The following is a 71,162-nucleotide window of genomic DNA, read 5'->3' as shown; positions in this document are numbered from 1 at the left end:
AACAAGCAAAAGTTTCCAAGCAATTTATGACAAGCATTCATATTAACATCACAATCAAGTTCCATCTTTACTCAGTGTAGCATAGCGATCAAGTAGTCCCAAACTGTGAGAGGCAGACGAATCAATTCGAATTTCTTAACCATGCATGGCGAACCTAATCTCACGATATCCGCGCAACACAAAGTTCTCTTCCTTTGTCGGCCGTCCCCATCAATCCCCAGACCTGTGTCGGACCCACTTCCCTTGGTACAAGGCTCCACAGACCCGGCCTTTGCCGTTCTGTGACCGCACTTGCCACCACATGCGGCCGCAAGGGAACTTCATTCCAGAGACAGTGGATCGAACTGCTCGCGTCCTGGTTCAATCAGGTACTAGGCTTCCCCATCCCATACTAGGTATGAGATTAGTACTTTCAAGCACTTGATCACGAACACCATCACTTTTCGACCTTAACAATTTTCATGTAGACAGACGGGGTCATCCACTGACCACCAAAATAGTTCACAGAGCCCTGCCCTGTCCATCATCCTTATAGTTGTAGCAAACAGAAGCAAGGAACTCCTATAACTTGCGAGTGACAGGAAATCACTTGACTTTTACCGAGTCCTATTTAAGCAAAGCAGCTACTCGGCCTATCATACTAGTGTTCAGATCAAAGGAAACTAAGTCATGCATCTATGGTTTCAATCAACTCCTGGAACGTAAATGCACACACATAACACCAGAAGGCATGCACAAGTTTAGAAAAATTGGGTTATGCTTCGGGGCTTGCCTTCAAGCGGGACGGTAGCGAACTGGTCCTCGGTGAGCACGGGCTCGACTCCTGCAGGTGGCGGCTCAACTACGACTTCATCTTCGGGCACCGGGTGAAGCTCGTATGTGCCGTCACTGAGGTTCAGCTCTATACGAAATGCAATGCAAGGGTGAGACACTGAGACGGTGATTTCAACAGCAGTGCAAAGATTTAACCCCAAAACTGTAGCAAAACTACAGGAAAAGGTGTGAAACCCACTTTATTGGATTCTACTCAGAATGAGGATTCCAACCCAAGTGATTTCACATTTTTCTGATTTTTCGTCGATTTAAGGTGTAATTTCCAAGCTTCTGTCGATTTAGAACAAGTTAAAAGAGTCGGATCAGGAAAAACTTACGATCAGACCCTTAGACTTAAGGAAAGACTACACTGGGGTCCTCAGATTTAACACAGAGGAGTCCTCAGAATTTTACACAGATACCCTCGGTCAAAAAGAAAAAGACACAACTGAGCCCTCGGGCGAGGCGGACAACACTCGGGCGAGTTGGGCGAGACGGAAGGGGTCGGGTGAGACAGAAGGGGTCGGGTGAGATGGAAGGGGGGTCGGCATCTCACCTTTGATCCCACTGATGAGGTCTCGGGGTCGGGAAGAACCAAGCCGAGGCGGAACGAGGAACAACGGTGTTTCGGCGGCGGCGGGGTTTGGCGGTGCTGCGGTGGTAGTGGTGCTTCTTGTGGACAACAAGCAACCTCTAGAGCTGCGCGAGAGGAAGGCAAAATGACTGGTGGGGTCAGCAAGGTGCGGTGTTGGGTGGAAGGGGGAGCTCCATGACGAGCTCAGGCGGTGGCGCTTGGGCGTGAAGCATAGGAGTGTGCGGTGGCGAATGCAATGGAGAAGAACAAAGAAAGTATTGAGGCAAAGGCGGTGGTAGCGAAGCGAACTCCAGTAAGAGGCTTCGGTACCCCTTTTATAGCTGCGCGGAAATGTTCGGAGGAAGGAATCGAGCTTGAGCGGGCGTGAGGATAAGATCGAGGGAGAAGAAGTGCTCTGTCGCGGCAGCGATTGGTCGGCACCTCCATTGGCCGGAGAAGCGGAGCTCCGGGGACAGGATCCTCCGGGCATTGGACAAGGGAGATAGCGTCAGGCAAGCGCGGTTTTGCTGGGTGGAATGATTGGCAAGGTCGAGTGTGTGTCTGGTCGCGTCAAGCGCAAGATTGGGTGCGGCGGCTCGGCCGGTGTGCGGCAGTGGCGTGGCGTGCGAGGGAAAGGAAGACGCGGGCGCCGTTTGGGCGAGCGGGCGAAGGCGTGGGACGATGGCGACGGCATTGGCGGACAACAGGGAGGGAGGGGCACTGCAGGCGAGGGCGCTGCAGGCGAGGTGTCAGGGCGAGTGGTGTGACGCGAGCAGGCGCGGGGCTAGCGGCTCTGCCGGGGCACGCTACTGGCAAGGCAGGGGAAGGAGCTGTCACTGCGTACGCGGCGGTTGGCGAAGACGGTAGCGTCGCGGGGCGCGCGCGTGGGCAGCGCGCGACTGAGGTGTGACGGATGGGCCGAAAGGCGTTGGGACGCTCGGCCGGGGATCCGAATGAGACGGATGTGCGTGGGAGGCGAGGCGGTACTGGTGCGACAGTGGCTGGTCTTCGGTCGCAGAGTGGCCGGGGCGACGGTGGAGCTGCGAGCAGTGCGCCCGGTGCGGCTGGCGAGGTCTCGAGCGAGACGAGACGGGGCGGAGGGGTCTGCAGGGCCCTTCTGTGCGCGACTGGGAAAAAGGGCGCGCTGATCTATCTTGTCGCGGCCGGCGACTGGGCGAGGTGACGCTCGCCGGTGGGGTCACGCCGCGCGGCGGCGGCGCTCTGAGCACGGCGCACGCACGCTCTGGCGCTGTCTGGCCGAAGGATCCGCGAGATCCTCTGCCGGGCCCACCTTCAAGCCTCTGGATCTCCCGATTTTCAAACTGCGCCACGTCGGCTCCCCTTTACAAGAGTTGTAGTACACCGACTAAGGTCCAACTTTTGTAATTTGATCGAGTTTAAAAACACTGTGGATTGGGAGATTCAAAGCTCCAAATTTTGGAGGAACACCGGTTTCAGGACTTAAGGAAAAACAATGGTTTTGCTGATTTTCAGGGGTCGGGGCGGATTTGAGCTGCAGATTTGGGAAGCTTAGGAGGTGAATTGGACCAAGGTCCAATTAGCAAAGTTGTTGTAGGAACTTCATTCTCCAACTTCTACAAAAGGACTTCCTGATGTTCTATTCAACTTTCCAAAGATCAACCTGCCTTAAAGCGCTAGGTCAGGCTGATTTTCCAGACTTTAGCCGGAATGGCTAAAGAGGCTGAGTTGACCAAACTCGGAAACTTTGACTTGGATTTTGAAGGCTTTTGGGGCAGATTTCAAACTTGCTCCTTAAAGCAAAGTTGTTAAGGTCCCGAAGCTCTAAAACTTTGGTATAGGGCTCAACTCAAGATGACATTGGAAACCTCTAATTAGAGAGCCCCAAAGCTTGGACTTTGCCTAAAAGTTGCTAAAGCTTTTTTCTAAGCACAAGGACTTGCTCTTAAGATTAAGACACCATTTAAGCACTCAGGATGTTACAAGAGGGATGGTTGGGGTCAGCCATCTGTCTGGCGACAGCGCCGGTTGGGCTGGCGGCAAGTGCGGCCGGTGGCTGAACGATGGTGGGAGGTGAGCATCCGCGGCGCCGCGGTGCTGCATGCCAATTAGAAATAGATGTTTCCGCCATTTCAGGAGCGGGCCATGCCATGATCCGACCCTAGAAAATGGAGCGTGCCTACAAATCTTTGTTTAGTACTCCTTTGTCTCAAATTACTATTTGTTTTAGCTTTTTTAGATACCTTGGTTTTACTATGTATCCTGACGTACATAACCTATGTCTAGATACATATGTATCTAGAAAAGCTATAATAAATAGTAATTTGGAACGGAGGGAGTAGTGTATTCACTACCGGAAACAGTGGGTTTGCCGAGTGCCCAAATATTTGCCGAGTGTATTCTATCGGGCACTCAGCAAAAAAGTTATTTGCCGACTGCTAATAAAAAAACACTCGGTAAAAAATGCAACACACGGTAAACAGATCAAAAAACACTCAGCAAACATTTATACTTGGCAAAAACATGCATGGACACTCGGCAAATTTTGGCACTCGGCAAAAGAGGAAAAAAACACTCGGCAAAGGGAGCCACTCGGCAAAGAACGTGCCATGTGTATATCCGTTAGTATGTTTGTCGAGTGTCCGTTAGTGGAAACACTCATCAAAGACTTACACTTGGTAAAAAAGGAAAAAAAAACACTCGGCAAAGAACGTGGCACGAGTCAATCCGTTAATATGTTTGCTGAGTGTAAATCTGTGGCACTCGGCAATTAATTTTATTTTTTTTCTCTTCTGACCTTGAAACTTTTTTTACTCTCAATATACAACATGTGGTATTTCATGTTATAATTTGGTATATTTCTGGATCTATTTGCTATATTTAATTAATTTATTGCATTTCTAGGAATTTTTTGGTATAAGTCAAATTGGAACTTTAAGTATTTCTAATAATAGAATAAAATGAGTAGAAAAATAATATTCATGTTATTGAGTCCAGTGTTAGGCCTTACCCATGAAATGAAAAGAAATTTCGAACATCTTGTTCAGAAAACATGACTACGAATGTGTGGCCGATTGGTTTTTAAATTCTAAAAAATGCAAACGAAGTCTGTAAATCATGAGATTTGTCATGATGTGATAATATCATACATGGAAGATGTGGTAAAAAATTAAGAAGGTTTCACACAATTTGTCACACACGATGTTTACAAACTAAAGCATCTCAGAAGAAGAATCGTAGCGTCGAGAACATAGATTGAAACACTTATGGAAACCAAAGCATCTCGGTAAGATTTGGAGTCAAAGTGACGGTCGAATTAGGGTTTGACTTGAAAACTTTTTGTATAGGCAATAAAGAACATAGATTGTTTCATGTGAAATTTTGGTAATCTTTTGGATCCATTTGATAATTTTAATTTATTAAGTGCAATTATAGAATTTTAATTGATATAAATTAAATTTGAGCTGTAACTGCATAAAATAATGGAATAATATTCGTAGAAAAATCATATATATATATATATATTGTTGAGTCAATTTGAAGGTATTTTTAATGTACATCAAAAAAAAGAAAATACGTTATGGAAAAGAAGGAAATGAAATAATAATTAGTATATTTGCTGAGTGTCTAGAGTTTGGGGCACTCGGCAAAGATGGGTTTGCCGAGTGCCGTGATCTGACACTCAGCAAAGCTGTGGTTTGCCGAGTGCAGCGATCTGACACTCAACAAACCATGTTATTAGGTATATAGTCCTTAGCGTTTTCTTCAACCGCCGCCACTCACCCACACCCGTACCCGACGCCCTACGCTCCTCACCCGCACCTGCCATCACCTCGCTCCCGCGCCGTGCCCATCGCCGCCACTGTGCCACGCTCACGCCCCGCCGCCACCTCCCTCCCACGCTGCACCTGCCACCGCCCCGCACCCGCCGTCGCCGGCCGTCCTCCACCCCACGCCCGCGCCATCGGCCATCCTCCGCCCTGCCGCCGTTCGCTGCGCCCTCCCACTGTCCCGCCGCCGTCCACCCCATCCTGCCACCGTTGTCAGCCACCATCCGCCGCTCCTTGCCCCGCCATCCCGCCACTATCCTCCTGCCCCGTCGGCCCGCCCCGCCCTCCCGCTGCCGTTCACTGCGTCCTCCCACCGCCGTCCGCTGGTCCGTGCCATGTATGTTGTGTATGTTGTGTATAAGCCATGTATGTTGTTGTCGGCCATCGTGCCTTTGATTTTTTGCATGTTGTGGTTACCTCACTGTGCAAGGGAAGTGCTGCCAAAATTTATAATTGACACTATTATTTTCCTTTGTTGCAAGAGAGGCTATTGCAAACATCATTCCCCACCATCCTAGACTCGTCACTTTGCCCTACAGCAAGGTGAGGCATCCTATACCCCTCTTTCCATATGATGTGAAATATAGGATGTTTGTATATCATGTAACCTAGCTAGGCGTCTCCTGTTCGAAAGAGATACGGTTGGAAATATGCAGATCTTTGCATATCTATAACCGTATATATTTCGAATTGTCCACGTTTTTTGGACAGCCCGAGGATGTGTAGATGGGGTTACTTTCCATGCTCTACTCTGATTCAAGACAAATTTTCAGCAGCATCTCCCTGTTGTTCTCTAGGTACACATTCTCCCTACTTGTATTTGTCAGGACGTGTATTTGGAGAGCAGCGGGGAGGTGCTACCAAAATTCTATCTCGGATAGGAGTAGAGCATGGAAACTAACCCCTATCTACAAATTCTCAGGTGGGATTAGGACCTATCTTCACCTAATAGACAGTATAGGAACTTTTAGATGCAATTGATTTTTATATTACTTGCTAATATGTTAGAGGTGCATGAACGTGAGTCGATGTACACGGGCCGCTCTCGTCAGGGTTCGTGGATCAATGAATGGATTCAGAAGATCGATACTTTCTTGGAACTAGCATTTGCAAGGGTTAAAGGACCACGTGTCACTTGATGTCCCTGCAGTATTTGTGCAAACTCGCGTCGACAAACAAATGAGGTCATGGGTCAACATCTTTGCAAGAATGGATTTATGGCAAACTATACCCAGTGGAATCTACCATGGTGAATCTGATCGTGCGAGAGACGAGGTCGTGAGACAACGCATCGAGGATTATGATGCCGAGGTAGGATACATGTTAAATGACTTTCATGAAGCACTATGAGGCGTGTGTCCAGGCCGTGATCCAATTCCACGTGGAACACCTTGGAGAAAGGGTCACTAAAAGGGACGCTAGAACCATGAAGCTAACCCAAGAACAATACCTACAGGTAAATATAGAACATTAATACTTATTATGTTTGAGATTAATTATGCTTCATTTCATCTTCTTATATGTCATATACTTGATGACGTAGGTGCCTCCGTGGTGGTGCGCCCACGATCTGCAGTGTTGGGCCCGGATCGTGGACAAGTGGTGCGACCCCGCATGGGAGGAGCATCACAATGCTTGCCGGGAGCGGCATTTGATGATGAGAGGTCCACCACACCATCAAGGCAACCTCAGCCTCTTAGGATACACGGCTAGATGGGTACGCAAATGCATTTCTTTATTCTAACACTCATATCTGCAAAATTTCTAATCATATTGCTTTTTGTTTGCAGTCAACAGCAAATGGTGGTGAGCTTTGCTCCCAGTTCAAGGCTTATGCTTTGGCCCACAAGGGCAAGGTGACGGCCGGCATCGCCTACAACCCGGATGACCCGCCCTCGGCGTATAGCAACGAGACCGTCCACAGTCACCTCGATGGATACACATCGATGGCAAGGGTGGTCCATGGTACAGATTATGATCCGAGTGCACATGACCTTGATGGAGAAGTGGTCATGAGGGCGGGAGAAGGCAAGAAGCATGGCCGGTTCTGGATTGGCGACGCACACCCGATATGGCCTATACTCCCTCTCTCTCTCTCAGCTTCGAGCATAGAGCACTAATTCCAGCCCGACAATACGCCCTCGGCCAGACTCTACATGGTTCTAGATGGACGAACTCCAGGTTATTTCTATTTTATTCATCGTTCATTGATTTTTACATACTTTTGCATTGCATTGTAACATTGGGATGAAATATTGTAGGCCCAGCTGGAACAAGAAAGGAGGCGACGGGAGGAGCTAGAGGCATCCATCGAGCAGAGGTTGTAGGCCGAGCGGCAGAGGATGGAGGCAGAGTGACTGCAGATGTTTGAAATAATGAGGGGTGTTTATGCTGCAATCGGTCAACCTCCGCCAGCAATGCGAGTCCCTCCTCCTCAACCTGCTACAAATACTCGACCCGGCACTGTGAGTCACTTCACAACCTTATAATCACCATTTCTAGTTTATGCAGAATCAATCTTTTCTTCTTTGTGATGTGTGTATGTTTCTAGTTTCTAATTTCTAGTTTATTTCTAGTTTGTAGTTTAACCTTGTAATCACTGTTTCGTTCTTAATCACTATAACTTAGCTACTCGTAGTTTCCATAGAATTAATCACTATTTCTAGTTGCTAGTTTATTTCTAATACTTTTATGTTTCGATCTCAATCACTCTAAATGATTTATCTCTTCTCCTTTGTACAGAATCAATCAGCGGCATCGAATGAGCCTGGAGAGCAACCGTGGTCACAGTGGCCACCGTGGTCACAGTGCCTCCATTTATTTGCATTTATGATGAGCCTGGAGAGTGACTGTGAACTATGTACTTGTGATTCTAAAGTTTATTTGCATATATTTGTGATTATGAAGTTCATTTGCATTTGTGATGTGGTCGATATATCTATATGAACTGCTTGTGATGCCTATTGTGAACTATCTGTAATGGATGTGATGTTTATTTGAATGTGGTACATGGCTGTGACGGAACCAAATAAACTTCTTATATGTGGCAGCTTTGCCGAGTGTTACACTCAGTAAAAGGCCTATTTGCCAAGTGCCATGCAAAATACACTCGGCAAAGAGGACATGTGACAAAAATCTGTACATTCTAGGACTAAAATGGCCATCTTTGCTGAGTGTCTGTGTCGTGACACTCGGCAAAGAGGCCAAAATCTATACATTTTGGGGCTAGTCTTTGCCGAGTGTCATAGCTGTGACACTCGGCCAAGTGGCCTTGTTTGCCGAGGTTTTTTTTTTTCCGTGGACACTTGGCAAACAAGGCATGTTTGCGGAGTGCCTGTGCTGCTGTTAGACACTCGGCAAACACGCTGTGACTGTCTTCGCACCGTCATGTTGCTTTTTTTTTTTTTGGCCGAGCGTCGGTTTTAGCACTCGGGAAAGTTTTTGCCGAGTGCCCGATAAAAAACACACTCGGCAAAGAAACTTTTGCCGGCACTGTGTATGCCGTGTGCTGTTTGTCGCCTTTGCCGAGTGTTTTTAGAGCTTCGCCGTGTGCCGTGGACACACGGCCAACCTACTATTTCCGGTAGTGATTATATGCAATCCTCGGTGATTAACTTGATAGGTACTGCAGTACGTCATCGTTTTAGCACTTGAAAAAGAAATTTGCAAAGCGGGTTATTCCACCAAACTTCCTGTATCACCCGAAACACGTTTGACTCCGTTCCCTCCTATTTTCAGGACAAGAACTATCGCATCGTCATGAGATTTCTGGGAGACAGATCATGTTAAGTCAGTACGAATGTGATACCAAAAATCCTCTTCCATTCTTACCGGCTAGGCTAATCCTGATGTGGTCACCTCCTGGGAAAGAACCTGTCTACGTCGCTACGCTCAAACACCGCTAGGAAGGGAGCCACCTCGGGGCGTGGTCCTTTCTTCTCTTGCTGATCTTTCATTGATAGTTGTGCGGAGCTGAGCATCTTCTATTCGCTGGGATCAAGCTTTTCCTCTGCAGGGGCCTTGTGCACTAAACCTCCTACGGGCGGTCCTTCACATATTCCTCCCAAAGCGATGGTGGTTTGACAAAAATGCCGAGTCGAAATAGTAACAGAGAAAAGTATGTTAGTATCTCGAAACACCAAAAAAGGGAGCTAAAATTAATCTGTTTAAAACGGGAGCCACAGTGCTGAGGATAGGAGGATTGGGATCAAAATCGTTTTCCTCTTTCCGATCGAGTACAAAACCATTATAAATAAACAATAAAAAATTATATTAGTGCCAGTTCGCAGCAAAGAATAGATGATTCGGCTGCTGCAAAACCGAGAATCTACAGTGGACGGAGTGTTCTTTTTCCCCCCACTCGAACAAAATGTTGCATCCTAGCTTCCTCACCCAAGGGAGACATTCGGAACAAATTTATACTATATCAGAAGAAGAGCACTACATACCATGCGGACTGCTTACTCTTTAGGTTCTAGGGATCTTCTAACTTGTTCTTTACCTCATGCTCAAGACAATCTCATTATACGGAGTGCGTCGGATTTCTCCAATTGTCAGAATAGGCAGAAGCAGGCTTACAAAAAGGCGAACCCCCACTACATAGTAGGCCTTCGCTCGTATCTCCCCTTCCCAACCGGAAAGTTAGGCCTTAGGACTTCGCACACGGAGCAGTGTTCAAGTCACTGGAGTAAGGAAAAATACCGGAGGTGGCCGGTAGGACCGGTATATTGCTTTTCAGCTGAAATTTCAGCCGGAATTTTTGAAATCGAGCCAGATTTTAATGATACTTGAAGCTGGGTCCAAATACCAGCCGAAAAATGATAGCTAGGTACTGGTATGCTAGTTTACTTGGTTTTGACTATGAAACTCAAACACCAGGCTCACCTCATCTACCACCATACCAACGAGCTCGATACCTACTGCCACATGGAGCTCAGGCGCCGCAGGTTGGGGAGAGATTCGGGTGCCACCGTCGCTGTTGACCTCTCCCACCACCCGGCGGCGAATGATGTAGTGGCCGCCTGCCACCTGGGACAGCTTGGAGGAGGGGGGGGGGGGGTGAGGGAGAAGAGATGAAGAAGATAGAGCAGACATGTAGGTCCCACTGCCACACGTCTTCCGCATCAGCAAAATTAAACCACCAACTAAAACATTCTAATTGTCAAATATGAACGGTTTTTGTTAGTTGGATGGTCTAAGATTCCTAGTTTTCAGTTTTATGGCCAAAACCAAACTCGAGCAATAGTTCGATGGTTAAAAATGGACTTTCCTTTTTTGTTTAACATGGTATATGAAATCTAACTAACCACAAACTTAGCCCTGGTTTGGTTAGTTTGCTTATTTTTAAGCACCCATCACATTGAATGTTTAGATACTAATTAGGAGTATTAAACGTAGACTATTTACAAAATCCATTACATAAGTGGAGGCTAAACGGCGAAACGAATCTATTAAACCTAATTAGTCCATGATTTGACAATGTGTTGCTACAGTAAACATTTGTTAATGATGGATTAATTAGGCTTAATAGGTTCGTCTCGCTGTTTAGCCTCCACTTATGTAATGGGTTTTGTAAATAGCCTACGTTTAATAATCCTAATTAGTATCTAAACATTGATGTGACACTTGCTTAAAAATAAGCAAAGGGAACCAAACGCCCCCTTAAACAAGAATAGATGAATATGGTGGAACCTTTTTTTTATTAATAATATAATCTGCATTATCTCCCTACGTACTCCAAAGATATTGACTAGTACTTTTTATTACAAAATATTTGTAAAACATAGTGAAATTATGCTTTTATGAATCTACATTTGAAACAAATCTACTTGCACCATCTTCATATATGAATTTAACATGTGCATAATGGTAGTTTATAGGCAAATAAGTTTGAAACTGTTGATGACTTAAACAAATTAAACAAAAATGTCACTTGTTTTGTGACTGGAGAGAAAATACAATGAGTTAAACTCATACAGGCTTTTCGAAAAACCTTCTAGCTGTCACTAAATTTCTTCTAATGAACCGATTCTTGCCTGACGCGAGGTACATATTTATTGAGGGAAAATAATTTATTACCGTTCTTTAGTTGTCAAATGTAAACGAAAGTAGAAGGAAATGTTGATAAGCCATATGCCTCGCAGTGCATAGCTGCTTCTTGGAGCCATTCGATGCCATTGCAATTGTCCCTCGATGTGTTGATGCCTGAGTGCTGGCTCAGACTGCTCAGGTGGCGCTTCACATTCCAGCTCATGTCCGTGTTGCCATGCAGGAACAGGAGCGTCATAACTACACACAGAATACAACGAAAGATGCGCCCACTCACTTAGTTTGGTCGTCGCGTCATTTCATTGAGCAGGAAACTGAGATTAATCCCACAGAGCACTCACCTGGCTCACATTTGTGAAAGAATCATCTGCATGAACATACAAGACTACCATTAGATAGTGCAAAAGCCCAAGATTTTCAGGGACAACAGTTAACATGAGATTTTTCCAATATCGCAGTTTTATGTATGTACATTTGTTTTCTTTAAGGTGAGTGGCAGGATCTCATCTGCCTTTGAGCTAAGAGAGAAAATAAGTTTGTTCACAAGCATAATGCCTCCTTGGGCCGAGAAAGCCGAGATCGTAGTGTTTAATGTATACATTTGCACAAGTAAAGAAAAGCACAATTATACTACAAATCCTTGTAGAGACTGTAAATAACTAACAAAAAAGAACTAGGGTAGTGAGTTTCAACATTTCCTTCTTAAACTCTTAAGAAGAAACAAAATTTCAGGAATGTGACCAAACAGATAAACAGTCATTCGGTGTTTGGTATACCATGTTATTTCTTATCATGTTTATGACAAAGTTCTATTTTTTCAGAACGTGAAGGCAGCCAAGGAAAGGATTATACTTAAATCAATTACGCACATCAAAATATCCATACTCTGTTGTCTAAGTGCATAAAATAAAGCCCGTGATGTTTCTTCATATAATTGCTGTTCACATGAAGTCAAAACTTATTAGAACCTGAACGCACAAGTTCCTGGGAGACAAGAGAAGAAGAAAATAGAGAGAGCAAGTAGTAGCAATTAACAACAATTCAATCGGCACGGATGAAGGCTGCACGGCGGATGGTGAAGTTCCTGAATGCTTCCTGTGGTGACAGAGACAGAGAGGGAGAGACTGACGCCGTGGGCCAGGGCACGCGCGCGGCCTCTCCGTGGGCTCAGCTGGACGCGCGGCTCAGGCAGCGGTGTGCGGCGACCGAGGTTGTCAGAGCCTCAGAGCAATCCCCAAAACCCTACCTACCCCACGGGCCCCACACCAACCCCTGACGCCGCAACTCAGATCCAATCCCCAGCCCCAACCCTCACTCAGTTCTCCTCTCCGTTCCACCGACCAAATCCTCTCTCTCGCTCCGCAGCCGTGCCATGGATGTGCATCCATCCGCCGCCGATTCCTCCTCGCCGCAGGCAGCCCAACCCCTCCGCGGCCAGCAAGACACGGCGGCGCCCATGGAAATGGAAGCGACGCCGCCCCCTGCGGCGCCAGTGCCGCCGCCGGCCATTTCGAGGCCGCGGTACAGCGGCACCGTGGAGAGGACCTTCCGGGATTTCACCATCCGCCGTGCTGCCCTCATCCGCGCCGTGACGCAAGGTACGTTAGTTTCGCGATTCAGGTTGAGGGCTGTGCGTACGTGCTAGCTTGTCAGTGTGTACTCGGTTGCTAGGGTTGCGCGTGCTAGCTTGTCAGTGTGCCTGTGTGCGTGCAATGGGTGAGGTGAGCATCCTGGAGTAGACCAATAGAGTTCATTCCTGTCGTTGATCCTGGTGGAGGTGCGAGGGCTAGCTCCAGGCCGCGTGAGCACCTGTGAGGTAGTACTACGCATGTATCCAACGCATCCAGAGAGCTTCTATCTTGTCCCACCAGTGATGTGAGGAGCATCTGCAGGGAGAATATATACCAGCAAAAGGTTCTAGCTTCGCATGAGCCATAGCTCCTCTTTCTCGTTGTTGCTGGTTGAAAGTATATACAGTGTCCTCTTGGCCGCCATGCATTACATGGTCTACCGTACCAATCCAGAATATATTGTGTTGAGGCTTGCCAGTTTTGTCCACCACTGCACGCATAGCAGCTCAATGACATATCCAATGATAATTTGGTTGGATTTCTTACAGTTTCACTGTGAAAATGTTCGAGCTTAGTTTAGTATTTCCCTTTACTCATTTCATATGTTGGATCTAAATCATTATTATTGTGTAACCTTATGTTTGTTAACCTCTGACACTATTAACACTGGCCTTGTGTATCTTGCAGATGAGAAGGTGTTATTTCGGAAGTGCAACCCACGTGAGTAGCTTGTTGAGACCAAAATCATACCGAACGCACAAGATTTTCTTAATTCTCGAGTTCTTGGTGTAACCAGTTGTTTTGGATGTATTTGTAAATTTTCTCTTCTGCACATAGGTATGGAGTCCCTTTGCCTGTACGGCAACACTGATGGGAACTGGGAGGTGCTGCCCCCGAAGTTGTTTGCGCCATCATCAGGGCAGCCTGAACCAAAGCTCGGCATCAACCTGGTGAGGGATAAGATGCGACGCCTAAAGTGGCTTCAGCACATCTCCGAGCACTCTGACGCATGGCTCATACGTATCTCCTTCTTCCTTGCAGGAAATTTGGAAGCTAGAGAACGGTATTTCGTGTTACTTTAATCATTATCTAGCTATATGCATCACATATTAGTATTGATATTTGTTATCTAATGCATCACATAGAGGATACATGAGAAGAGTTAGAAAGCTAGAAGAATGTAGTGGCATGTAAAGTTTCTGAAAAATCACGCGGATTATTTTACCTAATTAATGTAGCTAGGTAGTTTCTGTCAAGCACTTAAATCAGTTCATTGTATGTGCAGATATATTTGTAGTTTAGTCACCTTTTGCATTTATATAAATTTGTATCATGACAGTGTTATGTAGCTATTGGTTTATATGGTTGATTGTATGTGCATGTGGACGTTGTGAGCAGCTATTTGTTTCAATTCCATATGTCCATCATGAATAATATCCTTGTTTCTAAATACATAATTTGATCTTTTTGTTTAACAGACAGCGCTTATTCACTATGATTAGCTCGCTACCAACTGTTCAGGAAACATTCATTGCTAGTGAGACCTATCGCCGCTTATGTCATCTGGAAAACATGGTAAGTTGCTTCTGTTGAAAGCTAAGAATCTGTAAATTGTGTTGTCCATGCTCGAGTATTACACAAACTTGAGTTTCAATTTTCTTACTCAAAGTGATGTTGGTCATTTTCATTTGGTGAACAGATTGATGAAACTAAGGATGAGGACGAAGGTTGTGGTCCGTATCCAACTTTTTGCGCAAGCTGTGGTGATCGCTACCTTGCAAAAGGATTCTGGGTCCGTTGTACCCTGTGTAAGTGCTGGTCCCATGGGAAATGTGTGAAGGTAAAGGTTGGTCAAGAAGAGCTCATAAAGAACTTTGAGTGCCCTGAGTGCTGCGCTGAGAAGAGAGGACATGATTAGTTATGCAGATCCAATGCTTCCAGATCAATGAAGCAACAATAGATGTGCTCTTCAACCTGAGGTCACATGCCGCTAGTAGATGTGATCATGTGAACTATTCTAGACATTTATAATTCCATATGAATTGTTTGTTTGGGAGAAGGATCTTCTAATAAGCTCTGATGATGACAACGGTGACATCTTTGATCCGCATCCCTCGTGGGGCAGGGGATTGAAAAACTTTACCGGATTTTTGTATTGGCATTGGTAGTGTCTGCGGACATTGTATATCTTCCCTGGAGGCTTCGCTGTGTGAACCTCCTCCCCCTGTTTGTTGTTGCTGCCATAGACAAGGTGAGAGTTTACCTGTGTGCCATTATGAAAGTTAGGTCTAACCTCCATGCCCCTAAAAAGTTCGTCGACACCTGTATGCCCAAGTGCAATTTGATTTATCCCTCCATGCCATTCCGTCCCTATTCCGTTCGGTTTTGGCCGTTTGAGAGCTCTTACAAGCGGGCCCGGGCAGCAAAAATGTCCAGTGTACCCTTAGTCTCCTTAGTCTCTAAGGCATATGCGCGGAGGCCGTGTTGACCAATTTTGACCGGCATCTCTCACTCTCCTCCCACTCTATCCGTTGCCGAACCCTAGCGGCGGCGGCGAAATCGTAGCGGCGGCGGTGGAACCCTAGTCAGTGGCGGCGTTGACGGGTGGGGCGGGGAGAGAAGAAGGCGTTCTGGAGAAGAAGATGAAGCCCCCGTGCATGGATTAGTGGATTGACACGGCTTCTCATGGCGGAGAACAACGGCGTCGGGGATCGACCGGATTGGCTTCCAGACGGGTAAGTCAAATGGTTGCTTCCCCCCTTGGCTTGCGAAGTACTCTCGCTTGCGTGGTCTTAGGTCCCTTAGCCCTGCGCCTGTGCACCGTCACCATGCTTGTAGTGTTGATTCCCTGCTCCTTGTTCATATGTAGGATGGACCCCAACAGTAGCTACAACTTAGAAATCCGGATTGTTGCTCACAATTGTCGGACTCGGTGGTACGAGCTGAGCAAAGTTGTTGATGCTGACCGAACTAACTTCAGATCCCTGGTTGCTGAAGTTGTTGACAAGAATCCTCATGGCTATGGAGACGTAGTTAAAGTTTTTTATTACTGCATGGACACTAAGGTCAACATCCAAGTCTGTACTGACCAAGATTTGCTTGCAATGTTTGAAAAACATAAGGTTTCGAAATGCTGCTTCCTCACTTTTGCATATCATAAGCCAAGTGTTGATCCTCCTATCATTCCAGTTTGGGAGTTTGGTAGTAGTGAGAAATCTGTTGATCCCCCAGTGACCCCTTCTATTGCATCCCCAATCCTAGGTGAAGCAAGCAACAGTACACACACAATATGATGAACCTGAAATCTTAGCTAACCCAAACCCAATGTATGAGCATGTGGGCGTTGACGATGAAGGGCTATATCTTGACCTTGGTCCCAACTACCCTCCACCTCCCCCAAATCCTAAAGCTGGCAATAAAGGAAGGGAAGCTGAGAGTTCTGAGGATGAAATCTGCTCTGAGTCAGATGAGAGTTCTGATGATGAGTCTGATGATGAGATGGTAATAGATAGAGGCCCTGAACCTATGCCTGATGTCAATTATGACAAGAAGAACCCACCTATGGATGTAGGCACTTTGTATTCAAACATGAAAGCATTTAAGATTGCTTTAGCTTCTCATTCTGCTAAGCATGAGTACCATTACTTAGTTGAGAAGAGTGATCCAGGGAGGTATAGGGTGCACTGCAAATTCAAGGAGGAGCTTGATTGCCAATGGAGGATTCATGCTTCAACTCTGAAGGATGGTGTGACAGTTAAGGTACATGAGTTGCTTTACTTTTTGTAAATTCCAGTTGTTTTGCAATGAATCATCAGTTGTTAATAAGCATTGGTGTTGACTGTTTTGCAGGTGAAAAGGAACCCACATCCTCATGATTGTCAAAGTGCTAAGAGGGTTGGTGTGTGTGTAGGTATCACACAGGACTAGGTCTGCAGTAAAGTGGTAGACTGGTTGAAGGAAGATGGCAACATTCGGATAAAAGAATTGATTAGAAGATTGAAGAATGAGTACAAAGTTAATGTGCCATACAGGAGAGTGTACAAAGGTAAAAATCTTGCCATGGATCAGATTTATGGGCCTTGGGATAAAAGTTTTGACAATTTGTTTAGGTTTAAGGCCCAGATAGAGGAATCTAGTCCTGGGTCATTTGTTATCATTGATCATCACACAATCAACAATAAGATCAGGTTTAATAGGCTATTCTTTGCATTGAAAGCATGTGTAGATGGATTTCTTAGAGGCTTTAGACCATATCTTGCAGTAGATAACACTTTTTTAAATGGAAGGTTCAGAGGATAGTTGTGTGTAGCTTGTGCAGTAGATGGACATAACTGGATGTACCCAGTAGCTATTGGTGTAATTGATTCAGAGACTAATGAGAATTGGGTGTGGTTCATGGAGAGGTTAAAAGAAGTATTTGGATCCCCAGATGGACTGACCTTCTGTACAGACTGTGGCCAAGCAGTGATGAATGGGGTAACTGAAGTTTTCCCTGAAGCTGAACATAGGGAGTGTATGTACCACTTAGTACAAAATTTCAAGAAAAGATTCAGTGGCAAGGTTTTTGATGACCACTTATGGGCTGCCTCATATTCATGGAGCCCATATTTGTTCAACAAGCATTATACAGCTATGGCTCAAGCCAAACCTGAGGCAATGGTCTATCTACATGAAAACCACAAGAAGCTTTGGACAAGGAGCCAGTACAAGACAGGATCAAAGGTGGACTATGTCACCAACAATCTAGCTGAATCATTCAACAATTGGATAAAGCCTGAAAAGGGGAAGAATATTGATGATTTACTGGACACTATAAGACAGAAGCTCTTGATTAAATGGAATCATAGGAAGAGAGTTGCCATGAAATTCACAGGGAAGATTCTGCCTCACATTGAGAAGAAACTGAGGGAAGACAGTTACAATCTTGACATTGAAGTCATCACTGATTCCCCTGATGGTGTGGCAGAGATTTCTGCTAAGGGTGGCAGTGTATATAGATTTGTGGTCAATTTACCTGAGAGAACCTACACCTGTAGGGTTTGGCAAGGGTCAGGAATCCCTTGCAAACATGCTATTGCCTACATCACTTCAATCCCTGGTGCTAAACTAGAAGACTATGTGCATGATTACTATTCTGTCGACAAATTCAAAATTGCATATGAAGGTTCCATCCCTTGCATTCCTGACAAGAGTATGTGGCCCAACAACACCCATGGCTTCTTCATGCACACTCCATTACTTAGGGCAACAGCTGGAGGAAGAAGAAAGAATAGGATGAAATCAGCACTTGAAGGTGGTAGCAGCAGCCAGAAGGGAAGCTCAAGGAAACATGAGTGCCCAATATGCCATGAAAAAGGGCACCATTGGTATACTTGCAAGAATGGCAATCCTGAAGACATCGCTGCAATGGAGGCTCAAAGGTATAATACCTTAACTGAAATCAGTGTACATTCACATTGTTTTGAAACTTATATTGAGTTGTCCTATGCAGGGGTCTCCCAAAGAAAAGACTGAAAAAAGTAGCAAGCTGTAACACAGAGACAAGCATTGTGGTTGCTACTCCATCAGTGATGCAATTCCCAATAATTGAGGCTGTAGACATAGCAGCAGCCAAGAAAAGGAGTAGGAAGCCACCTTCTTCTTCTGGTGCCAAGAAAATAAGTAGGAAGCCACCTTCTTCTTCTTCAGCTACAACTACAAGTACATCAACCAGATGAGCTTATGAGCAATTCTCTTGTTATTTTCATGCACCATTTGTTATCATCTAACCTGTCATATTTGTCACAAGGTTTGGAACTGGTTCCAATGACCCAATACCATTGCAGACTGTTTTCCTGGCTCCTTATCATGAGACCTCAGTTGGCACAGTACAAACAGACCTAGTGGACACTCTCCTTATCAAGGCTGCTACACCAAGGAAGAAGACAACAGTTAAGAAGAAGCTGACACCAAAGAGGCTTCAAGTTGCAGCAGCCAGCCAAGCTACCCCATCCAGCCCTTCTTCTAATACAAGGAGCAAGAAGAAACTGCACCTGCAGTGAAAGGTACCCCATCCAGCCCTTCTTTGTTTATTTTTCTCTATGATGCCATGTCCAGCACTTTGGATGTGATGAAAACTGGATGTTTTGGTGGATGGAACTGATACTATTACTCAGTGATGGCATGTCATGTACTATTTGAACCTTGGTTGTAATGTGATTAAACCTGGATGTCATGTACTATCTTTTGTGTCATTAATGTTGTAGACATGATGAAATGTGATAAAACCTTAGCTGATTCATTCATGCATCCATCCATACATCTTGTCAATTCATACAAACACAAGCTGCTGCATAACCCTACTTCTTCATAATAGCATACAGAGCAAGGAAAATGCATATATATACCATCTTTTCTAGCCACCTAAGCTGTTGCATAACCCTATTGTCTCCCCTATTTTCCACTAATGCATTGCCTACCACTCCAGCACCATTGGAACCATGCTGGTACATGGACAGTGGATCAGGTGGTGCCACTGCCTGCAGGGGAACTGCCTGTAGGGGATCTAGCGCTGTAGGTGACTGCATGCCACTGTCCATCATTTCATCCTCCCACTGGTAGTATTGACAACCACCAAACTGCAAGCCAAAGAAACTGAAGCATTAGCACTTGGAAAACAAACAAAATAGGCCAACCAAGAATGAGTAGAGAACACAAACTGCAAAATAGGGGCACTTGTGAAATGCACGGTTTGGGTTCTTTGTTGTCGTGGAGATGAATCGGTTGGCAAGCACATGACAGTTCGGGCAAAGGACCCGCTTGACCCTCCCCCCATAGCTGCTCGAAGCTTCAGACATGGGGTGCGCCAGGAGTGGATGAGAGTGAGAATGAAGGAGAGAGCAGAGGAGATGATGAGATCCAACAGATATGGCTCAAGATGTATATATAGAGGAGCACAGAGGGTTTGGCGCCAACACCACTGCCTTTTGGCGCCAACACCACTGCCTCCTTTGGCACCAAAACAACAGACCTCTGAGTGGCACCGAGGCAAACAACTAAGTTCAACAGACCTCCTTTGCCTAAGGGCATTTGAGTCCATTCTCAGCGCAGTTAACCACCGTTAGCAGAAAATATGGACGGAATAGCATGGAGGGACAAACCAAGTTGCACTTAGGCATACAGGTGTCGACGAACTTTTTAGGGGTATGGAAGTTAGACCCAACTTTCATAATGGCACACAGGTAAAACTCTCAGACAAGGTAGCCCCTTGGTTGCATGCCTCGTGGACTTGCTGGTGGTTTTATTATTGTGGTTGCTTTAGTCGTGTACGTAGACGAGTGATGATGTTTTTCTGTTTTGTATTTCAACTTCTTTATCAATACATAGACTGCAGTTAACAAGTCGGGGTCTATTAAAAATTACCAATGCAACTTTTACTGTTAACCCAAGTCGGCCAGTCATGAGCTGCTGCACTAATTAAGTTCGTTTAATACAATTTGTTTTACTTCTGACTTCTCATTCATAGTTCTCATCTGGTCGACCTTCTCCCCTCTTTTTTCTCGAACACACCGGAGACTGGAGAGCCGTGTGTTATTGTGTTAGAGAAACCAAAGAAGATATCGGCCCAAGTAAAATACCCCAAGGGGTATAAACCAAAACCGAATTGAAAATACCCACACAAACACGTGAATTAGACGTGAATTAGAGTAGACAACAAAGACAACGCAATGCCCACGACCACATCCAAGCTCACATAGTCACATAAACACGAGAGCATACTAACTATTGGTGGACGACCAAGAACTCCTAACTAGGTCTGCAAGAATTGGTCATTTCTCTTATTGGTAGGTTTTGTAGCTGTCACTGATATGGATGGCCATGAAATAAGGTTTGGTACATAGCAGGTGACATAATGGGAATTCTCATGAAACCGGTCTCCAGATAGGTTTCAAGTTTCAGCTGCAAAGGTCAGCCTGGCCAGAGAAAAAGCTGCAAATATCAGAACACAACTTGCAAGAGCTAGCTAGATGGGCTAGGTCCGGTAATTAATTAACGAACTGGGTACAAGCGAAGCTTGAGCAGCTTCCCCACCCATGCACTGACTAATCGGGATACTCTCACTAGAGCAGCATACAACAGGGTAGTTATGATGCTTGGCACGAGAGAGCTCGGCCACCAGTAATATATGCTGATACAAACGCATACTTCACTCGAGGCGTGGAGGTGGTGACGGCACGAGGGTAGTTATGTTAAGTTTTACTTAGGCTATTCAACATTAACAGTAAGCAAGTAGGTCTGGGCAAAGTTACTTCTTGTTTCACATGCTCTACTTGTACCTCGTCTGTTCATTTGAATAGTCACATATGTTTGCTGCGAGTACTGCACGTGTAGTTTGGTCACATACATCCATGTTTGCTTAGATCCATTCCGTGAGTATTGCAAGTTTACAAATACCTACATCCTTCCATTCTAGGACCTGCTTTCATTCCTCAGTGTTGTCATGACTAAAACAGTTGCCTGGACTGTTTGATTTGTAGATTTCTACTAGCAAACTGCCACTACTGAATTCAAAGCCTATTTTATTGTAAGAGTCAGATATTTCAGCCTAGAATATGGCTTTTGTATCTTGAATCCTCATACGGTCATACAAGTTAGCAGTCTTTGATGGAGCTATTTCAGTCTAGATATGTGCCCACTAATCTCTTGCGTTCACACTAATTGTTGCAACCCTCTTCTCACATTAACAGTTACATCGATCTGCCTGCTGAGCGAGGAGCATACCATGGAGATCTGTGTCCTCACGAACCAGTTAGGAGGTACGAGCCATGCAGTTCTTTGATGTAAAATAGTCTTTGATGTATGCGACCTTTTCCTAAATGGTGATAACCCAGCTTCATTTATATTGTTTGGTCAGTTCATGGACAGTGGGACTGAGCACTGATAATGCCATTTGTTTGTCATATTTTCCATGGATATGCACTGCTTTTTCAACATGATCTGGTCAAAGTAACATTTTTCATGTAAAGTTGATATGCATCAAGTTCTTATCTCAGGTTCAGATTTGTTTACTTGATGGAATATTCAGAAATTTGTTCTCGATTTCACTCCATATTGCCCTTGATTTGTTTGCAGGTACAGGATCTGTCTAATTGGTACTAGGGCAGAGTTTGTTCTTCCTTTTTAGCTTCTATGCAAATAGGATGCCCACGTGAATTCAGTATAGATCAATCTTAGTTGATTAGTATGCTGTGCTTTGCTGATAACAATTATTTTTCGTTTGCCATGGAGGTGGTGTGAATGTATTGGAGAGTTTATTAATTTAAGAAATATTATTGAATTGTGTGACTTTATTATATTGTAATTCTGGTGCATTATATTATGGTTAGTATGGAACTGGGCCATAGTTGTTTGGCCTGTAAAATAATGGGCCGTAAAGATTAGGAAGAAATATTTTAGGGCCGAGAAACAGTACGGCTCAAAACACAAATGTAACATCGTTGAAAATTTGGCTAGACAAAAGAAATGCGCTAAGCTCACAACAAAATGGATTTGCAAACTGGATTGCCATGTCAGCATCCACATTTGCAGCCATGTCAGCAGACATGTCAGCCTAGTGGTGACATGGCCATTTAATCCATGATAGTTATTTTCGTCACTAATTTTAGACCTAGGTTGGGCTGCGCGGGCCTAAGGTTATTTTATGACAGTTTAGAAACGTCACGGATTGGGTCGATCTGCGATGATTATGCAGAACCGTCACGCAGGTTAATCTGTGACGCTCAATACATGATGTTATAAAAATCGTCACAGATGCTGTTTTATGACGTTTTTTCAGTGATCAGTGACGAAATTTGACCATCATGGATTAACAGATTTTTTAAGTGCTATCACATCCTGGTGTCATCGTGGGGGCACCTCCCGGCAAGAAAACATAGCTTCTGTTGGAAACTTCTTTTTGCTTGAGAGTTGGGGTTGAACATATGCTTGATGCAGGGGACACCTTAAACGGGCTAGACAGGTCTTGTAAACTCCTCCAAATAGACCAAGACAGCGAGCCAACTTGGGATGCAGGGCTAAAGATGGTCGGCAGCTGATTGAGAAGTTAGTATGATATTCTCAAAGTAATAGTAATACTGAAAAATTAAGTACTGAAAATTATGTTACCGAGGAAACTATACTGTAGAGCCACCATCACTAGAGCAGATTAATGAAGAAATGCATACAAGGACTCCTGCACGTCCAGCCTCTTTGCTCTAGTTAGTTTGCACCCTAACCGATGGTAATAATCTCATATCACATCCTTTACCTCTTACTGGATATAACATTCCCACAAAGTTTGCACCCTAACCTATGGTAATAATGCCATAGGATATCTCTCACCTCGTATTGGAGATTATACATTCCCACATTAAATTTCTCTTTGACCCAAGTGAGTGAAATATGTCAACGTTATAGCCCCCCATAAGCCAGATTGAGTGAATCTATTTTTCTGTTTCCTTGGTCAGATATAATCTTGTATTAGATTCTTTAAATTATGGTTTTCATCTCAGCGAACATACATTACATCATATATATGCCATTTCTTTTCCCTTTAGTATTTGTTGTGTATACACAGGCTGCATGGGTGATGGAAACCATGCATGCATATGATTGGGGTACTATGGCGCTAAGACAGGGCAAGACAAAGCATAATTGAAGTGCTGGAGAATTAAACATCCTATTCAGGTGAAGAAACAAGTTTTTTTAGAAATCCGAATTCATCATTCCCCCTCTCATTATGGCATGACACGGTCTACAAAGATGGTAAAGAAGAGAATGGTGGTGATTATGATACCTCCATATCCAATGAAGATGTAAAATTCTGCCTCCAGTATTCAACTTTAAATGACATTTCCGGAAGCCGATTGGTTTGGTTGCAGTTCTAATCTGCTGTCCAAAATGTCATATATGACTGGAGGTACAGTAACTCATGAGGAGATGGAGCAGATGCTCAAGAGTCTCAACTCTAAGAGGTATCCTATATATCATCATGAAGGAAGATGTTGCTTCATCAAGTAGGCCGAACAAGAAAAGGAAGAGGGCCGGGTCGCTCTTGGGATGAAGTCAATGAGAACATACATTTCACAGAGAGTGACACCTATAGAAGCTCAAGAAGAGAAGAGGACGAATAGGGGACTAGCTCAAGAAAAAAAAAACGGAGGAATAATGATCGATGAGGCTAGACTTTGCATTGTTCCAGCCTCTACCACACACCAGCAGAAGAGATCAAGAGTGGATTTATTTACTCCTTAGTGCCTGTTTGGCTCCCAGGCGCTAAACACTTTAGCCTCTGTCATATCGGATGTTTGGATACTAATTAGGAGTATTAAATATAGGCTAATTACAAAACTAATTGCACAGATGGAGGATAATTCGCGAGACGAATCTATTAAGCCTAATTAGTCCATGATTTGAGAATATAGTACTACAATAACCATTTGCTAATGATGGATTAATTAAGTTTAATAGATTCGTCTCGCGAATTAGCCCAAGACTTCTGCAATTAGTTTATAATTAGCTCATGTTTAGCCCTTTTAATTAGCATCCAAACATTTGACGTGACAAGAGCTAAACTTTAGCTCCTAGTATCAAACAGCCCCTTATATCAAACAGCCCCTTAGTCTAGCACGAAGTATCATGCAATTCATCAAAGATACGAAAGGCAAACAGAACCACATGGATATATATTGAGTCGGTAGAGAAGTGGCCAATGTTACAATGGCCCCATGAGGAGAGAAATCTTCCCTTTCGTCTAGGTGGAAATTATAGTATTACTCCATTCACCGTATTCCTCCAAATTGGGGTAACCGGTGAATTCAGCAACCAGCAATAGCCTCATTAAAACAACAAATTCAGCTGAATATACTACTCGCACTATTTATATATCTTTTTTCCTACAATTATTAATATGCCTGAAACAAATATTTGTACTGCTAAAATATTTATTATTAAGGCATAACACAACAAATATGAAAAAGAAGCGAGCAAACTTTGCTGCTGCTTTGCTCATCGTTGCTTCCCTACTGCTACCCTGCACTACAACAGACCCGGTTAGCAGATAAGTTCCTTCTGTAGTACCTCAGCGCCCATAGGAAAGGACTACTACTACAGGGTGGGTGAGAAAGTGATGGTACAAATGGATTTATATATCGGTTTGTACAAGAAGCGACAGTACAAACATGTGTATACACAGTTTCCATTGCCAATTGTTTGTGTTAACTAAGTGGTGTATAGCCTCGTTGCCAGTTTATTACATACAAATCTAAATGAGGGGAGGAATTTGTTTTCGTGGAATCTGCATAAGAAGGGGGCATTCACAGTGAATTCAATGTATAGGAACCTAGTCAATAACATAATTAAAGCTATGCAAGAAATTTGGCGTATGAAGATGCCTCTCAAAGTAAAAAATATTTATGTGGTGTCTTAAAATGAGAGTGGAATTGGAACGGGAATAAAGCTTACTGTTTTTGTAGTAAGCCAGAAACTATCTGACATCTGTTTCATTGAATGTCATTGCACAACATTTCTATGGCGTACAATTCACATTGTGTTAGTTATACAATCACCAGTAAATTTAGAACATCTGTTTAATAAACGGTCTAAACATGGGGCACAAGAATAATTTTATATTATTGACTGGAGCCGTAGCTATCTGCTAGGCAATTTGGCTCACAAGGCTAAATGATATTGTGTTTAATAATTGTAGACAAAAAAGTTTTTGTAGGTGCTTTCTAGGGTGACGTATTAGCTTCGGTTATGGGCTACGTTGCAGCACATTGATGATCGAAGGGAGCGGGTAGTTGATACATGCCAACTTCTAGAGTCTAGAGCTATCTATGCAGTTCTTCGTATCCCATGGATGGTCTTTAATTTTGCGTATTGGTCAATAATGTTAAACACAGTCTAGCCGGATTAGTGGTGCCCCTCGTAGGCACAGTGGTCGTGGTGCTGGTTCTAGTCATGGTGGCTTCAGTATTCCTTCTGGTCGTGGACAAGGTGCATCAGCCTCTTTTGATTCAGATGAGGGGCTCGTTTGTCAACTATGTAAAAGAACTAGATACACAATTCATGATCATTGGTATAGATTCAACAAGAGGTATGTTCCCCATCGAGATGGTGGTTCAAAACCAATGAAGCGTAGTCATCCATAGAGGTTCTCGTCTGCCATTGTTCCTTCTTATGGGATTAATACAAATTGTTATTTTGACTCTAGCGCTACAGATGATGTTACCAATGCACCAAGTTTACCACTCATGAGACCACTGGCCAAGATTAGATTCATGCTGCTAATGGAAAAGGTATATATGGTTATTAGTAATGTTGGTAAAAACTACTTTTCATACCACCAATGTGCTTCATGGTCCCACGCTGTCACAAAGATCTTGATTTTTGTTCATCAATTTACTTCTGATAATGACGTGTTAAGGATTTGGGCACAAAGGATCTTCTTCTTCAAGGTAGATGTCAAGATGGACTTTATCCTCGGCCGCAAGCCTCTCAAGTTCACCATGTTACGACTCCCTGTCTGTCTTGTGCTTGATTTAAGTTTTCTTGTGCTGTTTGTTAATTAGTAGCCACGACCTGAAGACCAACAAACATGTATAAAAAACTAGGAGGTACTGGGTGACAGGGATGTTTTATCCGGCTTTTAATAGTGATGGCTGAAGTTGTCATTTCAGTTGGTGGATCAAAATTATATACCAGCGATAGTTCAATGAAAAAAAAAACAATTGAAGCTTTTCCATTGCAACATGGGACATGGGTAAACAGCTATGGCAGCAACGACTCATAGTATGCTTTGCCTGAGCAACCACAGTGGGAACTGATTGTATGTTCCGATCTAATTGCTTTGCTTATTTGTTTGACACGTGTCTTTGGAACGAAGAGTCCAAACGTGTTTCCAATTTGCCTGGTTTTGTCATTTGTATATTAGTTTTCATAACTTACATGAAGAGCTTCATTTCTATCATTTTTGTTGCTAATTGGCCTCTGATGTAGAGTACTTGTACTAGCTAATATATATGCAGTAAGTTAACAAGAAAGTTTAGAACAACATAAATTGTTATTGCAGTTTAAAACTCTAACCTACACACCTAGTTGGCTGCCCTGCCGAGCTATAGATATTTCCATTGCCATTCTTCCCTCACAATACTACAGGGCAAAAGTGCAAACACGCGCGGTAAAAAGAAGTCAATGATGCAGCTAGCAGACTTCGTTAATGGTAGGATTCATTTAATGTTTATATTCGTTTCTAGGGCAGTGTTTGGTTTCATGTTCAATTGGTACCTCCTTCGATAGAAATTAAATGTTTGAGGAAAGGAATATATTAAATTGATCATTTCATTATGATAATATATGCAATATGAAAATCTTTACTGGCTACAAATCGTCATCATATCACGGTGTGGAAACATGGAAGTCAAAGAAAAACCATGTATAGAAGTTCGAGTCTTTTTGAAAAAAAGAACGTGCACACATGGTCTAGTTGCAAATATACTCTCATCTAGGTCTATTTGTCCTAAATCATTTTTAATTTTTTTTACCGTTATCTGAAATTTATTAATTGCAAATATACTTCCATCTAGGTTTATGAACCTAAATCATTTTTAAAATTTTTATTACCATTATCTGAAATTTATATAGATTGACAATATAAAATTAGCACTATTAGATTCATTATATATAAAAATTATTTTTATGACACATAAATTGTTCCATTTAAAGCAATACAATTTTATTGATATTGATAGTCAAAGTGCTGTTGCCACTATGTCGATGTGTTAATGGTTTATATCTTTCTAATATGAGAAAGACTACGGTGTCTTCTAATTATTGCTATGCTTTAAGACATGCACTTGTATTCTGGTAGAATCCAAAGTGTTTCTAATTTGCACGGTTGTTGTAATATGCTACTCCCTGTCCCTGAGGGAGTATGTTTTAACAACAGCAGGACATTTGCAAATTTGCCACTATTTTTCTTTTTGCAAGAATGCTACTCAAATGACAAGTCTGGTACTTCAAAGTACTAGGATAATGCAGTTGCCCGTTTAACCTTACACCAAGAGCTTCATTATTTCTAGAATAGCTTTTGTTAATTGCCCTCTGATGTGGAGTATATACTTGACAATATATTTGCAACCAATTATCAATATAGATTGAGATTAATTGCAGTTTGGACGCGGGTGTGGAGAATGAGGAATCCACTGACTGTACAATTGCCAATTGGTGCCAATGGATACTACTATAGGAGCAAAAAGAAGGGAGAGTAGAGGCAAAGCCTCTACTTCATGTTTAGGACAAAAAAAAGGTTAAAGAGGGTGATTATCAGAAAAAGGTGAAAGAGGGGGTGGGATGATGAGATGGAAAAATGGGGCACTTTTCCCGTGGGAGTTGAGACAACAGAAAGAGATTCAACACCGACTCACCCAGCACAGCTTCCTGTGGCATTTCCGTGCCTCGGCGTCGGCTCTGCTTCCGCTCTCCATCTCTCTCGCGAGCTCCCCACGCTCGCCGCTACCAGCCCAGCCTCTGCACGGCCAGGCCACGGGCACGCCCGCGGGCCCTCCACCGCCTCTGCCCGCAAGCTCCCGATGCTCGCCGCTACCGGCCCAGACGCCCCTGCGCAGCCAGGCCACGGCCGCGCCCATGGAGACACCGCCCGCCGCGGCGCCTGCCCCGCTCCCGCCGCCGGCAAGGCCGAGCACGCCGTCGTACACCGTGGAGTGCATCTTCAGGGACTTCACCTGCCGCCGCGCCGCCCTCATCCGCGCCCTCACCACAGGTGAGAAAACCCTCGCTGTTCTTCCCGTTCTTGCTTCTCGTGGATCTAAACGAAAGGATATCCTCCACACAGATTTATTTTTCCCGTCATTTAATTAACCTTGGTTCGTCGCTCACGATAAAGTGATGAACCTCATGGGGTTTTCTTTCTTCACTGCGTGCTGATCGAACGACTATATATCAACATTGTAAACTTGTTTCTCCTTTTTTTAGAATCGCAACATGATAAGCATGTTCATCTGTTTCTGCAACTTTGTGTGTTGAGGTGTATTTCCAGAAGAAGAAAAGGTGAATTTCTCAACAAGATTAAGCTCACAATGGGGTATAAAAAAGCACACAAATCTTATTTCATTGTTTGGGGTGCATTTCTCAAACGAGACGTTTTCTTACAAGCTCACGATAAAAATGTGAAATCTCACATCGGTAATTCTCTGCAATTACTTCCTTGTGTTGGCTACCTGTTTACCTCTACTGGAACATTATGTGATTGTGCTATTTAATTTTCACTACTGCATACTTTAGCCTGTAATATGTCGACAATGTCATGTCAGGGAATGTCCCAAAACTCTTAGCTCTGCCACTAACTGTATATTAGCCTTGTGTGTTGTGCAGATGAGAAGGCGTTCTCTCGTAAGTACAACGCAGGTGAGCGCTCCTGCTCGTCGGATCAATCAATGTTACAGTGGTTAAATGCTTGCAATGTTGTGACCAGGTAAATCAGCCAACTTGTGTTTTGCTTGCAGGTACAGAGTCCCTGTACCTGTATGGCAACAGTGATGGGAATTGGGAGCTGCGGCCGCCGAAGTTGCTCATGCCACCTGGGCAGCCTGATCCAAGAATGTTCGGCATTAAACTAGTCAGGGGCAACATGAAACACCCAAAGTGGCTTGCATATATTGCCACGCATTGTGATGCATGGCTTATTCGGATCTCCTTCTTCCTCGGTGCCAATTTGGGGACTCAAGCAAGGTATGAGAATAATGAGCATACTAGAAATTTTTTTTCTGTCAATTAGAAACCCCGAAAGATCACCAAGATATTTCATCTCCTTTAGCTAGTGCCTAACAAGCACTATAAACATCTCGTCAGGCACAGTCATGCTCTGTATGTGTATTTTGTTTACTAATATATGAAAGATTAATTTGAAGGATAACTGTATGCAGATGCTGTAGAGAGATTTAAGTTTAATTCGATCCCTGGGATCATTATGAGAAGGAAATGTTCATTTGCATTCCATTTATATGAAAAATCATGTAGACAAGTTAGGACATTGTACCTCTATGTTGTTTCAACCTCTTGCACTTTTCCTACTTTTATGAATTTTGATTTCTTTTCCACTTTGTCTGTGAAGTTTGTAGTAAATGTGAATTGATACTTTTAGACATGACCTGAAACACTACAGTATACATATAAAAAAGAAACATTACAGTATATTATAGTTGGAGTTTGGCACAGAATGCCCTTGCATTCTGCTTTCTCATAATTTGCACTTGAGTTTAATGCACATGGAAAATGGAAAACAATCGATGGCGCCTGTGGTTGTTGTAAAGAAATTACAGCCGTAAGAGCATCTCTAAGAGTTTCCCAAAAAATTCTTCCCTAAAACTATGTATTGGGAGCTCTACTAAATTTTTTCCCCCAAAATCATTACATCCCACAGCAGATCCTGAATAATAAAACTTGCCACATTAGCACGCGTGGGCCCCCTAAGCTGGGCTGCCCCCCTCATCAATGGCCGCCACCCCCGCCGCTCCGGTTCCCCGTCCTCCTGCTGCTCTGCGCTGCCTTCTCCTTCCACGGTAAGCGCGCTCGAGCCACCTACTTCTGTCCTCCGCCGCGTCGTCTTGATTTCGTGCAGCTCACCAGGGTGTCGTCGTCGTTGATTTCATGACGAGCATGACGAGCGACGGCCGGAGGCGGACAGGGCTTGCTGGCGCGCGCAGTGGACAGGGTTCCGGCCTCGGGTTCTTGCTTCCGCGTGTCGGTATAGCCTCCGGAGGTTCTGCGTGGCCAAACAAGGAGAAGAGAGGGTGAGGGAGGCTCGGATGGCGACGGGGAAAGGCAGCGGAGTTCGAGCTCACCCGGCGAGGTCCGGCCTCGATTCCGTAGCGATGAGGGCGTGGCGACAGGCGTAGTTAACGATGAGAGGCCGATGAGGTCGGAGCCGCGCGTCGGGTACGACGTAGGGGCCTCGATCTCGTGGTTCTTGGCGTTGGGGTGGCCTCTTGAGGTGCCACGGCGGCGGTGGTGGCGATTCACGACGAACGAAGGTGCGGCGGCGGGTGGGATTGATTGAGATGGCTACAGGGGAGGGTGGGGGATCGATGCAGGCCGTTCTTGCCCCTGCCGAACTGGAGCAGATGAACGTGGTCGATGCATCGCAAGCCTGTTTGCGCCGCCACCGCCACAAGGCCACTCGCGCCGCCGCCGCAAGCCCGCTCGTGCCTCCGACGCTTGCCTCCTCCCAGAACTGGCGCGAGCGGGGAAAAGTTTCGGCGGGACCGGCTCTGCACGCGGGAAAGGAAGACGCGGGGCCGATTGGGGAGGAGTCGCGATGCGGATATACGCGGGACGATGGGGGAGTTTTTGGGGTCGTTGTATTTTTGCGGGGAAAATAGGAGAGTTGTTGGATCTTATTTTTTTATTTTTCTCCCTAAATCAGGTTTTGGGGTAATATAAGGGAACTTTTGGAGTTCCTCCAACTAGTACTTACTTTCTCACTATAGCTACAATTTTTGCAAATTGTAAAATAAAAATAAAACTGATAATTTAGCAAAAATAACAAAATTGAGTTTTTACAAATGGAAACATCTGACTAATTGTGGGCTATTGTAGTAAGCATATCGGAGCTAGATTTCAACATTTCCATGCTGGCATTTAGCTCTACTTAGTTCACACTAACTACTAATTGGATGTCTTGTTTTTAGTGTTTACACATGCTAAAGAATTATCTTGGGTGAAAAAAAACTTTGCACCAAAGTTTTCATTTTGATTTTTTCGAGCAAAAAGTTTTCATTTTGATTATGGTATATTCATTTTGTGATGACACGAGCCCTTTAATGAAATTATTTGGTATTTATAAATTGAATCTCGCAATAAAATCTCCAAAGTTAGCAAGTACTCCCTGTCTATCCTGTACAAGCCAACCAAAATACTTGGTGTTAGTTTGCTTTTAGTAGTGGGGTCAACATCCATCTATTCTTCTCCAAATCATCATACATTATATAGTCAAGAGTAAATCATCCTAAAAAATGGAAAGGTTGGCTTAGCTGAACGACTATGTTGCAATAAATTTGTTTCATAAGCTTATTAATTAGATTCTTTTCTGCTGCATCATCCTTGTGCCATGCCAAATTAGAAAACTGTCTCCTTGTTTTCTGATTCAGTTATTGAAATTATGTTGTACTTCAAGAGTCCCTTGTGGCATATGTTTAGTTATTAATGTTTTGCCCTGCATTGATGTCAAGTTTTTGTGAAAGCTTTAGGTGAAAACATGTGTCACAGTGAATTATTGCTCGTTTTTGTCTAGCAGGCAGCACTTGTCCGCTTTGATCAACAGTCTGCAAACTGTTCATGAAGCTTTTGTCGCTAGTGACACATATCACCGCATATGTCATCTAGAGAAAATGGTACGCTGCGTTTATTTTTTCAAAGCTCAGAATATGCAAATCGAGATGTTAATGCATGAAGCTAACACAAAATGAGTTCCATTTTTCTTATGCAAAGAGTTCTTGGTTGGTTGTTGAACAGAATGTGGAGATCGAGGATGAAGATGAAGGCTGTGGTACGGAGCCGACCGTCTGTGCAAGCTGTGGTAACCATTACCGTAGGAATGGGTTTTGGATCTGTTGCGATGAGTGTGATCGTTGGTTTCATGGTAAATGTGTTAAGGTAACGGCTGCTCTAGCAGAGCATATAGGTCACTATGAGTGCCCGGAGTGCTGCTCCGACAAGAAAGGGCATGATTACAATGTGGACCCATTGCTTTCTGTTCTGTATAAGCGATACTAGATATACCCTTGGGTCCCCAGTCGCGTAGAGCTAGTGGATGTGAACTCTTCTAGGCTTCTGTCATGCCATATGGATTATTGGACTAGTTGCTGAGATAGCTGCGGACTTGTGTGGCTGTTGATTTCACTCTGGATTGCATCATGCCCTGATTGTTCAGTCATGAGCACTGGTGGTTAACTTCAATGTTTCTGTACTAAACCTGTGTAAATATTGTCGAGACTTCTGATCTCCTCCATATTTCCATTGTTCAGTCTACTGAAGAACTAGATTCAGTGAAGCATGGGTAGTAGGGGTTGATCTTGATCACATAACTTGCATATGAGAATGTGAATGGACACCCAGATGGACTGCAAACTACATATACATGCAGATGCAAAGGTCACACACATGTTTAACACTCTTGGTTGCGACAGTAGCTCTTTGAGAAGTGCAAAACCTCTCTTTTGAACAATGTGCTCTTTTACATGGTCACCTACCGATGTACTCCGTACACCAGGAACACACAAGTTCTTGCTGCCCCGAAAAGGGTCAGAATTCGCGCATCACACTAAATATGCAATGCAAGCAACACCAAACCAAATCGATGCTGTTGAGTCCGGACCACGGACTCAAGAGAGCAACAAATCGACGGCACACGCGTTTCGCGAGTTCATGGTTTTAGGGGCGCAGTGCCTTGTATCTTGGGATCACGCATGCGTGCACGGTAGACCGATGCAGCGAAACAAGATGAACAAACCCTGCCGGGGATCTCTCCGGGTATATAAACTCCAAATGCATCTTCGTCCGATCGTGCTCACAAAACCATCATGGGGTGCATGGCGATTTCGCCGGCTGCACGCGTCGTCCGCGCCCTTGTCTTGGTCGCCGCGGCGTGCCCCGTCCTCGGCTACGTCCCCAACGGCGGCGCGGAGCACCGGCGGTCCCATGGCGCCGCCCGAACCTACATCGTGCTCGTCGAGCCTCGGCCGGCGGCGCACCTGCAGCACGCGGACGACGAGGCCGCGCACCGCTTCTGGCACGAGTCGTTCCTGCAGGACTCCGGCGGCGGCGGCGCCCCGCGGCGCATCCGCCACTCGTACAGGAGCGTGCTGTCCGGGTTCGCGGCGAGGCTGACGGACGCCGAGCTCACCGCCGTGTCGAGGAAGCCGGGGTTCGTGCGCGCGTTCCCGGAGCGGAGGTTCCAGCTCATGACCACGCGCACGCCGGCGTTCCTCGGGCTGGAGCCCGACCAAGGCGTCTGGAACGAGACGAGCTACGGCGAGGGCGCCATCATCGGGTTCCTGGACACCGGGATCGACGAGAAGCACCCTTCATTCCGCGACGAGGGCATGCCGCCGCCGCCCGCCAAATGGAAGGGCGGCTGCCAGCCTCCCGTACGGTGCAACAATAAGCTCATCGGCGCTGCGTCGTTCGTCGGGGACAACACCACCGCCGACGACGTCGGGCACGGGACGCACACCACTGGCACGGCAGCCGGCCGGTTCGTGGAAGGCGCCTCGGCCTTCGGCCTCGGTGCCGGCGGCGGCACCGCGGCTGGGATGGCGCCCGGCGCGCACCTGGCCGTGTACAAGGTCTGCGATGCCCAAGGGTGCTTCGAGTCCGACTTGCTGGCCGGGATGGACGCCGCCGTGAGGGACGGCGTCGACGTCCTCTCGGTGTCCCTCGGCGGCGTCTCCACGCCGCTGGACAAGGACCCGATCGCCATCGGCGCGTTCGCGGCGATGTCCAAGGGCGTCCTCGTGGTGTGCGCTGGTGGGAACAGCGGCCCGCTGCCCTCCACGCTGTCCAACGAAGCGCCGTGGATGCTGACCGTGGCGGCCGGGTCGGTGGACCGGAGCTTCCGCGCCACCGTGCGGCTCGGCGACGGCGAGATGTTCGAAGGCGAGTCGTTGACTCAGGACAAGCACTTCAGCTCCATGGTGTATCCCCTCTACTACTCTCAGGGCATGAACTACTGCGACTTCTTCGACGTCAACATCACCGGCATGATGGTCGTGTGCGACACCGAGACGCCGGTGCCACCCATGAGCTCGATCCAAGCTGTCCGGGAGGCTGGCGGCGTCGGCATCGTGTTCATCAACGAACCCGATTTCGGATACACCATCGTCCTGGAGAAGTACTACGACCTCCCCATGTCGCAGGTGACCGCGGTCGACGGAACCAAGATCATGGGCTACGCCATGAAGGGCTCGTCGACGTCCAACCATACGGCAACGATCGTGTTCAACAGCACCGTCGTCGGCGTGAAGCCGGCGCCGATCGTGGCGGCCTTCTCGTCGCGGGGTCCCAGCGTCGCCAGCCCCGGCGTGCTCAAGCCGGACATCATGGCGCCGGGGCTCAACATCCTCGCCGCGTGGCCGTCGGAGGTGCCCGTCGCGGGGCCCGGGTCCTACAGCTTCAACGTCATCTCCGGCACGTCCATGGCGACGCCGCACGTCACCGGCATCGTGGCGCTCGTCAAGAAGGCGCACCCGGACTGGTCCCCCGCTGCGATCAAGTCCGCCATCATGACGACGTCCAGCGCCGTCGACAACGACGGCCACAAGATCATGGACGAAGAGCACCGGGAGGCAAGCTTCTACGCCGTCGGCGCCGGACATGTGGTCCCGACGAGGGCCGTCGATCCCGGCCTGGTGTATGACCTCGGCGTGCGCGACTACGCCGGCTACGTCTGCAAGCTCCTCGGCGAGGCGGCCCTGAAAACCATTGCCGGAAACGCTAGCTTGACCTGCACGGAGATCGAACCCATCGGTGCAGCGGAGCTGAACTACCCGGCGATACTGGTGCCGCTGCGCGCCGAGCCATTCGCGGTGAACCGGACGGTGACCAACGTCGGTCCGGCGAAGTCGAACTACACCGCCAAGATCGAAGCGCCGAAAGGGCTGAGTATCAAGGTGGAGCCGGCGGAGCTAGAGTTCACGGAGGTAAAGGAGAGGAAGACGTTCACGGTCACAGTGAGCGCCGCCGGAGCCAGCGCCGAGCAGAAGCTCGCCGAGGGGACACTGAGCTGGGTGTCGCACGATCACGTCGTCAGGAGCCCGATCCTGGTCGACTCCAGCATCACCCTGAGTTGATCCCCACGACTGCACGTTTGCATTGCCAGATTGCCTACTAACTAGTACTCCTTCCGTCCTCTACGCACAGCTCTGTTACACAATAAAGACACGCTAATTTTGCGGGTGCCTAACCGTGTTGCCTGGCTCCACATCCGATGCAAGTTATCCAGCTGAGTTTCCTTTTTGTTGCTATGGAGTCAGATTTGTATAGCCTAAAAAGCAGCGCTTGCCAAATCTGATTCATTTGGCACCAGCGATTCAACAGCTCTAAATTTTGAGAGCCATGCAAACAACTGCGATATGCATTTTTTTTTTACCATGCAAAATCTTGCTGCTAAATTAGGTGTGCGCCATATCTTTTACTTCACCAAATTAACGCCAATTATACCACGGAATAAGGGGAGAGGGCGACGAACCGTTCGGAGATCCAGCCATTTGGTTGACGCGTGGAGAGATAAGACGATAAGGGTATTTTGGTCCATTCATATGTAAAATGTGGGGTTGGAACCCTGACCGTTGTTATATTTGGGACAATTTGAACATTTAATGTAGCTATATTTTGGGATGGAAGGAGTACTAATTAATTACTCCCTCCGTTCCAAATTATAGACTGTCTTTTGCTTTTCTAGGTTCTTAGCTTTTTCAATGCACCTAGATATACAGAAAAACTAGAAATGCTAAAATGACCTACAATTTAAAATAGAGGGCTCCGTTTGACTAGATTAGGTGCTTACTTAGAATGGTAAATGAATATAAAACCTGATGCTAAAACTTGAAAATAAGGATCAATTATTAGTCGCTTTTGGCAAAAACAAACCCACTGCCAAAAGCCTGCATGTCTAGAAGGTTGTGGAGTAATTACCACCTGATGGGTAAGCCTTGTTGAGTATTAGTATACTCAGTCTTGCTTGTGGCTTGTTTTCCAGGTGTGGTTGCTGATGTTGACTTGTTTGGGACCCGTCCTCGATCGATGAGGATCGTGGTGCTTGATATCATGGTAGGCTTCACCACAGTATATATGTTATTTAGGACAAGCAAATTGGTTCATTTTTGAACTAGCTTGTTCTAAACATCATTATATTTAAGAATAGAGGTAGTAATTATAAGTGAAGTTCCTGCCATTGTCTCACCTTCCTGTCCTGGAATAAGCAATCAACTATGAATGTGGATGCAATTTTCACAGCTCGATTTAGTTCAACCAGCTTATCAAGAGCACGGACTAATAATAATTTAAAAATTAGACCCCATAGTTAATAATCAATATTATTTATGTACGACTCTATCATCTATTTAAGATTCTAACATAATACTCAATTATTCATATAGATGTGTACTCGTCAGTTGTTATTAACTTTAGCAATTACTCTATACACTTTTTCATCCATATTCATACTTTTTTTCACCTTGCATCATAGCTCTATACACTACATTTAACATGAAAATAAATTAATATTTTCATGGCTTCCTCCCATCCTTATATAAATAATCTATATGGTGACACCAATCATGCATACATACCCCAACTTAATATTTTCATATTAATAATAATGTATATAGGTAATTTAGAATTATATATTAGTTTATTTTTGACACTTCTGTATAATGAACATGCATATAATTAGATTAAAAAATAAATATTTACTGTTGCTTATTTTAATAATGACATACGTGGCTAATTTAGATACAAATTTAGAAGGGTATTTAAATTTATTTGTTTACTGATATGTATGGGTAATTTAAGATGAAGATTATGAGGTTATTTTATATTTATTTTTTAACAGTATATATGGGTAATATTTTCATAATGATAGTGGTAGATAATTTTTTAGAAAACATAATAGACCAATTGCTATGAGTATTAGAGTCTATAGGATTGATGCCCGGATGTTTTTGATTTTGTGAAAATTTCTAGATCTTTTTTTCTCGTGAGAATTAATGTTGAGTCTCCCATTGAGAAAAATAAGGGCACATTTCTAACAATTAAATTTTTAGATTGAGTTTCCTCAATTTTCTTAAAAGTCAGATTGCAATGAACTGCGTGACTCACATGTAGAGTTCAAGTCGGATTAGGACTCCTTTTTACCATCATGTACAGCATAGAATGTAGCAGTTAACTAGGATAATATTGGAATGCAAAATATCCATTGGCCCCCCTATAAAAGGGAAGCCATCCCACTGTACAAGGGATCACATTTTGGAGAAATACAAGTCCCTTCACGGTTCAATTCCTCTCATTTATGTTCATATTTCTAAGTGTTTGGTTGAGAGCCTACTCAGAAATCAACACTTGGGGTATATTTTTAATGAAGGTCAATTGGATTCAAATTTAGAGTTACCTCATGTTATTTTTAACAATAGCATATGTGGATAATTTAGAAGCAAATTTAAGGGTTTACTTTAAGTTAGTTTTTATAATGTTAGGTGGACAATTTAGATGCAAATTTGGGGTTTTTTAAATCTTTCTTATAATGGTATAAGTGTGTAATTTAGATGAAAATTAGGGTTTTACTTTAGTTAATTTACATAATGGCAGATGTGTGTAATTTAGATACAACATAGGTGTGTAATTTTTTAAAATTAAAACATAATAAATCCAATGGTTGTGATGATTTTAGTCTACTGAATTGATGGCTTGATATTTTGCTAGTTTGAGAGAATTTCTATGATTTATCTCTTTTTCTAGACTGTCCACATACGATCTTACGTGGCTTTATGTGGAGGCTTTCAAACAAACCGCTGCACCGGTTCATCAAGCTTACATGCCTAAAAACAACCCTCGAAGAAAATAAGCGTGGCACCCATCAGCTGCAGCAACATTGATAAAGATGAAATCCTGGCTGACCTACCCGTAACATGAATGGGGTTCTCAATACGATATTGAACTACCGCTCGCGATCAGACTACTACAAAAAATTGAGTTGCAATTCTTAGTGGACAAAACTGCTGCAAAGCTATCGGTCTGAAGTGGACCTCATTATTAAGGCAGGGTAGATGAGCTTTAACCAAATCGATCTCAATCTCTCCGTCGGTACACCTTCTTACCATCCTAAACATGACGAAAGTGGTGCTAAACGAGCTAGATAAATCGAGGAAACACTTCTTATGAGCGGGTGATAGAGAACTTGTAGGCGGCAAATGCAAAGTCAACTAGACAAGAAGCTGCTTGGAGCTTGTCAAAATAGAATGGGGTCTTCGTGTGCTTAACCTAAAGAAATTGCATTATCTCAGCGCCTTCGTTGGCTACCGCACGAATGCGGGTCATAGGGAGGCTTGGGCGACGAAAACTGATGACCCCTCCTCGCTGCATGCACAACAATCTCCCTAGGCAACGGTTGAAAAACAAGATTTTGGGGCACTCAGGATGGGTCCAAGACCACCAACCGAAGGACATTGCACCGAGCGTTTTGCCATCTTCAGAACCCAAAAAAAAAAATGGCAGAGGCACTGGAGCATAGCATACTTGGATCAGAGACCTCGACATCTCAAACGACATCACTAACACCCGCTTAAGCAAATTCGTCACAGTGGAACCTGATTCACAATGTCAAGCAACAATTACAATGGGAAGACCAAATCGAATGGAAACTATAACCACAATTAGAGTTTATATGGCTGCCTCAGCGTACAAAGAAGAATTTATTGGATGCACCAAAGAGCCCCAGATCTGCATCGCGTGGAGGTCCTGGATGCCCCCAAAATGCAAGTTCTTCGCCTAGCCCATCATCCAAAACCACATCTAATCCTCATACCCTCTCGCCCAACATGGCTGGCCGCACCGCCCGTCCTACCCGCTATGCAGAGAGGCTGTATATGCCTACTAGCGGAGTGTAGATTCATACAAAGGATTTGGTGCCTTTTACTGTTACTGTGCACTGGCTCGCTCAACTGAGCTTATAACCATCGGTATGGCAGCAAAGTACTGATGCACAAGGCTAGTGGACATACATTACCACAACACCATCTGTCGCTCGAAAAATGCTATGGAGCCTCACCTACTGATCATATGGGGAATTTTGGAGAAAAGGAAATCATGAGTTTATAGGCTCTATGAAACATCCTCCACATCACTGATAGCAAAAATTAAATCGAAGCTAGCATCGGGGGCAACGGCATTAGCAAAAGACCTAGCAATGTTAATAGTGTGAGAATAATCCTTCTATCATTCCTTTTGGTTACCAGACTATATCTCGTCTTCCTTATCAATAGAATAGGCACAATCTTTTACCAGTACACTAAAAAATATACGTCAAGATTACTTCTGTATTCGGGTGCATAACCCGAAATACATTTATTTTTAGGATAGAGGGAGTAGCTCATGCTAGCGTTGGAGCGAGAATCTCAAACAAGAAGTAATAATGCTCTGGTCAGATTTAATTCCAAATGACGTAATCAGCCTTCTCACCAGGGACGTTGAAGCAATTTTTAGTTAATGGAAGGTCTTTCCCATTAAAAAAGGGCGTCCCTATATATATTCCTGGAAGGTGGATAACCCACATATATACCTACTTTTAGTCCGGAAGAAAAGGGCGGCCTCTCAACCATCGAGTTACTGTTACCCTGCACACGTTCCTGTAAAACACGCGTCACCGCACGTTGCTCAGCCGGGTCGTGGTTGCGTCTGTGTCCTACGTGGTATGAAACGATCAAACGAAGGCCTACACAACGGTTGCGTTCATTGCCGTTGGTGTCGTCCTTGTGTGGAGAAAAAAATCACCGCCTCCTAATTTGTCTCGTGTTTTCTCCTCTTCCTCGCAGCCGTCACTCCTGCATCCCTGCCTTCTACACTGTCGCCGGCCATCGTCTCACCACTGCAACCCCATCACTCTGTCATCACCTCCAGCGCGACCCACCGGTGGTCATGGCATCACCAACCCGCTGGCCGCCTTCCTCTCCTTACTCATCCCCAGTACGAAGGCAACCACCGGTGTGCTCGGAGCGGACCCACTGGTCGCCTTCCTCTTCTCGCTCATCCCCTGGTACAAGGGCGGCCGCCGGTGTGCTCGAACCGGATCCGCTTGATCCGCAAAAAGATAAGGCCAGCATCAACCCAATGAAGAAGACTGCACTCCGTGGGGATGATGGATGACCTCCCATCACCGACTCCTTCGACGATGTTGCCTCATTTACGACCCCTTTCACTTCCGAATCATGCGCCGTCGACACCAGCATGTACATCGAGATTGAGCTAGCGGCGGACTCTGACCAAACCCCTAGCTGCCATCTTCACCTAGCTGAAGACCCATATCGCTTGCATCCTCTGCACCGGGCGACAGTCCTCCCTCAGCGATGCCACGGCTCCGGTGCTGCTACTCTACTTTGACCAATCGTCCTTCCCCTGACAATTTTTGGAATTTGCCCGACCTCGTATGATCTGGATGTTGCTGCTTCCATCCCATCCATACATCGGGGTTGTTCAGGCGGTCATCCCTAGGGTAGAGCAACTCTATAAAAAAGTAGGGGTCGGAAGCAAAAAATAGAGCACCAATAGGGCTACTATTCCCCTCCGAGCCCCTTCTCCAACGGGTCTCCGGGGAGGCCCATACTCGACGGTTTCGACCGTTTCCCTCTCACGCCCGCTGGAAGAGGACAAAGGAAAAGACACCGGTGCTGCCGAATTGAACTCGAGTGCCATCTAATCAAGCACCGGTGCTACCGAATCAAGCTCTAGTGCCATCGAATCGAGCTTTTCCGCCAAAAAATTGGAGCGAGGAAGGGCGCACAGGACATTCAAAGAAAGGTAGAGGCATGGACCCCGTGCTGGGGAGTCATCGGCAAGGCATCCCGCGGCGCACCAGCCACTTGATCGGTCCCAACCAGGGAGCCACCGTCGAGCGCATCTGCACCCGGGCAAACCACCTCGATGGGCTCCGGCCTGGGAGCCACCAAAGAGAGAGACGCAAGCTAGAGGAGAGATGTGCGGGAGAGAGAAAGACGTGAGGTGGAGGAAGAGATACGTCGGGAGGGAGGGACGCACGAAAGAGATGGATTGGGAGTCTCTACTACTTAAAAAAAAAAGAAAGTGAAACGGAGACTTTTTTTTCCGTACGTCTCCTTCTGCTCCACATCGTGGCCCTCGCTCCGAGCCCTCTCCTTCTGTCCGATCCCGCAGCTTCCCTCCGAACCGTCCTTCCACTTGCGTCCGTCGTTTCCCGCCACCATCCCACACACTTCCGCGCCTCTCGCAACACGTGTTTTGACCCTCTGATCTCCTTCGGCAGTCCTGCACCCTCTCCCTCCGTCCGTTCTTCAGCCCCCGCCACCCCTTCTTTCCCCTCACCCCCGCGCCTGCTGCCGCGCGCCGCCCTCCCCTGCGACAAGCCCGCCACCACCCCTTTTTCCTCCCCTGTGCTAAAGCCTGCCACCGCCGCCGCCCCTCTTTCCTTCCGCTGACTCCCCGGTGATGAAGACCCTGCCCGGGTCAGCGAGCTCGGCCAGCCAGGGGTTGGCGTCATCGGCGCCGGCACCGGGGGAGAGGCAGATCTGGCCGCGGAGCCAGAGGAGGACTGCGGCCACGTTGTCGATGGCGGCCGGCAGATGGTGCTCGGGGGGAGGCGGTAGTCAGCGGAGAGGACGAGCACGCTGGCCCCCGTGGTAGTAGGCGGAGAGCATGAGGCTGGCAGTGTGGCTTCGGCGTCGAGGGAGATGGTGCCCCTGCTGGCGCTCCAGGGGCTGATGGAGTACGGCCGCGGGGGCGCCTCCCAGCCGCCCATGCCTGCGGCGTTGCTCGCCGCCAACGCGCTGATCTACCTCCAGCCCTGGAGCGCTCCATGAGATCCTGTCCTTGATTGATCGAGTCTCCTTCAATCCGCAACTGATCATCGAGGTAGCCAACCTTGCCTCAAACATCATAATTTCAGTATATGCATAAAAAATCCCCACCCTTTTTTCTAATAAAATATGTGGCTTGCAGTTGGAGTATCAGGTAATGTCTCCAGCGGCTTCAAGTTGATGGAGATGGAAGGAGATCTGACCATAGGTCATAGCTGCTTCCATTTACTGATTTCAGTGAAGTGGCTGCTAGTCTTACTTGGCCTACTCAGCTCCCTCCAGGCTGGTCAGTCGAGTGGAACCCCTCCTCGGACGACGAGGATAGGGGTTATTGATATCATGGTCAGCTTCGCCGTGATATTTCGTACCGATGTTTAGCTTCCGCAAGACTTTTAATCTTCTGCTATTGAACACTCTGCAAACTTGTTTGAATTTTGAAACCTTGATGTAATAAATTATCGTACTATCTTAATCTAAATGGATTGTTGTATATTTCTAGGGGATAACACTCACCTTCGTGGGAGTCTGCTTTGTGATCGATCCGAGTTAAGTGGTTTATCGGGTGAAACCCGACGGACTGCCAAGTTAGCTTGATTAAAGTGTATGTCCGCGTGTTAGGCGACTTAAGTACACTTTAGCCAGGTTAATTTGGGGTGATTCTCCACAATAGGGCTTATTCATGAGACTTGTAATACAACGCGATTACTACATAATCATTTAATTTTTGGGGAGGTCAGGTGGCTAATGCTTACCTTCTATTGAAGTTTTGAGATGTGACTGTCCCTAGGGAACACGTTTACTTTCAAGATACTAAAGGACAATTCTTTGTATAGATTGAGTGTTGGATAGAAGAACAAAGTTGTCTTAAGTCACCATATAATCAAGTTTTGACCCATCAAATCGATATATGAAACTTATCACAAGTATCGAAGCCGATGTTATTTTTTTTCCTTATTCTCATGTTTGGTTCCCTTGGACTATCTAACCAATCCATACTCATTAACTGCTAGACAAATAAGACAAATGATTTTGATTTCTCCATTAAGTTATTCCTCAAACAATGAAAGAAAGAAAACCAGTATCTTCTTTAGAATACACATTTATCTAAACTAAATTAGTAGGGCAACATGAAACTCAATATGATACCTTTTGTGATTATGTGATTTACCACTGACAATTTAGAATTTTGATGGCTATGTTTGATATAATACATAATAGACCGCGTAGTTTGCATAGCACTATGAACTTTTTTTTGGACAATGAGTATGTTTATCACCTATAGCTCACTTTTTTGAAAAATGTAAATTGTTAGATTGATGCACTTATTAGAAAAATAGTCACTAGAGAATGCGGGAAAGCCCTATTACAACATATGGATCCAACGTGTTAATCTGCTCCAATGCAAGTGTCGAGTCTATTTAGAGGATAATCACAACCAAGGTATCAAGCCAACTTGTATTTCACATTTCCTTTAATTTAGGATTGTTTGAAATATGCACTTACCGATAAGTTGCTCGGTAACAAAGACCGAGTTTCTTAGTTTTAGGCACACATGATGCCTAGGATAGTGGTGGGCAGCCCTATAGCATAGAGAGACATATTCGGTTGCAAACCTTGTTTAGATTTAACACATGCGTATTAAGAATAGGCTTGGATATATTTTTTGTTTCCAATTGACATGTTTGCAATCGAAAAATATCCTTCACTCATGGCCTTTTCTACCCAATGTATCGTAAAGGGCAGTTTCACTATGAATGCGCGCCATGGCTGCGTTGTGGCTTGTGAAGTCATAATTTCGGAGCTGCTTAGAATCTTGACGGTGTTTTGTAATATATATATATATATATATATATATATATATATATACCAATATAGTATGTCTCCTAGGTATGATAAATGTTTTTTCTTGCTATCAACAAATGTCACATATAATTACGAAACACAATTGAACAACATACGACTATATACTCTCAAACAAAATATTTCTAATTTCCGAGAGTCACACGCCTCAGCATGCAAACTTTATTAAAGAAGTACAACTCATAGTTAATCTAGAACATAGCTGAAATAAAGATGGGTTGCTACCACTAGAAAGCGGCGGGATTCACAACACCCAGTGGGTTGACACTAAGCAGCTGTTGTTGTTGCTAGAACATAGCAGGGTTGGCCAAACCCAACGGGTTGAATGGCAACAGTTGCTGTTGCTGCTAGTAGGCAGCGGGGTTCGCAATAGCCAATTGGTTGAATGGAAGGAGCTGCTGTTGCTGCCAGTAGGCATCTACCACAGCCAGCTGGTTGAATGGAAGCAGCTGTTGCTGCTGCCATTAGGTGGCGGGGCTAGCCAGGGCTAGTTGGCTGAACGCTGGTAGAAATTGTTGCTGTTGTACGATGATGCTCTGTACTGTCACATGTGCGAAGGATTGCTGCTGCGATAGGGCCCAATGTTGTTGTAGGAAGAGTGCCGGTGATGATAAGATGTTTGCGGCGAGCGCCTGTTGTAGCCTGTAGGACTGCACAATTGGATTTTCATATCCCAAGGTTGTCACGTGTGGGAGGTATTGTGGAATAGCAGTAGCAGCAGCTAGGGATCCCTGCGGAATAAAGACTACAGTGGCAGCGCTCACCGAAATGGCAAGGAGCGTAAAAAGAGCAAATATCTTTGCTGCCATTGTTGCTAATAAGAGGCTGCTAGTGGGTTCCAAATTATAAGTTGCTAATTGGTATGGGTGATGAATTAACTACACATTTGGGTCCTATTTATACTTATGAGAGCTCATGTACCTGTGGCAAGATATTGGCTTTTTGCAAGCAAAACATTATCTAGATAAGCCTACCATGACATGGTACCCTGTCAATTTCAACATTTACTGATTAACTTTTATGGGTTATACGATGCGCGTTGGCTAGACAATTTGCACTAAATACAAAGAAAAGGTGACTTTTCTTGTTATATGTGTGACAGTAGCATTACAAGTTCACTATAAGACATGTGAAAGGCTTACCCACATCATAGATGTTCCACTTCATAAAAGTGAGTTTGTAAAGTTGTGGTATCCTGATGTGGATCAAAATCTTCTTTTAACTAAGTTTGTCATCTACCTATGGATAAGATAGGATATATTCCAAGAGTCTTTACTCATGGACAAGGCCATGTGCTCCTAGGATACTTACACGCCTATACCAATGTTTACTTGTGTGGTGGATAAAAGATATTGGCCAAATTTGAGAAAAATATAAGAACTAATTAGGAGGCAATGAATTGAATATCACATCTTTGGCCTCAGCATAGGGCTTATTCATGAGACTTGTAATACAACATAATTACTATATAATCTTTTAATTTGTGGGGAGATCGGGTGGCTAATGCTTGCATTCTATTGAAGTTTTGAGATGTGACTGGCCCTAGGGAACACGTTTACTTTCAAGATACTAAAGGACCATGCTTTGTTTAGATTGAGTGTTGGATCAGTGAACAAAGTTGTCTTAAATCACCATATAATCAAGTTTAGACTCATCAAATCGATATATGAAACTTATCACAAGTATCGAGGCCCATGTTATTTTTTTGCTTATTCTCATGTTTGGTTCCCTTGGACTATCTAACCAATCTATACTCATTAATCTGCTAGACAAATAAGACAAATGGTTTTGATTTCTCCATTAAGTTATTCCTCAAACAATGAAAGGAAGCAAACCGGTATCTTCTTTAGAATAAACATTTATCTAAACTAAATCAGTAGGGCAACATGAAACTCAATATGATACCTTTTGTGATTATGTGATTTACCACTGACAATTTAGAATTTTGATGGCTATGTTTGATATAATACATAATAGACCGTGTAGTTTGCATAGCACTATGAACTTTTTTTTTTGTGGAGAATGAGTATGTTTATCACCTATAGCTCACTTTTTTGAAAAATGTAAATTATTAGATTGATGCACTTAGTAGAAAAATAGTCACTAGAGAATGCAGGAAAGCCCTATTACGACATGCGGATCCAACGCGTTAATATGCTCCAATGCAAGTGTCGAGTCTGTTTAGAGGATGATCACAACCAAGGTATCAAGCGAACTTGTATTTCACAATTCCTTTAATTTAGGATTGTTTGACATATGCATTTACCGATAAGTTGCTCGGTAAAGACCAAGTTTCTTAGTTTTAGGCACACATGATGCCTAGGATAGTGGTGGGTAGCCCTATAGCATAGAGAGACATATTCGATTGCAAACCTTGTTTAGATTTAACACATGCGTATTAAGAATAGGCTTGGATTGATTTTTTGTTTCCAATTGACATGTTTGCAATCAAAAATATCCTTCACTCGTGGCCTTTTCAACCCAATGTATCGTAAAGGTCAGTTTCACTATGAATGTGCGCCATGGCTGCATTGTGGCCGCCTCTTGTGAAGTCATAATTTCGGAGCTGCTTAGAAGCTTGACGATGTTTGTGTTTCGTAATATATATATATATATATATATATATATATATATATATATATAGAGAGAGAGAGAGAGAGAGAGAGAGACACCTAATATAGTATGTTTCCTAGGTATGATAAATGTTTTTTCTTGTTGTTGACATATGTCACATATAATTACGAAACACAATTGAACAAGACAGGACTATATACTCTTAAACAAAACATTTCTTATTTCCGAGAGTCAAACTCCTCAGCATGCAAACTTTATTAAAGAAGTACAACTCATAGTTAATCTAGAAGATAGCCGAGTCAATGATGGGTTGCTGCCAGAAAGCGGCGGGATTCATCACATCCAGTGGGTTGACACTAAGCAGTTGTTGTTGTTGCCAGTACGTAGCAGACTTGGCCAAACGTAATGGGTTGAATGGCAGCAGTTGCTGTTGCTGCCAGTAGGCAGCAGGGTTTGCAATAGCCAGTTGGTTGAATGGAAGGAGCTGCTGTTGCTGCCAGTAGGCATTTGCCACAGCTAGCTGGTTGAATGGAAGCAGCTGTTGCTGTTGCCAGTAGGCGGCGGGGCTAGCCAGGGCTAGTTGGCTGAACGCTGGTAGAAATTGTTGCTGTTGTGCGGTGATGCTCTGTACTGTCACGTGTGCGAAGGATTGCTGCTGCGATAGGGCCCATGGTTGTTGTAGGAAGAGTGCCGGTGATGATAAGATGTTTGCGGCGAGCGCCTGTTGTAGCCTGTTGGACTGCACAATTGGATTTTCATATCCCAAGGCTGTCACGTGTGGGAGGTATTGTGGAATAGCGGCAGCAGCAGCTAGGGATCCCTGCGGAATAAAGACTGCAGTGGCAGCGCTCATCGAAAGGGCAAGGAGCGTAAAAAAAGCAAATATCTTTGCTGCCATTGTTGCTAATAAGAGGCTGCTAGTGGGTTTCAAATTATAAGTTGCTAATTGGTATGGGTGATGAATTAACTACACATTTGGGTCCTATTTATACTCATGAGAGCTCATGTAGCTGTGGCAAGATATTGGCTTTTTGCAAGCAAATCATTATCTAGATGAGCCTGCCATGACATGGTACCTTGTCAATTTCGACATTTAGTGATTAACTTTTATGGATTATACGCTGCGCATTGGCTAGACAATTTGCACTAAATACATAGAAAAGGTGACTTTTCTTGTTATATGTGTGACAGTAGCATGACAAGTTCACTATAAGACATGTGAAAGCCTTACCCACATCATACATGTTCCACTTCATAAAAGTGAGTTTGTAAATTTTTGGTATCCTGATGTGGATCAAAATCTTCTCTTAACTATGTTTGTCATCCACCTATGGATAAGATAGGATATATTTCCAGAGTCTTTACTCATGGACAAGGCCATGTGCTCCTAGGATACTTACACACCTATACCACTATTTACTTGTGTGGCAGCATGTCAATTTTTACAACTAGATAAAACATATTGTCTTAAGTTAGCGTTGTTGACGGTCCTTATGACAGAAATCCGACCATCACATTGCACAAAGAATAAAGGAGAAGTTATCTTTCTTACTCACATATCTGTTATTAATAACCTAGTTCCACATGTATTGGCCAATAAGCATTTACTGGAACACAAGTCTGCATAAGAGAGAAAACGTGTGCAAACGCGGACGAAACACACTGAAGAACACCTGACACATGCACGACGGATTAGAGGGCCCACACGCCAGGGCAAACCAGCCCAAACCAGTGGGGCGTCCACAGGGATCAGCACCAAGGCCCAAAGGATGGCCCACCAGGCAAAGGTGGTGGTGAGGCGGCCTACCCAAGTGTCAGCCGAACCATAGGTCCGGCCAAACTTGGACAGTGCCTCTTCGTCCTTATCTTCCACATGGCGGTCGCTGGTTGACTCCTGGAAGCGGTGGGAGAAGATTCCCCAGAGATCCATCCTGGGAACTACCCTCTACTACCTATAAGCATGTACTTGGTTTTGGGATCAAGTGGAACGGGTTGGGTTCATCCCACTTTTGTGGGTTGAGTTCAACCCATCTCATGTTTTGATGGGTCTGGATGAGAGGGATGGGTTTGTTACAGTCTTTTGTTTGGTTGAAGGGGTCGAGAGGGATGGGATAGATGGCATTTCAACACCATTAGCAACGGGGCCCACCAGCGAGCTGTGGGCCCATTTGTCATCCTCTTGTCTTTTTTTTTTAACCTCACCTTTATCTTCTTCCTCGGCCTAGCTCTTCCCTGCCGTCAGCCTGCGCCCCCCATGCCCCCCCGCATCGCCAGCCTGCTCCCCCCTGCCATGCCAGCATGGCTCCTCCACGTCGCACCAACCTGCTCCCCTCGCCACGGCCCGCGCCGCCGGCCGCCTCCTCCCTGACACCGCGCTCGACGCATGTGTGCTAGCGTCACAGGGGAGCGAACTAGGTCAGAGTGGTCCGTTCATTTTGGGCGAACCGTTCCAACCCGCATCTGTGCGGTATATTCCCTATGGGGGTCGAACCCAACCCACTGCATTTTCAACCAAACATGGGTCAATGGGGGTTGAACCCGTTCCAGGTCGACCCCCAAACCAAACACACCCTAAGAGGAGGAGGAGACCCCTCCCCCCTCTCTATACACCATACTTGAAGCCTCTCTCCCTCTCTCTAGTTACACTTGTAATCCTTAGGCTAGGCTAGAGCTGAATCTCTTGTAGTGCTAAGCTAGTCTTCGGGTCGGTTGGGGATGTAACCTCCGACTCTCGTCATGGCTTTGTACTCGACTTGTCGATATTCTATCTATAAAGAGTATGGTTGTTATGCTATTTCAGTAGTTTACTATGCCATGTCTTGTGCTTTATTAAGTTATACTCATATGCTTAGGCTAAATCTACGTTACCGCATCGGTTCATTGTGCCTTCGGGCTTGCTCTAGTTCTATTCCTGTCGATCATCATGGTCGGAGTTCCAGAGGGGCTAGAGTAGTGATCATGTGCATGAGCAAGGTGCTCGGATGCGTTGGGATCCATCGAATATGACTGTGCTTGGGTGGTGACAGCCCTGTCCATCCCTTGTAGCCCCCCACGTTCGGGTATGATGTAGGAGTTCTAAAAGATACCTTACCTTGGTAGACCAGGGATGGGTGTTCTCCCCATAATGTTGTATGCTTAGATATAGTTCTTATCATGTGCTTGTATGACCCTTGCTAGTATAGATATATGCTACTACTAGGACCTCTCGCATGCCTGGCTCCCGCTAACCTTAGGTCCATTCGTTTATTCTTTATTCATGAGATTGGCTTGTGTGTGTGTCACATTACCCTCATATATTTATTTTAGCTTACTCCTATATGAACTTTGGTCTGTTACTTAAGCATATCATCCTAAATATCTCTCTAATAAATCCTTTTACACCAATGCCATCGTTTGGGAAAACCATAAATAACGATACCCTGAATACTCTCTGGGTGAAATGCTACAACAGTATATCCATGCGCTTGTGGATTTATTCGTAACATTAAGAAATACCAACAAACATTTCTTGTGCCATTGCCAGGGATGGCATTGGTTAAAAGATTTATCAATACATGTTCTTAGCTATATGATTAAGGAATAGCCATTGCTTATATAGGCTAACTTGTCTTTGTTTTCTCCTGATGGATGAAAACAGGGTACTGTATGATCGGTTTCGACTTGCCGACCAACTTCGTCAAGAATTCAGAACGTCTTGTGAGAAGGGTCTGACCTCGCATTGTCCCTCCTCAGATCGTTCTTTCGGTACCTGAACCAGCCATCCCAGCACCATCCGCTCCTAAGGGTATCGCTGAGAAGACTCTTCGCAAGTTCTCCATCCCATCCACCGACAATGTGGCCACTAGCCCTGCTATCGATCTGGGGATATGAACTTTGAGTTGAAGACGAACCTTATCAACATGGTGTAGGCTATCCCCTTTTTGTGGCAAGCCTAACGAGGACGCCAACACTCATCTCCAACACTTCCTTGGCCTATGTGACACCATCACAATGAAGGGAGTCACTCAAGATGTTATCAGACTCCGCCTATTTCCATTCTCCCTCCTCGGGAGAGCAAAACAATGGTTCTACAAGGAGAAGGATGATGTCAACACGTGGGCCAAATGTTCCACTGCATTCCTCGCAAAGTTCTTCCTGTTGGGCAAAATCAATGCCCTTCGTGGAAGGATTTCCAGCTTTAGCAGTCAAGCACGGAAAATAATCCCAGAGGCATAGGAAAGGCTATAAGAATACATCCTTGCCTGCCCACACCATGGGATGGATGAATGGCTCGTCCTCCAAAGCTTTTACAATGGGCTAACCACGATAGCACGAGCCCACCTTAATGCTGCCACTGGAGGAGCCTTCCTCGACCTCACCATTGCCAGAGCTACAGCTCTAGTCAAGAAGATGGTCTCCAATCAAGGCTGGAGTGAAGAACGACTCAACCCTTGCATGTGGGGCATGCATACCATCAAGGAGACGGACATGCTAGCCTCTAAGCTAGACCTCCTACTCAAACGCATGGATGAACGGGAGAAGCCTCAAGAACTTAGGCTCAAACCTGTTCAAGTCTTGAACTCGCACATCATGTGCGAGGTCTGCAGAAATGATGGACACTCGGGGAACGACTGCCCCAAGACTCATGAAGAAGTCTCCTACATGAACAACAACAACAACAATGGGTACCGTCCTCAAGGAGGTCAAGGGTGGAACCAGTCGCGCCCACCATATTAGGGAGGTAATAATAGTGGTAATTACAATTCAAATCAGAATTCAAACCAGCATTCCTTAAAAAATCTTGTTTTTGGCCAAGCAAAAAATCAATGAATCTCTTTCTAAAAAGCTTGCTGTCAATGATAAAACCTTGGAAAGCAGAAATGTAAAAATTGAAAGTCTTTCCTTTGCTTTCAAAAATCAAGTGAGCTTCAATAAAATGATCGAAATTCAATTAGCTCAAACTATTGCTGCTGTTCTTGTTTCTAAACCTGGGAAAATCCCGAGGCAACTAGAGAACGTTAGTGCGGTTACCGTTAGGTGGGAAAACCCATCTCGAAACCTACCCACTACTAACCATGCAAGGAGACCCAGGAATCAATGAAGAAACTCATGGGAGGAACTTGCAGTCAAGAATGAGGAACTAGGGTACCCGGCTATCAGCTGCTCAATGTGGGACTTCCACATTGATCGAGCCCTCTGCGACCTTGCTGCAAGTGTCAACATCATGCCTAAGGTTATGTTTGACACAATAAACTAGCCCACTCTTTCTCCTACCATGATACACCTGCAGCTGGCCAATTCGATGATCCGCAACCTCGAAGGGATAGTAGAGAACCTCCCAGTAAGAATCGAAGGTTCTATTGTCCCCGTGGACTTGGAATGCCGCTCATCCTTGGGAGACTGTTCCTACATGCGGTCAAGGCAAGGATCAATGTTGGGACCGGAGTAATACAGCTCCGCATTGGAAGGAAAGACAAGGTATTAAGATTTCAAACCAAAGTAGAGGAATGCTACCAGGTTGACCCCTATGAACACCCTGGTGGCCAAAAGACAACAAAGAGACACAGGGGGAATTCGAAAGCACAAACCCCAACTTCTGAGAAGACACTAGCCACACCTCTAGCTGCAACTCCAAGGAAAACCCAGAAGGTATGGAAGGTGAAGGACGTACAGTCATTCATATCTTCTTCTCCTGGACCGGATGCCTCATCTGTGAGATAAAACATTGTGGAGAAAGTCTCGCTCAAAGGACTTAAAATGGTGAGCCCTTGCCAAAGGTAAATCAGTAGTTATCTCATATTTGAATTTCCAAAATTTTTATTCACTAATATTTCATTTTTTAACTACATATTTGATTACCCAAACTTGCATTTGCACGCTAGAATTTATTCTGGCAAATTTTCCCATTCATAAAAATTTATGAAAATTCAAAAGTAATTAAATGACTTTGAGCAAAAATATCTTTGAAAAATGTTTCTGAGCATTTCTGGAGTAAACTTCAACCAGGCCTCCCCACTATGTCACCATATAGCCGTAGGGGGTAGTGGGCCAAAGCTGGCAGCTAGTGGGGCCCACCAGAGGTTGGCTGAACCGTTGTTTCGATTGAACAAGTCCCAACAACTCTGGGGCCCCACCGACTCCAACAGCTACTAGCAGTTGCCCTTGGTCGGTTCCCAACAGCCCGGCTGCAATGCTCTATACATCGAGGCCGAGAGGGGGGTGTTGTTCATCCATCAGCACTTTCATCCACTCACTTCCTCTCCTCTTTTGGCTCTCGGGTTTTCATCGAGATTTTTCTCAAGTTCAAGTGCAAGAACCTCTCTCTCTCATTTCCTTTGCTCAAAGATTCATCAAATATTGGAGGAGCAACTCACAGGCAAGAGTTCATTTTTTTATTTCGCTAACGTAACCCATGTGCAAGTTGTGTTTGTTTGTGCTCCATCCACCATGAAAGGAATGGGACAGAAGCTCTCCGGCACATTCAAGAAGGTGAAGGGAGCAAGCTCAAGCCGCTCCCGCGAAAGTGCAAGAGAACACCACTCCGACGACTACACGCCAAGCCCAATGTGGGAGGAGGACGTGCCACAAGAAGAGCATTCTGGACCATAAGCCATGGAGGTGGAGGGGCCACCACTCGACCTACACGGTGACCGAGAAGTGCAAGCCTATGCCCTCATCAAGCACTGAGTCTTCGCCCGCATGCAAGCATTCGACTCGGAGCTCCTTGAGAATAAAGGTATGAATGTCAACTTTGCTATTGTTTGGCATACAATTAGATGGGGTAATTTCGTGCCCATTTCTGAGGAAGGTTCCCACCTCCTCACCATCCAATTCTTATGCAGCTTGCAAGAAGCAGACGATGGTATATCCTTTCATTTCTTTGGAAGGGAATACCAACTCTCTAGGATGAATCTTAGTCTGCTTCTTGGTTTTCATAGATAATGCATAGTCAACTTTCATAAAGCTGTCCGCGATTTTAATCGTCATTCTTTCTGGACAAGCATTTCTGGTCAAGTGGTTGTTGGCAAATTTTCTCCTCGTTGCAACAATATTCATAATCCTACTTTGAGGTTGATCCATAAGTGATTTGCTTTATCGCTTTTCCCTAGGAAAGATGTTAGGGCTGTTCGTAATGATGAGCTTAAAATTCTTTATGCCATGGTTAAGAAAATTTGAGTTTCTCCTGCTAAGCCTATGATTGCACAATGGTTAGAATATTTCAAGATGACTGGTCCTATTGAGTGTACCTTTTTAATTACTCGCATTGCTTCAAAAGTCAAGGCATTAGAAGGTGTACCTATTCCGTTCATTCAAATGCCCCGCACTATCATCGATGAAGCATCTTGTTCAAGGATACACTCTTAAGCATGATGCAAACCAGTCTCTTGTGTTTTTCTTCCCTAGTTATACAAATGAAATCCCATTACCTAACCTAGGACTTTATGTGTATAAATGTCGGGAGCTAATCCTTCCTCTTGCACCGCAAGAGGAAACCCTTCCTCTTGCACCACAACAGGAAGCCCGCAGGAGTAATGTATCTGGCAGGGTAACTCGAAGAGCAAGTCTAGGAATGAAGCCATGACATCACAGTATCAGCCCTCGCAATCCCAGCATATCATGCAGCAGATGTACAAGTCAGGGTGGGTTTCAGCTGGGCAGATGCTAGGGTTTGCACTTGAGTATTAGCCAGGTGGGGACTAACCTCCACAACTGCATGAAGCTGGAGGCTTAGGCTGGCAAAGCGCAAGAAGCACAGTGTGGGAGAGAGGACCATACGGAAAACACACTTCCTCCAGCTCTAGTGGTCCACCTACGGTGTTCGGTGCACGCCGATCCTTTTCGGTGAGGAGACATTGTGACCTCACGGATCTCAACTGCCAGATGAGCGAACTTGAAGTTCGGACAGGTGAAATTCAGAATACTCTTAACATACATGTCCAGGGTTTTGTCGAGTGGCAGCAGCAGGTCGATACATGTTTCAATGCCATCAACACCACGCTGCAACAAAGCCACAATGACCTGTTGGCCTACTTCCAGTCACAAGGTTTCAACCCCATCTAGGCCAGTGAGCAAAGAACAAGCTTGGGGGAGAACACCCCCCAAGAGAGGTAACTTGTATCTTGTATCTTTTTCATTTCCTACATCTGCATTTCAAAAAAATCTGCATATGACAAAAAGAACAAAAATATTTGCTTGCTTCCATATGTGTAGTAAGAATGTTTTAGTTATTCCTTCTTGAGATGATGAATAGTTGCTCTGCTATTTCCTTCATATTCCTAGAAAGCTTGAAACTTGTGGGTTGCGAATGCCTGATCTAAGTCTAAGTTGTTGCATGATATGATATGGTACAATGAAGTTTGTTATGATCTTTTCCAAGTGAAACTTGACATCCAAAGTTTTATTTTCAAAAAACAAATCATAAAAAGAATAAATTTCCTTAATGATGATGATATGTCCTACCAAAGCCATATGATCTTAGATTGCACAAACCGTACACATATGCTGCTTGCTATCACATTGAGCATTGTCAAATTGTTGTGACCCTTGAGAGGTTCTCGTCATGCTTTCATGATCAAGATCACGTACACTCTACATATTTTCATGCTGGCTTCTACACTGGAAGTTACACAAAAACATTCCTTACATCCACACAAATATACTCCATCCCTATAACATGACTCCCCTCTATTCATCGTGCAAAAAGATAAGGGCTATGCAAAAAAGAAGAAAAAGAGAAAAGAAATAGATACCCGTGCTCAAATAGCATGAGAGAAAAAAAAGAAAGGAGAAGAGAAAAAAAGAAAAGAAGAAAAAGGAAAAGAGAGAAAGATAGCCTATATCCCAAAAAGAAACAAAAGTGGGAGCCATGCAAAAAGGAGTTCAAAATACATTTCCACCAAAAATTCCACACACATGCACTTCTTGATCAGATTGTATAACTTGCACCTCCTCGGATCCGCTCTTTGACTCTACAAAACTATGTGGTGCAAGTATGCCTCATTTCATAATCCTACCCAAAACCCCACAAAAGCCTATTAGATGTAGGATGAAAAGAGGCAACCTCATGCCTTGGTAAGGACTACACCCATTGAGCGATCGACAGCATCATATGAGGAACTTGTTTTCATTTCAAAAACTTATCAAAAACCTCTGGAAAGATAGTTGAACAAGGAGTAAGTGAATGGTGATTTTATATAACCATTCTATCTTGCAACTGCCCAAAACTAGGAAAAAGCCAAAAGCCCATGGGAACAATGGTAAAAAGGGTGGACGATGCCAATTTATTCAATTCAAGGACTAATCATTTTTTGTACACATGGTACATAAAAAAGGCATTGTAGCAACTCCTGATCAACAACCTAAGTGTTAGCTCTTGCTCAGGACAAGAGCCAAGGGCAAGCTTGGGGGAGTTTGTTGACGGTCTGTCGGATTCATAAGCCCGGCAGTCCACCAGGGGGTTACCCAAGTGGTTGATTTGTAGGTGGAAGGGATTGCAAAACCAAGAACTTGAAAGTGATCGTGAGATCACAAGGGACATGAGGGTTTAAGATAGGTTCGGGCCTCCGGAGAGTAATACCCTACGTCCTGTATGCTTGGTGGCTTGTATTGCTTGAGAGTTGAGATGGGATGGGTTGCCCTCGGGAGGCTCCCTTTGCCGCCTTATATAGGTTGACGACCTAGGGTTACAAGTCGATTTGAATCTAATCTACTCGGTTGTTACATGGAAGGTATTCTGAGTTGGATTACAATACATATCCTGCAATATCCAGGCTAATTTGAATTGCCCAGCCTCTTTCGCGTGTACTTCAAGTATCTTCATGTCCTTGGCCTGCATGCCCTGGTCGGGCGAGCCTACTTGTCAGATCCGGCCAGTATCCTGGTCGGTGGGGACCCATGGGGTACCCACATCCCTCAAGCCCCCGAGCGATGTGTACGCGAACTGGAACTTGAGGTCATCATAGCGAAGCTTGGAATGTAGTTGGCTGAAGCTGCAATGGCATCATGGTGACGGAGAGGCTGCATAGTGCTCAAAAAAGAAGAAAATCCTAGCGAACGCAGAGCCATCCGCGCATAGCGAAGTCGTGTGCCGAGTTGATGGATGTCGGGCATCCAACAGGTCAAAGTGAAGGACATGGAGGGTGTCACAAGATGCACTCCACAGGAGTAGCCCCCAAGCATTGAAGCGATAAGTATAATCGGTCCAATGGTCAAAAAAAGAAGAAAAAGCTTATCCCAATAGCAGGTCCAAGTTCCTGAACACAAGGATAGACGAAGCCACGGAGGCATTCTGACCAAAAATAGGCACCTAGCCCCTGAGGACGAGGACTAACGGAACCATGGAGGCACGCCGACCTAAAGTAGGCGCCAAGCCTCTGAGGATGAGGACTGGCAGAGCCATGAAGGCACCCCAACCTGAAATAGGCGCCCAGTCCCCTAAGGACGAGGACTGGTGGAGCTGCGGAGACACTCGACCTGAAATAGGCACCCAGCCCCCGAGGACGAGGACTGGCGAAGCCACGGAGGCACGCGGACCAGAAATAGGAGCCTGGCCCCCGAGGACAAGGACCGACGGAGCCACAGAGGCACGACGACCTGAAATAGGTGCCCAGCCCCCGAGGATGAGGACTGGCGGAGCCCTGGAGGCACGCCGACCTGAAATAGGCACCCAACACTCGAGGACAAGGACTGGCGGAGCCGTAGAGTCATGTCATTGAATCACGTAATGGAAAACCCATGGACTCCGTTCGGCACGTCCGTTGCAATAATGGAAAATCCGCAGATTCCGTCACAAGGGTTACGCCATCACACCCTTCAAAAGCCCAAGGGGCGTAGATCCATTTTCATTTCCATCCGTTACACTCGCTGCGCCGCCGCCACAATCCTCACTGCTGCACCCGCGAACCCTAGGCCGCGCCGCCGCGATTCCTAATCTGCTTGCGCATGCTTCGACAACACTGCCGTATGCACATCAAAACTCTTACGAGTATTAGATCCAAATTGCAAGGCCTAGAAATCAAAGAAACAACGCAAGTGAACATTCCAAATCTATCGTTAGTTTCGATGAAGTTCGTGATGACAGAGGAGCGCATCCAGGCGCTCGTCGATCATGGCCTCCTAGAGCCCAAGGCGCTGCTGGATTGGAAGCCAACCGTTGGCCAAGATTTCCCGACGGAGGACAAGACAGAGATGGTGGTCTTCGCATCATTCTTCGAGCATGGGTTCGGGATCCCGTGTGGAGTCTTCTTCGGAGGTCTTCTTCACTACTACAAGATTGAACTAGTACATCTCAACCCAAACTCAATCTTGGATATAGCTGTCTTCATCCACCTGTGTGAGGCATACTTGGGCATCCCCCCACATTTCAATCTCTGGAGGTACTTGTATCAGTTGAAAATTGTGTCAACACGGGGAAACAGCAGCGAGTGATTGGGGGTTGCAGTTTTTCATTGCGGCCGAAGAAAGTGCAAGAGTACTTCGACCTCCAGTTGAAGGAATCAAACAAAGGATGGCACAAGGAGTGGTTCACAGTAGCCAATCAGTAGCCCGAGCTCCTGCCGCGTATTGGATAAGGCCAGTGACCATGCCCGAGTGGTCGAACCAGCCGATCTTAGAGGAGCAGGTCCAGGTGAATCAACTGCTGGCAAAGATTGCCAATTTGAAGCCACGTGGTCTGACAGCCAGAGCGGTCACCATTAATTTCTGTTGGAGACTGACACAGCCGATCAAAAACAGAATGCACCCAGCGTATGAGTACACAAGGCCGCAGGACCCAACCCGGGAGGTCCAGCGAAAGGTGCCCAAAGAGGAAATTGTCAACCGGGTGGCCGAGTTTTTTGGGGCCGTTATCAGAAATAGGAGCTGCCCCAAGGCTTATTCTCTGAAGAGGCCACCGACCATCCCGGTATGATCTTTAATGGCATTGAGTTGGCATACTTTTTATGGTGTTGTGTTGTTGCTGACTATGCTTGTGGATTGACAAGGATCACGAGTTTGAATTCTTTTGCCCGGCGCCGCTTCTTGGAGGGGCCGAGCAACAGTGACCCAAGGTCCGCTCGACCGACAAGCCCAACGAGCCGCCTGCCAACCTTGAGTGGGAGTTCGACTCCTCCATTGGGTCGAACGAGAGCATGCTAGAAGAGGTCGGGCAGGCCACGGACGCTGCACCGATTGGTCATCGGACATGTCAGGCCATGCAGAAGCAGCCTGCCTCCAAATCATAGAAGCCAAGCTTCAAGAAGAGGAAGATGGACGGTAAAAAGGGGAAGGAGAAGGAAAAGGCTGCCCCGAGCGCAACCTCAGTGGCCAGGTCGGCCAATGAGGTGGACGAGGAGTCCGACACGCCGAGCCTGCCTGTGAAGAAGAAAAAGTTGGAGCTCCTTGAGACGACTACGGCTGACACGGAGCGTGTCAAGGAGGTGTTGAAGGCGAAGATCTGCAGGGGATCAGGTGGTGATGTGTCTACGCCACCACTACCATTGCGCCCCAAATTATGAGTAAAGAAGAAGAGCACCATGTAAGTGTGATCTGCTTATACTGTCTATCTTGTGGTTGGTGTTGCCACTTGTCTTGTCTTAGTGATAATGCAGGACTGTCGTGCTGGATGATGAGTCCGGTGCACAGCTAACTAGGTGCTCAACCCAAACCGAGGGGGCAAGCGGCTCAACCATCGATCAGTCGCCGCCTTTGGAGGCTGGGGCGGATCCGGATGCTCGTGCCAGCGAAGCAGTACCAACTCCCATGCCGCAACAAGGCGTAGCCGGCTCCAGGGCTACACACGCTGCTGTAGATGACTCCGGGGTTGGGCAGGTGTCCGGTGAGGAAGCCAGAGCTAAGCCTCACCTGTAGGAGTTTCCCAGGGACGATCCACCACCAGAGAGGTCCACCGGGGATGGAGGAGATGATGCTAATGCCGAGGACTTCTCCGGCTGGACCTTGCTAGGGACGCGGCACAAGACAATAAGGATCTTGCCAGGCTGTGGCAGTCATCCTCAGAGATTTCTAAGTTGCTTTTTGTAAGTGTGCCGACCAACCTGGAGAATTTATGTCTGAATTCTAGTTGCTTTGCAGAGCTCTGACTTGTTGGGGATGAAAGCAGAATCTGGCTGAGCACGCACATAAGAGGGCGGATGCGATTCAGTAGGCCGAGCACTATTGCCTAGAGGCAGAGCAACTCAAGGCCGACTTGAAGAAGGCCAAAGAGGACACCGTGCGGAAAGACCTAGATCACGCCCTTAAGGAAGAGGTTCTCACTTCGCACTTGAGAGGTATGTTGTGCTGACCTGTTGACTCGGTTTTGTCCTTGTAATCTTGGTGCTGATGTATACTTGGTTGAATGAGCAGATGCCGAGGTCAGGGAGCAAAGGCTCAAGCGGCACCTCAAAGAGTGCGAGGATTCGAATGCACGCCTTCAGCAAGAGCATGATGTGGCGGTTCATTGTGAGTATGCCATATCGCAGAAGCTGACTTATGAAGCCAACGTGGGCAAGGAAACTGAGCGCTGCTTAGAGTCTGCTGTCCGTAGTCTTCAACATGACCAAGTTGTAATTGCAGCTTTGGAGGTAGAGCTGGAGGATCTTCGTAAGGCGGCCGGCTATGTGATGGACATGGTCCAGCTAGAGACCGACCCGACTGCGCCAACGCTGCTGCTTGATCGTCTGAAAGCCGCGCCTGGTTGGCTGAAGGTGCTGCTGAAGGATACCGCGGTGGAGTGCGTCAAGAACGTCTTAGCGCTGGTGGTGACACACTTCTCGCGGATCCCCTTGGAGCGTGCTGCAACAGGAGTCGCGGCCGACTTCAATGCGGATGCACTTCCAGAGCTAGCCGACCGGTATCATGATGTAGCAGAGAACATTGTGAATGATCTGGACCTGTAAAATTGAACTGAGTGGTGTATCAAGCTGTTTGATAAGACATGTCATGTAATTAACTTGACGTATGCGAGGAAAAAGAGGGTTCATCCCTCCCTTGGTATATACAACAGGACAGTGTGTAGCTTAGGCATGTAGCCACTAAGCGCCTAGCCTTGCCTGACCAGCATCCTGCTGAGACCGGATCTCGAGCTTGTAGGTGGGGTGAATGCAAGGTTGTCTAGGTTTCGCAAGCTGGAACGCCGACCACACGAGTTAGTCATATTGCTTTGAGAGGGGGAGGAGAAGAATGCAAGACTCGAAGGTCAGCGCCTGGGGGAAGCCCCCGAGCTTGAGAGCGAGTGGTCTGTCAAACAGGTCGGACAGCCCCCGAGCGTCCGAAAAGCTCGGTTAAAGGAACAATAAGGAAGTAGATACGGAAAAGAACCTCGAATGTTTTATTTATTCAATAATAAAGGGGAAAATAGAGTACATAGCTTGTAAATCCTAAGGGTAGAAGCACCGTAGGTGCTTGATGTTCCATGGATTGGGGATGCCTGAGCCGTCCCCCCATTGGAGTCGATAGGTGCTTGGCTGGATGACTTCCTTGACGATGAAGGGGCCCTCCCAAGGGGCGGCCAGCTTGTGCATGTCCTTGGTGGACTGGATCCGACAAAGCACCAAATCGCCAACGTTGAGGGAGCATTCCCTGACATTTCGATCGTGGTAGCACCATATCTGCTGCTCGTGGCGTACATGATGGATGAGAGCCGCCACTCGAGGCTCCTCGAGGTTGTCAATGTCGACCCACCAACTTGTTTCTACCTCACCTTCCTCGTAGTACTGGATGCGTGGGACGGCAAAGGCCACGTCAGATGGCAGGATGACCTCTGAGCCGTACACCATGAAGAAAGGGGTGTAGCCGGTAGCCTGGCTCTTCTGGGTTCGTAGGTCTCAGATGACATGGGGTAGCTCACGTAGCCACTTGGTAGTGTACTTGGACGCGTCGTCGAACATGCGAGACTTGAGGGACTGGAGGACCATCCCATTCGCACGTTCGACCTGACTGTTACAGTGTGGGTGCACTACTGAGAAGTAGTACACATCGATGAGGTTGTCTTGGCAGAAGTCCCAAAACTCGGAGCCTGTGAACTACTTGCCAAGGTCGGTGATGATCCCGTTTGGCACTCCAAAGCGGTGTGTGATTTCCTCCATGAACTAAACGGCTTTAGCCAACTCAATGCTTGTGACAGCCTTGACTTCAATCCACTTGGTGAATTTGTCAACTACTATGAAGATGTGGGTGTAGCCGCCCAGAGCGGTCTATAAGGGTCCGACCATATCTAGCCCCCAGCATATGAAGGGCCAGAATGGTGGGATGGTGCACAGGGCTTAGGCTAGTAGATGTTACTGCTTTGGATGAGCTCTTTTGCACCTTTGGATGAGCTCCTTTGCATTGGCTACCGTTGTTGGCCAATAGAAACCAGAGCGAAACGCATTGCCGACTAAAGTGCCCGAGGTAGCGTGGTTGCCGCAAGTGCCCAAGTGGATCTCGTGTAGGAGGTCGATGCCCTCATTGCACAGAATGCACTTCATCAAGATGCCTGTAGATGTAGCCTTTTGTAGAGCTCCTTGCTGATGATGACGTAGTTTGCACTACACCAAGCTAGTTTTTCGTGTTCGATCTTGTCTTCTCGGGCGTGCCAATCTTCTTCTGCCTCAATCATCATGATGTTAGTAGGAGCTGGGTTGGCTAGAGCCTCAGCGCTGCCGTTGACTTGGTATGGGTCCAAAACCTTGATGGATGGTTTCTGAAGATCTTGTACAAAGACGCCGGTCGGGACTTGCACACACTTGGAGCCGAGCTTGGACAGGACATCAGCGGCGATGTTGTGGTCCCTGGGGACATGGTGTAACTCAAGACCATCGAAGTGGGCCTCAAGTTTGCGGATTTCCATGCAGTAAGCATCCATGGACTCCTTGGTGCAGTCCCAGTTCTTATTGACTTGCTTGATGATGACCATGGAGTCGCCATACACAAAGATGCGCTTGATCCCGAGGGAGACGGTGATGCGGAGGCCGTGGATGAGAGCTTCGTACTCGATGCCGTTGTTGGTGGCCTTGTAGTAGATCTGGAGCACGTACTTGAGCTGCTTGCCTTTGGGGGATATGAAGAGGACCCCCACACCGGCTCCTTCGAGGTTGAGGGCGTCGTCAAAGTACATAGTCCAGTGTTTTGGCCTCTCCAGGGAGGCGGCTTCTGGATCTCTGTCCACTCGGCCATGAAGTCAACCAGGATCTGTGACTTGATCGCATGACGCGGGCAGAAATCGAGGTCGAACTGGCCGAGCTCCATGGACCACTTGACAACTCGGCTGTTGACGTACCTGTTGTGAAGGATTTCGCTAGTGGGGTACGAGGATACCACCCAGATCTTGTGCGCCTGGAAGTAATGGTGCAGCTTTCTTGATGAGATTAGAACTACGTAGAGCAATTTTTGAACCTATGTATAGCGAATCTTTGAGTCGCTGAGGACCTCGCTAATGTAGTACACCAGTCGTGGCACCATGTGTATATGGCTGGGCTCTTCATGTTCCATAACTAGCACAGTGCTGACAACGTGCGGCGTTGCAAAGATGTAGAGGTAAAGCATTTTTTGGTCGGTCGGGGCCGTCATGACGGGGGGAGTGGTGAGGAAAGTTTTGAGCTCTTCGAGTGCCTTGCTGGCCTTGTCATCCCACTCGAAATTGTTCGCCTTTTTGAGCAGCTTGAAGAAGGGCAAACCCTTATCTCCGAGTTTGCTGATGAAGCGGTTGAGGGCCGCCATCATGCCAATAAGCTTCATGACATCTTTCTTGCTAGATGGTTTTGTCATGTTTCTAATTGTGTCCACCGTGATGGGATTGGCTTTGATGTCGCGATGGCTGACCATGAAGCCGAGGAGCTTTCAAGATGAGACACCGAAGACACACTTACCCGGGTTGAGTTTCCATCAATAGGCCTGGAGGCTGTTGAAAGTTTCTGCGAGGTCAGCTATGAAGCTCTCTCATCTTTGGTCTTGACAACTACATCGTTGATGTAGGCCTCGACGTTCCTATGAAGTTGCGTTGCGAGGCAACCGTGGATTGCCTTCTGGTAGGTGGTGCCGGCATTTTTTCAACCCAAAGGTCATGGTGTTGTAGCAGTAGATGTTGAAGGGCGTTATGAACGCCATCTTTTTTTAGTCAGCAGGATCAAGGGCGATCTGATGATAGCTCGAGTAGCAGTCGAGGAAGCAGAGTAGGATGCTCCTAGCCGTAGAATCTACTATTTGGTCGATGCGCGGAAGAGGGAAGGGGTCCTTAGGGCAGTGCTTGTTGAGGTCGGTGTAATTGATACACATTCTCCATTCACCGGTTTTCTTTTTTACAAGAGCTAGATTTGCTAACCAGATAGGATGTTTACATTCACAGATGGATTCGGGAGCTAGGAGTTTATTAAGTTCTACCCTGATGGCCTCCTTGCGATCTTGGGCGAAGCGGTGAAGCTTTTGCTTGACCAATCTTGCTATCTTGCTCAAGTTCAAGGAGTGCTCAGCCAGGTCCCACGGGACATCGGGCATATCGAATGGTTTCCACGCAAACATGTTCGAGTTTTCCCGGAGGAAACTGGCGAGCACAAGTTCCTATTTGGCGGAGAGGTCGGACCCTATGAGGGTCGTCTTGGTCGGGTCTTCTAGGCCGAGGCAGATCTTCTTGACCTTGGGGTAAGGCTGCAACATTGTAGGTGTCAGCTCCATCTCTAGGATCATGAGCTGGTCCTTGTCCATCTTTTGGGCCTCGACCAGCATGGCGGTGGCCTTGGCCGAGTACTCCAGGGATTCTGCGAGCTGTACCGCCTCCGTGTCACACTTGTACGAAGTCTCGACATCATCGTAGATGGAGAGGACACCGTTTGGAGCTGGCATCTTGAGGATGAGGTAGGTGTGATGTGGGATCACCATAAACCTCGCCAGCATGGGCCTACCAAAGATGGCATGGTAGAAAGTCTTGAAGTTGGACACCTCGAAGGTGAGATGCTCTATACGGTAGTTGGCAGGCGTGCCAAAGGTGACGGGCAGAATAACTCAACCAATAGGATAGGATCCTTTGCTAGGTACGATGCACTAGAAGGGTTCTTCACAGGGCTGGAGCCGTTCGAAGTTGAAGTCCATGCGCTTTAAGGTTTCCGTGAAAATGATGTTGAGCCCGCTACTGTCATCAATCAGCACCTTGGGGAGGAGAGCACGGTCTATGGTTGGGCAGACCACCAATGGGTAGGACCCAGGATCTAGGATATGGACCCAATGATCTTCCTTGGAGAAGGTTATGGGTTGCTCCAACCAGCGTAGATACTGGACTAGCCATATGGTGACAAAGTGCACCTCTCATTGGTGCAACTTCTGCTTGCGGTTGCTGTAGAACGCCTTGGGGCCGCCCATGATGATGTTGACCTGATGGTCCGGTCGTTGGAACTCCCCGTTCTGGTCGGTGCCTCGGGTTGGCTGGTCACGACGCTCCTCTTTGTGTTGGTCATCGCGGTCATCTCGGCGGCGGTCATTGCGGTCGTCGCAGCGGCGGTCGTAGTCATCATGGTAGCGGTCATCACGGCGATAGTCGCCGCGGTCGTCGTGGTCATCACGGCGGTGATAGTCACGCTTGTTGTCGTCCCTACAGTAGTCGTTGCGGAAAGATCGCTTGTACTCCACCGGGGCGCTGAGCTCTTTCTTGAGGACTGTGCAGTCCCGAAGATTACGATGTGCGTCCTTATGGAAGGGGCACGGAGCATTGAGGGTGTCATCAAACTCTTCCTGAAGGAAGGTGATCAGCCTGGCAGGGTCGCCTTCAGTAGTGAGGACCTCGGGGGCCCTTTTTCAAAGTCAGGAGGACTCTGGACACGCTTGATGATCATCATGGGTCGGCTGGTCATGGTCGTCGTTCTAGCACTGCTTGCCACCCTAGAACTCCACTTGTGCCGCCTCCTCGATGTCGGCCTGGGTGTTGACAACCTGCATAATCTGCCCGATCGTCTTGGGGCAGCCTCATACGGTTTGCAGAATATATTGCGGTCCATGAGATCGAAGTGGAAGTACGTGATGATGTCACGGTCCTCGCCGCTGGCCAACCTGTTGCAGTTCTTGAAGAAGCGGTTGGCGTACTCTTAGAGAGATTCGCCCTTTCACCGGCGGACTTGACCAAGGTTCTCTGTTTTACCAGGTTGGCTGTAGGTAGGCTAGTAGTTCTCAGTGAAAGCTCTAGCGAGCTGACCCCAGCTGCCGATGTTGTTTGGTTGGAGGTTCTCCAGCCACAGGAGCGGGGCAGGACCCATCACCACCGAAAAGTAGGCAGCCATCTAGTCGTAGGTGCCGTGGACGGCTTTCACCGCGGTGCTGTACATCTTGAGCCAGATGGTAGGGTTGGAGCGACCATTGTACTTTTCATTGATGGCCGGCTTGAAGGAGGCCGGCCACTCAACAGCCCTAAGGTGGGGAGTGAAGGCGACGAAACCGTCGATTGTCGTATCGTCGTCGTCCTCAAGGTTGTATACAATGGGTGAAGCCCTAGGGCATCTGTCGTTGTCATGCCTAGGTGGTACGTAGGCGTCTTCAGGGTCGCCATACATGTGGTCGTAGTCGGCATCAAGTATCTTCATGTCCTTAGCCCGCACGCCGTGGTCGGGCGGGCGCACTTGTCAGATCCGGCCAATATCCTGGTTGGTGGGGACCCATGGGGTACCTATATCCCTTACGGTCCTTATGACAGAAATCCAATCGTCACATTACTCAAATAATAAAGGAGAATTGATCTTTCTTACTCACATATATGTTATCAATAACCTAGTTCCACATGTATTGGCCAATAAACATTTAAAGGAACACAAGTCTGCATAAGAGAGAAAACGTAAACGTGTGCAAACTTGGACGAAACATATTGAAGAATACCTGACACGTACATGACGGATTAGAGGGTCCACATGCTAGGGCAAACCAGCCCAATCCAGCGGGGGTCCACAGGGATCAGCACCAAGGCCCAAAGGACGGCCCACCAGGCAAAGGCGGTGGCAAGACGCATGCCCATGGGGCGGCCGAACCTGGACAGTGCCCCCTCATCCTTATCTTCCATGTGGCGGTAGCTAGTTGAGCCCTGGAGGTGTTGGGAGAAGATTCCCCAGAGATACCTCTCGGGAACTGCCCTCTACCACCTATAAGAGGAGGAGGAGACCCCCCCCCCATCTACACACCACACTTGAAGCCTCTCTCCCTCTCTCTAGTTACACTTGTAATCCTTAGGCTAGTGGAGCTAGGCTACAGCAGAATCTCTTGTAGTGTTAAGCTAGTCTTCGAGTCGGATGGGGATGTAACCTCCGGCTCTCGGTATGGCTTTTTACTCGACTTGTTGGTATTCTATCTATAAAGAATATTGTTGTTATGCTATTTTGGTAGTACACTATGCCATGTATTGTGTTTTATTAAGTTATACTCCTATGCTTAGGCTAAATCTACGTTACTGCATCGGTTCGTTGTGCCTTCGGGCTTGCTCTAGTTCTATGCATGTCGATCATCATGGTCGGGGTTCCAGAGGGGCTAGAGTAGTGATCGCGTGCACGAGCGTGGTACTCGGGTGCCTTGGGATCCATCAAATATGACTGTGCCCCCCGGTCTTTCGGGGTAGGCGGCAGGTGGTGACAGCAGTGTCCGTTCCTTGTAGTCCCTCACGTTCGGGTATGGTGTAGGAGTTCTGAAAGATACCTTGCCTTGGCAGACCAGGGACGGGTATTCTTCCCGTAATGATGTATGCTTAGATATAGTTCTAATCATGTGTTTGTATGACCCTTGCTAGTATAGATAGATGCTACTAGGACCTATCGCAAGCCTTGCTCCCGCTAATCTTAGGTTTATTTCCTTATTCTTTATTCATGAGATTAGCTTGTGTGTATCACATTACCCTCATATATTTATCCTGGCTTACCCTGTATGATGTTTGGTCTGTTACTTAAGTATATCATCCTGAATATGTATCTGATAAATCCTTTTACACCAATGCCATCCTTTGGGAAATATAAATAACGATACCCTGAATACTCTCCAGGTGAAATGCTACAACGATATATCCATGCGCTTGTAGATTTATTTGTAAAATACTAACAACTGTATAATCAAGTTTAGACTCATCAAACCGATATGTGAAATTATCACAAGTATCCAAGCCCATGTTATTTTTTTCTTATTCTCATGTCTCGTTCTCTTGGACTATCTAATCAATATATACTAATTAATCCGCTAGACAAATAAGACAAATGGTTTTCATTTCTCCATTAAGTTATTGCTCAAATAATGAAAGAAAGCAAACCGGTATCTTTTTAGAATAAACCTTTCTAAACTAAATCAGTAGGGCAACATGAAACTCAATATGATATATTTATATTATGTGATTTACCACTGACAATTTAGAATTTTGATGGCTATGTATGATATAATTCATAATAGACCGCGGAGTTTGCATAACACTATGAACCCTTTTTGTGGAGAATGGGTATGTTTATCACCTATAGCTCACTTTTTTGAAAAACATTAGTTGCTAGATTGATGCACTTATTAGAAAAATAGTCACTAGAGAATGCGGGGAAAGCCCTATTATGACATACAGATCCAACGCGTTAATTAGTTCCAATGCAAGTGTCGAGTCTATTTAAAGGATGATCACAACCAAGGTAGCAGGCCAACTTGTATTTCACGTTTCCTTTAATTTAGGGGGTGTTTGTCAGCACTCCACTCCAGGAAAATTAGCTCCACTCCACCAACTCCAAAAAACTCGCAGCCAAACACATCTACCAACTCTAGCTCTAGAAAAAAAGGTGGAGCTAGGAGTCAGATCCACATTTTTGGTGGAGTACCTCAAGGGGTGCTCCAAAAACTCCAGTTTCAGACCTTCTCATGGAGTTGGTGGGTATTTACCCACCATTGCCACTCGTTACGCAAACGTACCATTTGGACAAAAGAAAAAAATGTCGGACTGCTCCCGTCACCCCCCACCTCCTCATCCCTTCGCCCACCAGCCACTCGCCATCGCGCCGCCCGCTCGGGGCCCCGCCGAGCCGCCCCATGGAGGTCGTGGCCATCACTCGGGCCGCTCACCCCGACGCCGCCGCTTGGTGCCCTGCTCGGACTAGTCGCCCCACCGCCACCACAGCTGCCGGTCTCCGTCGTCCCCACTCCAGGCCACACTGGGAGATGATGAGCGGCAGGTCGCTCCTCCTCGATGGATCCAGGCAGTGCACGGGTCCTGAAGGTGGCACAATGGATCCCGGCAGCGAGCTCCACTAAGTTCCCCAGCACTAATCCGATCCTCTTGACGGTTGGGAGATGCAACACTGGCCTCGGCTTTCATCCCAGTTGCGGAAGGATCGACGGTGCATGCGAGGATCCTGAAACGCCGCATTCGAGTTTGCTGGTGTTCTGGTCTCGCCACCGTCGTCCTTCCCCAACACCGCTTTCTCCGGTGACATGCCGACATCTATGTTGTGCAGGGCACAATCTGGAGGCGCCACACGCTCGATGTGTCGGCTTTGGAACATCCACTTGAGTTTTCATTTTTTAATCAGGACTTCAACTTGCCGCTCGCCTGTATCTTGGTTTTTACCCATCTATGGACCTCTTGCTTTAATGCTCGACACATTTCCAATACAAGCCATGTACCTTGGATTCAGGCTAAAGGTAATGTATTTGGAAACAAAGTCTACCACAATTTGATCTTTAGAGCTAGTTTTTATTTTTTTTCCCACGAAGTACCGTAGTGACAGTACTGTAGCAGCGGCAAAAAAACAAAATAGCAACTCTCCAGAATGCTTCAAACACAACCAGCCATCCACCATGGCCAAAATAGAACATTCCCACCAAATCCTCATATTTCTGGAGCTGGAGCACTACAATCTGTCAAACACGTACAACAACTCCATGTTTTTCTGGAGTTGGTGGAGTGGAGCTGGGAAAGTGTGGAGCTGGTGGAGTGGAATTGATTTTTGTGAGGTGGAGTGCTGCCAAACATCCCCTTAGGATTGTTTGACATATGTATTCATCGATAAGTTGCTCGGTAACAACGACTGAGTTTCTGAGTTTTAGGCACACATGACACCCAGGATAGTGGTGGGTAGCCCTATAGCATAGAGAGACATATTTGGTTGCAAACCTTGTTTAGATTTAACACATGCATATTAAGAATATGCTGGGATAGATTTTTGGTTTCCAATTGACATGTTTGCAATAGGAAAAGATCCTTCACTCGTGGCCTTTTCTACCCAATGTATCGTAAAGGGCAGTTTCACTATGAATGTGCGCCATGGCTGCGTTGTCGCCGCATCTTGTGAAGTCATAATTTTGGAGCTACTTAGAAGCTTGACGGTGTTTGTGTTTTGTAATATATATATATATATACTTAATATAGTATGTCTCGTAGGTATGATTGAGGTTTTTTCTTGTTGTCAAGATATGTCACATATAATTAGGAAACACAATTGAACAAGATAAGACTATATACTCTCAAACAAAACATTTATTATTTCCGGGAGTCACACACCTCACCATGAAACTTTATTAAATAAGTACAACTCATGGTTAATCTAGAAGATAGCCGAACCAATGATGGGTTGTTGCCAGAAAGCGGCGGGATTCATCACACCCAATGGGTTGACACTAAGTAGCTGTTGTTGTTGCCAAAACGCAGTAGGGTTGGCAAAAGCCAATGGGTTGAATGGCAGCAGTTGTTGTTGCTGCTAGTAGGCAGCGGGGTTCGCCACAGCTAGTTGGTTGAATGGAAGGAGCTGCTGTTGCTGCCAGTAGGCATTTGCCACAGCCAGCTGGTTGAATGGAAGTAGCTGTTGCTGTTGCTAGTATGCAGCTTGGTTAGCCAGGGCTAGTTGGCTGAACGCAGGTAGAAATTGTTGCTGTTGTGCGGTGATGCTCTGTACGGTCACATGTGCCAATGATTGATGCTGCGATAGGGCCCTTGGTTGTTGTAAGAAGAGTGCCGGTGATGATAAGATGTTTGCTGCGAGCGCCTGCTGCACAATTGGATTTTCATATCCCAAGGCTGTCACATGTGGGAGGTACTGTGGAATAGGGGCAGCAGCAGCAAGGGAGCCCTGTGGAATAAAGACTGCAGTGGCAGCGCTCATTGAAAGAGCAAGGAGCGCAAAAAGAGCAAATATCTTGGCTGCCATTGTTGCTGATAAGAGGCTGCTATGGGTTTCAATTTATAAGTTGCTAATTTGTATGGGTGATGAATTAACTACACATTTGGATCCTATTTATACTCATGAGAGCTCATGTAGCTGTGGCAAGATATTGGCTTTTTGCAAGCAAATCATTATCTAGATAAGCCTACCTTGACATGGTACCTTGTCAATTTTGACATTTAGTGATTATTTTTTTTGGATTATAC

General features: G+C 46.0%; 4 protein-coding genes and 2 pseudogenes across 6 annotated transcripts; 3 read left to right on the top strand and 3 right to left on the bottom strand.

Annotated features, from left to right (window-relative positions):
- The first annotated feature begins 17,150 nt into the window (after window positions 1-17,150).
- Window positions 17,151-18,856, top strand: LOC117849148 (uncharacterized). Its single transcript, XM_034730733.1, has 2 exons — window positions 17,151-18,235; window positions 18,604-18,856. The coding sequence occupies exons 1-2, from the start codon at window positions 17,151-17,153 to the stop codon at window positions 18,854-18,856; spliced, it is 1,338 nt and encodes a 445-aa protein (XP_034586624.1).
- Window positions 18,857-28,184: 9,328 nt separating this feature from the next.
- On the top strand, window positions 28,185-32,848 carry LOC117847702 (PHD finger protein ALFIN-LIKE 2). Of its 3 annotated transcripts, none has more exons than XM_072292806.1 (5): window positions 28,185-28,614; window positions 29,209-29,258; window positions 29,357-29,582; window positions 32,143-32,242; window positions 32,364-32,848. In XM_072292806.1, exons 1-5 carry the CDS (start codon window positions 28,193-28,195, stop codon window positions 32,622-32,624), a joined length of 1,059 nt encoding a protein of 352 aa, XP_072148907.1. In that variant the 5' UTR covers window positions 28,185-28,192; the 3' UTR covers window positions 32,625-32,848. The 3 variants fall into 3 exon arrangements, with proteins under 3 accessions (XP_072148907.1, XP_072148908.1, XP_034584854.1); XM_072292807.1 differs by having other exon boundaries at window positions 28,192-28,614; window positions 29,226-29,258; XM_034728963.2 differs by having other exon boundaries at window positions 28,202-28,614; window positions 32,146-32,242.
- Window positions 32,849-33,415: 567 nt separating this feature from the next.
- LOC117850272 (subtilisin-like protease 1) lies at window positions 33,416-35,811 on the top strand. Its single transcript, XM_034732092.2, has one exon. It carries the CDS (start codon window positions 33,431-33,433, stop codon window positions 35,696-35,698), a length of 2,268 nt encoding a protein of 755 aa, XP_034587983.1. The 5' UTR covers window positions 33,416-33,430; the 3' UTR covers window positions 35,699-35,811.
- Window positions 35,812-44,551: 8,740 nt separating this feature from the next.
- LOC117850122 (kafirin PSKR2-like) lies at window positions 44,552-45,117 on the bottom strand (annotated as a pseudogene).
- Window positions 45,118-47,165: 2,048 nt separating this feature from the next.
- LOC117850120 (kafirin PSKR2) lies at window positions 47,166-47,780 on the bottom strand. Its single transcript, XM_034731917.2, has one exon. The coding sequence runs from the start codon at window positions 47,778-47,780 to the stop codon at window positions 47,166-47,168; it is 615 nt and encodes a 204-aa protein (XP_034587808.1).
- A 22,561-nt stretch (window positions 47,781-70,341) lies between these two features.
- LOC117850121 (kafirin PSKR2-like) lies at window positions 70,342-70,941 on the bottom strand (annotated as a pseudogene).
- Window positions 70,942-71,162: the final 221 nt, after the last annotated feature.

The sequence above is a fragment of the Setaria viridis genome, chromosome 3 (genome assembly GCF_005286985.2).
Source record: "Setaria viridis chromosome 3, Setaria_viridis_v4.0, whole genome shotgun sequence".
NCBI lineage: Eukaryota > Viridiplantae > Streptophyta > Magnoliopsida > Poales > Poaceae > Setaria > Setaria viridis.
This window is presented reverse-complemented; position numbering and strand designations above follow the sequence as displayed.

Excerpts from the sequence above, each read along its gene's own strand:
- LOC117847702 (XM_072292806.1), top strand. The coding sequence starts at position 28,193 with ATGGAAAAATGGGGCACTTTTCCCGTGGGAGTTGAGACAACAGAAAGA. Across the intron at positions 29,259-29,356 it reads CTCTCGTAAGTACAACGCAG|GTACAGAGTCCCTGTACCTG; the intron begins GTGAGCGCTCCT and ends TTTTGCTTGCAG. Across the intron at positions 29,583-32,142 it reads AATTTGGGGACTCAAGCAAG|CAGGCAGCACTTGTCCGCTT; the intron begins GTATGAGAATAA and ends GTTTTTGTCTAG.
- LOC117850272 (XM_034732092.2), top strand. The coding sequence starts at position 33,431 with ATGGGGTGCATGGCGATTTCGCCGGCTGCACGCGTCGTCCGCGCCCTT.
- LOC117849148 (XM_034730733.1), top strand. The coding sequence starts at position 17,151 with ATGTACCCAGTAGCTATTGGTGTAATTGATTCAGAGACTAATGAGAAT. Across the intron at positions 18,236-18,603 it reads GCTGCAATGGAGGCTCAAAG|GTTTGGAACTGGTTCCAATG; the intron begins GTATAATACCTT and ends ATTTGTCACAAG.
- LOC117850120 (XM_034731917.2), bottom strand. The coding sequence starts at position 47,780 with ATGGCAGCAAAGATATTTGCTTTTTTTACGCTCCTTGCCCTTTCGATG.